This window comes from Tenrec ecaudatus, chromosome 10 (genome assembly GCF_050624435.1).
Source record: "Tenrec ecaudatus isolate mTenEca1 chromosome 10, mTenEca1.hap1, whole genome shotgun sequence".
NCBI lineage: Eukaryota > Metazoa > Chordata > Mammalia > Afrosoricida > Tenrecidae > Tenrec > Tenrec ecaudatus.
The window spans coordinates 125,516,665-125,587,580 of NC_134539.1; the positions used below are offsets into that span (position 1 = coordinate 125,516,665).

Below are 70,916 nucleotides of genomic sequence, written 5' to 3' on the forward strand. Positions count from 1 at the left end.
AGACGTCTGAAGGGGCGAGATCAGGACTGCAGGGTGGATGGGGTCAAGTCTCCGGAGGAATTTCCAGGACGGCCCTTGCTTCCCTGGAGAGACAGGCACATGGTCCTCAGCCCTGCTTTCCTGGCCGCTTCTCTCCTGTGCAATTTTCCAGTCTCTTGAAATTTCCCCCCATCAGTTCCTGTGGTCATCCAGTGTCCGTTGAGAATATCAATCAAGATGATCCCTTTGGGATCCCAGAAGCCAGTTGCCATGACCTCCTGAGGCGACCTCTCTCTGTGGGACCGAGCTGGCCCAGCAGAGCTCCTTGGACGTCAGTTCTGACTGCACTGGGCTTTGAAGGCCCTCTGGCGAGACTACGGTAACGCACTGCTGAGAGAACGTGTCTGCAGCTCCCCCGGGGTCCCAGACACACCTGAAGAGGCCGTTTGCTGGAACAAACCTGTGCAGGCACGGACCGGGTGGGACCCTGGCAGCACAACCTATGACTTAACTCCTGGAACCTTTTGGGTTTGTTTCTAATAAATTATCAACGGTGGCGGTTGTGCTGATGAAAAAGCAGGGATGGTAATCTGCGGTCAACTGCTCAATCTGAGTGGACTTCTCTGTAGCCAAATCGTGAAACCAAACCAGCTGCTGCCAAGGAGACTCAGGGTTTCTCAGGCCGCGAGTGAACTAGGAGAGAGCCTCCTTGTCAACAGCAGCGGGCACCACAGCCAGGCTGGGAACGCAGGTCTGAGATTACCCTCCAGAGGTGGTGCTTTCTGTTCGGCATCATCTGTTCCAAGAGCAGGTCATTCTGAAAACAAATGTTAAAGAGCGGACTTTTTGGTAAAGGTGGCAGACATGAATCTACAGCCATCTACTGCTTACTGAATTACATAAAAACATGCTGTGCCACAGAAGGGCCTGAGGGACCGACAGTGGCTGAGACCACATGCTAGCTGGAAACTGTAGTGCTATTCCAGGAGCTGTTTCTCTCGGGCGGACTAAGAGGCCTTCCCCGTCCTCTTTCCCTAGTGTAGTCCTATTTAATCCTGTGCTGGGACATGGGCACAGCAGTCGGATTCACAATGGAAAACAAAAACATTCCAGTAGTTTCCAACAAACATTTAACCATCAGATTTCAGCCTTCACTCTGCAGCACCTGGTGAAAACCAGATTTCATATAAAGTCTACCCTGTTTTCTCTCAAAGTTATTTCTGCTCACACCTGACTTGCTTTCCTTCATGGTGACAACCAGGTACTCTGCTCGCTCTGTGCCTGTGTGTCGGCTCACAGGTGGGCACCAGCTCCCACTTTTATACAGACGGAGGCTCAGGGAGGCCATGCAACTTGCTCAGTATCACACAGCCAGTCCGTGGCAGAGGCGGGGTCTTCAGCCAGGCTAGAGAACAAATTCTACTCCTTCCTCCCCCCGTAGTGGCCATGGCTCCGGGGTCAGTTCCCACTCGTGACCCTAGGATGACCACGAATGGTTCCAAGGCTGCAAATCGCTTCCAAAAGGGCACCTGGGGGGGGGGGTTGGATCTCTAACCTGCTGGCTAATTCCCGCGCCATGAGGCAAATCTCCCTCCTGTCTGTCATTCCGTTCTTGGATGAACTGTACACACGGGAATGGATGAGTCTCCTCGGTGTTTACCTCTGCTCCACGGCACAGGCTAGTACAGCTGGACACTACAGTTTCCTTCTGTCCCCAAGTGGTACCTAACCTAGAATCCACTCCATTGTATAGTCTTGTTTTTCTGAAAACAGTCCCATTTTTCAGTGAAACAAACCCAAATGTGCTTCTTTTATTTTGTCAAAAAAAGCACACAGGGTCGTATTTAAGTGTGGAACTTTTAATTAAATTAAAACAAAACAAAAAAGCAAGCAAATGCCTTCCACAGAAAAACTACATGAAGGGCTGTCAGGAAGAAACACCCCAACCTCCCGTCCCCATTTGTCTGCAGGCACTTGGCACACAGAGCCCACATTGCACCAGCAGCGGCGCTGGGCCCCACAGGCAGGTGCTCTGTGGTGAGGGCCGGGACATGCAGCTCCACGCTCCCGGTGTGCACGGGCAGCATCTAAGATAAGGACAGACTGTGCCGAGGCTAAAATTAGAAACATAAGGAACAGGGGCTAACAGTGCTTCCTCATCAACAACCTATCTTAAAGTTAGGGATTTTATAGTGCCAAGTGGCAGTAGTCCAAGCAGCAACTGAGACCCTCAAAATATTCTCTTCACAAAAACATCTGTTTTCTGAATATGTAACAATCAGTAGAAACAGGTTACAAGAATTTTCATAGTGGTTTCCAAGTTCCTCTTCAAAACCAGTGAGCTTCCTTTTTTCATTCGTGGAAGTAGTTTACCAAACAAAATCTTCTCCCATCTGCCCCCCAGTAACTAAAGCAGCGGTCCCTGGCTGAAGGGAGAATGAGGAGCTGCCTCTTCCTGCGCCCTGTTCTTGAGGCCAGGAAGCGACTCTTTGGGCCTTCAGGACCCCACGGAGCAGCAGTGCCAAACCACAACTCCACACAAGAGCAGAGGAGGCTTACCAACTCCTCAGGTAACAAAGTTTAGACAAACTTCCATTTGGGTACAAGAGCAGCAAGTTTTTCACAGTTCTTTCACAAGAGTGACCCTGGGGGAAGAGGCCAGTGGTGGAGTAAAGGAAATGCCATTTGAAGAACATCTAACTAAACTCCATCTGGTCCAAGGGTGGTGAGGCAGGATGTAGGTCAGCAGCGTCCTCATGTCAGGCTGCATCAGCACCACCGGCTGCAAGAGGAGCGTGTTATGTCTGCTTTCCAGAGACAGGGATGCTTTCAGCCAGGGGCTCGGTGCACCCAGAATCCACTTCCAACACGTGCCCCAGGTGATCTGAATCCACTTCCAACACGTGCCCCAGGTGATCTGGGGGCTGCAGACAGGCTGCTGCCCCATACCGTGAGAAACAGGGCAGTGGCCTTACGGAAAACCTTGAGACAGGGAGAGCCTTCAGAAAGCAAAAGCAATGAAAGGAAATCAATGAATAAAAATCCAACCCCCTAATCGCCCCTTCCTTCACGTTGAGGATGCATCTCCTTCAGCTGCACAGAGTCACAGAATACTTTCTACACTGCCAGAAACTTTCCATTACATTAACGTAGAAGTAAACAAACAAAACACATTTCTGAATATAAAGTGCTGGTTTCGGCTTCGGCACTATCGATTTTAGGGAAAACAACACAACTATCAATCAATCACTCTCAAATATTGACTGTTTGGGCCGAACAAGTAAGTACAAATTATGTATTCGGATCCATGTTGATCTGTAAATTAATATAACTTCCAATGTTTCTAGATAGTGCAAATTTAAAATCTCATACTATACATTAAGTACAATTTTTACATTACAAATGCAGTTACTTATCCTTTAACATTCATTTTCACAAAGCAAGAAGAACTTTACAATTCTGAGTCACAGTGAACTTTACAAAACCAAGAAAGAAACTGTCTTTCAAAAAGCAAATACTGAAGGTTGTAGGATACTCTAAAAAAATAAAAATAAATAATCTAGACTATAAAAATCTTTATAAACATTAGTTACATTGAAGGGTTCACAGCTAACGGTTGCAGAAACTTAAAAGCACTGAGGATCACATAATCGTACTACTTGACAGCCTGCATTGTGAAAGACAGGCCAGTCAGATTTATATTAAACATAATACAGTGCTGCTAATCCTCATCTAGCTGCCAGTATTCAGTGTTTACGCTATGAAGCTTCAGGGGGTTAGGAATGTCTGAGAAGAGCAAAGCTGAGAGATGCCTCAAACGGAGACAAGGAAATAAGCTTTACTTTACACATCTTCCTGAGAAGGGTAAACTTTTTAAATCAAGACAAGCCAAAAATGAGGCAGGAACATGTGATAAATTAATTTGTAAAGTACAGAGTTTCTAGTAGCTAATTGTTACCCTAATTTTTAACTTGCAAATATGAATCTTATGGACTGCATTTTTAAAAAACAAGGCACATGCCTACACATCTATGTGAGCCATCAAGTCCAGATGGTGCTGGGACAGGGTATTATGAAACCACTTTCTCAAATACACACGGAGGCTGAAAGAGGGACAGGCCAGCAGAGAAACTTCTTGCAGGGCTGGGACAGAAAAAGCCTCCCTGGGTTAAAGTCCAAAATCCCTTTGTTTAAATAAAGCTGCACCATGTATAGCGTGGGATCATTACAGAAATGACAGTGGTGATCCTCTTACCAATTTACAAAGATCGAAGCTTTGTAGTTAAAAGATGGTAGTTTCCACGTTGTCATTTTTCTGAGCGTCTACTTTCCTACCTCCTTTTTCCAAATCATTGTTTTAGGATACAAAAAAGACTCCACAATATTAGTTTTAAAGTACATTTTCCAGCAATTAAGAAAAATATAGCATTATTTGAGACCTTTTAGTTGGGATATCCCAAATTAACTTTTTACTTTGCTTCTGCAATTAGTACTACGAATTATGGGTAAAATACAATTTAAGGAAGTGAATTTAACACTCTATTTACAAAATATAAACAATTTGACCATGAAGGATAAATCTAATTATATTTAAAACATGATCTGCCCATAAAACAGAAAATCTACCCAATGCCCACCCCGTTTCCCCTCACCCCCACCCCCACCCCGCCCAGCAGGTTGTCTACCATGAGAGGGGAGGACAGGGGACAACAGAACTGCTCTCTGACTCACAAGAAGTTGTCTTAAGTAATATAAAATTATTTTATACTGGTTACTGTATTTGCTGTGACTCATTTTTAAGTTTATTCACAGATGGAGCTATATGGATTTTTCAGGAAAGTTAGTGTGTTAGGGGATAAATCTTAACATTTCTGAGCTGAATCTCACAAGACCACCATCACCACCAGGCCATTTGTGCGATGGGACAGAGGGGCAGGCCAACAGATGAAGGGTGCCCTCTTGTGGGCAATCAGAAGCCAGTCCTCAATTCTTGGCAACTGGGAGGAAAACTGGAAAAACAAAACAGCACAACACAAACCCCCTCTCCAACTGCCCTCGGCCCACCCCGCTATCCTAAAGGGGCTCGTCAGTGCATTGTGCTACCTGCCCCCCACCACTTTTCTTTAAAGATTGGGGAGCAATCAGAAAGATTTGGGTTATTTGGATACTATATCTTTCAAAGCAATTACAAACTTTCATTCCTTTCTCAGTAGGTTTTCCATTTGATGGCAGCTAGCAGAATTTATGTGATTAACTTATTAAATAAAGCTACATATTTCAAACTTTACTTACACACAGGTATCATGGCCGGGGCACATAATACACAAGACAAAAATATAGATTTCTCATTTTAAAATAATTATGAATAAAAATTTTAGTGGATTTAGAGGATTCTGAACATCTTCCTCTCCACATTCACAGCAAGGGGGCAACTCGGTCATATAACTTAAAATATTAAAAAAAAGTGCTGTATTTCAAAATACTGGAAGACTGGAATTTTTAAAAGCAATGGCTCTAACGAGTGCCTTTCCTTGAGCACATTTGGTTGGTTATTACTGACACTGTCTTCTAATGATCAGAAAGTTTGGAAAGACAGAAGTAAAAGGTTTTCTTCTAGGAACTTTCTGAAGGCCTCGAATGCACAACGTCTTGAATCTTAATCTATCAATTTGCCTATCTGGTTTTCTTTCAGCTATACTGGGATTATAAAAAAACACTCTGAAATTCAACTCTGTGGTCATTAGCTGGGTTAATCAAACAACCCTGTGGGGGGCTGAAAGTGATCCCACTCTCCCACCTTTCTCTTCTCAGGGCTTCCCGGCCAGGAGCTGCTCTGGGCCCCTCAGGGCCGGGCACAATTGCTGAGGCAGGCTGCAGGGGAAGGCTAACATCATCCATGCAGCGCCGACATGAGCCATCGCCTTTCCAAGACACAGGGGACTGTCCACGCTACAGCAGCGGTTCTCAACCTGGGGGCCGTGACATCTTTGGGGGTCGAACAACCCTTTCACAGGGGTCGCCCAATTCATAACAGTGGCAAGTTATGAAGCAGCAATGAAAATAATTTTATGGATGGGGGTCACCCCAACACGAGGAACTGTATGAAAGGGTCGTGGCGTGAGGAAGGTGGAGAGCCCCTGCGCCAGGGTCAGCACAATGGAGCGGTTTGCCAGCCATGCTTGATGGCTGCGCGATGTGGCCACGCAGGGTCTGGCTCTCGAGCCAGCAGTGAGCTGTGCTCCTTCTGAGTGGGTCCCGCTCTTAAAGCAGAACCACGGGGCACGTTTTACTTCCTGTTTAAAGGCCGGTCTATACACCCAAGACTTTCTGCTGAAAAAGGTGTTATCGGTCACTGGGAAGTTTGGCTGTTTTGGGAATGTTATTTACATGACATGCATACCCATGACTCTGCTACTGACACTGAGACAGGAGCGTGCACTTGTTCGAGCGAGTTTCTGTTTGCCAGCCGTCTAGTCAGCTTCCTTTAGGTCCTCTGGCTCCGAAGCACTAGAGCCCTCGTCGTCCGTCTGCTCTCCAGAGAAGTACAGCATCAGCGCGTGCGTCTTGTGGGTTATGGTGACCGTGCAGGGCCCCTGTGCCCATGGCTCCCCGTCTACCTGCATCGGCATCATGGAGCACTTTAAAATCAGCTGCAATCGATCAAGGAACAGACAATGACCAGAGGGTAAGTTCACAGAGGTCTTCTGAACAAGCCCACCCACAGGTGCATTTCAATGTTAGAAAGAGAATCATCGTTTTGGTGAGGGCTCTACTTCTTCAGCTGAGGAAAGGCCCTGCTTCTGGTTTCTTGCCCAGCCCCCTCACGCAGCAGGTGGAGGGCTAGTGGCAGTGTGACGGAGCCGCAGTTTAACAAGAGACCGTGTGTGTCTTGTCTCATGCCTGTTAAACGGGGAGAACCGCGTGTGGACGAATTTGCTCGATAGTGCAGTCTCTCACCTACCCGCACTGTGTGCGCTTGTCCTATTCGAAAAGGGTTGGCCAGCTTCACCTGGATCTGAGCACAGTGGAAAGACCCATACACTCCGACAACTTCCAGTAAACCATCATCGTGTCTACATGTTAAAAAAGAACAAAACACGATGTACAGACCACAGGATCCAAGGAAAGAAAGCCAGTCACACTAGGGCAAGTCCTTTGTAATATATGGACCATGAGAGAACTATTAATTATTTCTAATCATTTTAATGGCGAAAGAAAACTTGCGGGGAACATACAAAAGGCCCAAAGAACTGGCTGTAAGAAAAGCAGAGGCACACACAGACGGTTGTTGGGGAGCCCACCTGGCTAGGGGGTATGTCTCATCCCCCATCCCTTCCCAGAGGCGGCAGCCACCACCCCAGTAGCCGATGTTCAGAACGATAATGCCTTCCAGATTCGGCAGGTCCACACGCTCGCCATCCAGCTCTAGCTTTAAAGACACACAAGGAGCGCATTACGACCGGGTACGCAACCGCCCCCCACACCCACGGTTTCTTTTCTTTTTTTGTAAAGAACATTGTATTGGGGGCTCTTACAGCTCGTGTAGCATCCATCCATCTAGTGCATATTTGTACCTATGTTGCCAGCACCGTTTCCTAAACATTTATTTGAGCCGTAGGTATCAGGTCTTCTTCCCCCGCCCCCTACTCATGCGACCCCTTGATAAATAATTATTTTATTCTGGATTCCAGATGTCAAAAGCTCTTCTCTGTACCAGGGTACATCCTCTGGTCTAGCCTGATTTGTAAGGTAGAATTGGAGTTATGACAGAGTTGGGGTGGGGTGGGGAGGGGAAGGAAGCATTAAAGAACTAAAGCAGTAGTTCCCAACCGCCCTAATGCCTCGACCCTTTCACAGTTCCTCATGTTGTGGCGACCCCCAGCCATAAGACTATTTTCGTTCCTACTTCATTATTGTAATTTTGCTACTGTTATGAATCGGGCGACCCCTGTGAAAGGGTTGTTCGACCCCCAAAGGGGTCACGACCCACAGGTTGAGAACCACTGAACTAGAGGCATGTGTGTTTGGCCAGTGCCATACGGCATCCTAGCTGGCACATCCCCTTTCTTGTGAACCCTTTTCTACAAATGGGCTTTGGGTTTCCCATCTGGCCCCCCTCATAAGAACTGGTATGAATGTTTGTTTTGGGTCTTCTGATGCCCGATACCTGGTTCTGTCGACACCTGGTGGTCACACAGGTTGGCCCACACTCACTGTTTCTCCACATGCTTCTGGAAGCCCAGAACTGCACAGGCAGCAAAGAACAAGCAAGAGGAGACGCTGTCTGTCCTACCTCTCACCTGAGAGCCTGGAGTGTCCCACGTCCCTACAAGAACGGCTCTCATCAAGGTCATGCACGATGCCCTTCTTCAGGACGTGGTTGTTTTCAGTCCTTTCTCACTCTCACTGGCAGTTTTCCTGGAATCCTTTCTCTGTGCTTCCTGGGTAACACAGACCCTACCTCGTCAGTCACTACTTCCTGTCTGTCCTCACCGGGAAGACACTCCGAGTTGGGGATCAAACCCCTCTTCTAGATGGGTGACCAACTCGAGAGGTCAAGCTCAGCCAGTAGGACACCTTTAAGCGTGCCCTTTGCGCTGCTGGACTGGACGGTGACGAGGCCCACCGAGCACCAGCTGTAGCTATGGCACTTTCACCGAGGGCTGCCTGTATTTCTCAGGAGACAGCCTAGCTCCCAGCCGGCACCTGGCAGTGAGCTCAGACTTGTTGGCCTCTCCACATTGCATCAACCACGGACCGCTGCGCATGCTACTTTCTACTACCTACGGCCTGAGGTAGGTAGACACACCACGAGTTCCTCCCTCAACTACTCCTAACGGGCGAAGTGCCTCTAGCCTCGCCCTTCTGAGGCACCCCCAACAGCATCGTTGGGTGGGCAGTTATGAAATTACACTACATCTCCTGATCACATTCCTTCTATGGCTTGGCTGCGTGCTCATGATGAAATCAGAGTTCCTTAGCTGGCCCCCTCTCACCTGTGAGCTCTGCGGCCCGGACTTGCTGGGATAGGCCATGCTGCCTTGCCTTGCGGCCTCTGCATATGTGAAGCTTAGTCTAGAACAACCTTCCCCTCTTTGTCACGTACCTACCACGTCTTACTTCCCGGACCCCGGCCTGTTACTGTCACTTGGCCTCGCCAGGCCTTTCCAGCCCCTTGGGTTGTGCACGGCACCTATTTATTCTGTGACACTGCATTTTTCTTATCCGATCATTGTGTACTTCCTGCAATGTGGTCAGTCTCTTCCTCCTCCCTGGGCGGGACGCTTAGTGGTGCAGATCATTTAGCACCATTATCTCCAGTGCCCAGGACAGTGCCTGACACGTCAGAGCTCCCTGTGTAATCTGGCTTCTCTTTCCTTGGGCACTTATTTGTCTTTCCTCCTCCCCAGGGGGCTGATGGCTAGGCACTCCCCTTTTCACTTAGGTCAGGAGTTGTAGGTTTCTCTGTGGGAATGCCTTGTTGTTGCCCTAAGGCACCACAGTTCCTGCTGAGGCAAGCTGGGGACCGCACACAAAGGCTTTGCGGCATCCTGGCGCCAGAGACGCCATGGCCAAGAGCAGCCATTACTGCTTGGTTTTCCCTGTTTACGTATCTACTGAGGGAGTGAGGTACACTACGTAATCTGAATTAAACGCTGGGTTTTAATATCTCTGAGCTTCTAGGATGAGTCAGTCAGGCATTGTTAAGGAACTTCAAATCCATCACCCTGTGTGAATGGAGACCTTTCATGGGCAGAACTCAATAGAATGAATTAGGGAGGTTTAGTCCTGATGATGTCACTAGCTGCGTGAACTGGGGAAAATAGTGTAATTTCAAACCTCGGTTTTTCTTGTGTACAAGAAGACAAATGACTGCCTTGGAGGACTGTGCTGATAAGTTATGGAGATTATGTGCACAAAGCTCATAAAGGGCCTAACTATAAAAACCCAAACAAACCCCATTCCTTCTATGTTAACAAAAAGCTCAACATTTAATTTAGAAAAACAAACAACAGGAAAAACGCTTCATGATTCAAAGATCACCTAAAATTTTAGAGGAAGTGTTAATAGCTTACCTCAACTTTTTTATTCAAGTCTTTACATTCTTGTACTAAACAGTCCTTGGTCCCATAGAATAAGTAGACAGCCTGTGAACAAGGGCAGACATGCATTCTGAGAACAATCTGAATGCCTTGCCGCCTCCACTCAGTTCCCTGAGGTGCCTGGGGCTCCCTCCTGATCGCAAGCAGGGACACCGGAAGGCACCTTTGTGAGGAATGCAAACCCTGCCCCCATCCAATTCTGACACATTGCGAATTCACAGGTTAAAACCAGGAGCCACCAGAGGCAGTATAACAAGTGGATAACTAAACAATAATCACTTTGCCTTTTCCATGGGACTCTTGTGCTATTCCTGGCTTCCATGTCTGCGTGAGGCGGTACAGCAGAGGGGATGGTGTTAACTTTCCCTTTTGTGAAGTGACCATAAAGGCCGTTATTTTTTAGAGGTCCTGGGAGGAAGATGGATCTGCCGAGTTGCATTTCCTCCCAGTTTACTGATCTAAAAAGGTGCGTCTTATAAAGAACAGATTAAAATGAGAAAGCCCAGCTTCTGCTAACCCGCGGGGTTTCTTAACAGCTATCTGTATGGCCGGTATCATGTATGGCACAGCCAGCTCTAGGTACGCAAATCCTGACAGGACGGGGGCTGCTGAACTGATGGCCAGTGCTTCCTGCCTCAGGAACCAACCGCCTTCAACCCGAGGGGCTACGGCCAAGAGAACCAGAGGTACAGCTGTTTCGCATCTGTTTCACACCTTACTGCTCAATCTCCAAAAGTCAATTAAGAAAATAGCTCCCAAGGTCAGTGTGGCAGACCCCTGAGACAGCCTTAGCAAAAGCAGCTGTCCCTTTGCAAGTTTTATGAAGCCAAGAGAACAGATTTTTCTAGAAACATCCTCACCAAAAAATTACTCTGCCTATAATCTCCCTCCAATTGTTGCTATTGAAGAGAAACGAAGGCGCCCTGGTTTCGTAGGCTGGCGGCTCAAAGCCTGCCACCGCCCCATGGGGAAGATGCAGCGGGCCTGCTCTGGAAAGATCTAACAGACTTGATGGCACTGAACACCAGCTAAAGCAAAATCAGCCCTAAACTTCCCAACTCTGAATCTGAAACACTTTGATGCAGTTATGCAAGGGCTTATGTTAGCAGTCTGAGGCAAACCTGAGCTGATAAACGTTTGTATAAATTAGTTCAATCTGAATATATTCGAGAGTGCTAAGAAAAATTAAACTATTTTTACTGTACCTTTGGTGCTAAGCAGGAAATGTTATTTTATCCAACACACCTTGTTAAGAATTCTGCTAGAAAACAGAGAGGGCGCCTTCTCCCGATGGGCATGGAAATTGAGAGCCATGAGCGCATCAGGTCCAACAGAAAAATAGTTGTTCATTGTGAACTCCTGCGAGCGAGAGCAAGGAAGAGATCACGCTGCAGTCCAACATGTGCTGTGGATTACACACGCAGACTTGCGACGTGTACAGGAGGTGGTGTGCTTCCTTCCAGCCTTTTCACCCACAGCTACTGTACAGCGGCCAGGGCCCGTGCCAGAGGTAAAGCCGCAGCAAGCTGACAGCGCCGACAGGAGTTGACTTGCACTCCGTTTCCCAGACTGCACCCCAGACCCCCTCACCTAGAATGGCTCAGCTCGAAGGTCCCAAGCGCTAGGCATCCAGGAAACTTGCTTTCTGCCTTCATTTTGACCAGCAGAACCTCTGCTTCCCTCCGCCCACACCCAGGCTCTGGTCACTGCTATTGTAAAGCAGAGCAGAGGAAAGGACAGTGAGTGAAGCCTCCGCTCCACCCTGTTTCAGCTGGCTTGGCAGTCTAGAATCCAGAAACTCCGTAGGCTAAGTTTTCCAGAGCAAGGATCCAGTCTTCTCATCTTCTGGGAGGCGGCCTAGGTATTTCCGGTTTCAGGAATACCTGTGTCCTGTCTTCAGTTACCTGGTGACTTGAGTCCCTGTCTCTGTTGTGCCTGGCCCCCTCACCTGTACGCACCGCACGCACTCAGCACTACAGCCTTCTTCGGTGTGCCTCCGTCACTACTGGCCTTCCACTGTCCGCAAGGCGTTGGCCTCTAGCCTGCGGTCACCATCTCATGTGCAGGTCTCTGTCCTTACGGGCTTCTACCTTTAGGAATCCCCTCATCACTGTGTTAGAGGGCTGGGGAGGGAGCGGCACAAAGGCTTATTTTCGGGGCTCCTCTGATGTGCTGCGGCACGTGTGTCACTCCGCCTTCCTTCCGACACGGCTTATTCTCCCACAATGCCCGCCACCACCTTTCGTGGCCCGTCTCCCTGGGCGTGTCAGCTGAGTGACAGCTCGCAAGGGGCAGGCCTGGTACTCTTTCTTCTCCCCGCCTGCTCTCAGGCATGCAGTCTCAGGATGAAAGTCAACATCTACAGGCCGACAAGCCACCCAGCTCGCCCCTGGTTCCCGAGTCTGTTGAGAAGCCTGTTACCAACTCCTTGAAGGCTCGCTCTCCTCAGAGGTGGTTCTCACCTTCCTCATACCGCGACCCTCTCATACAGCTCCTCTTGTGGCGGGGACCCCCAACCAGAACATTCTTTTCATTGCTAATTCATCACTGTCATTTTGCTACTGTTATGAATCAGGCGGCCCCTGTGAAAGGGTCATTCAAACCCCCAAGGGGTCTCAACCCACAGGTCGAGAACACTGCCTCAAAGTTGATAAGCCCAGCATTGAACTCATTTTATCAACAAACCTGAAAACACTGCTTTTCTCATCTTGGTTACTTTACCATCTATCCAGTCATAAGAACTAGGAACGTGGTAGGGAGATGTGTTTTCTCTCTTCCCCTTTAGTGTAATCACTTGCTGAATCTGGGCCAATGCTATCTTTGAGATGCCTTTGAACTTCCTCAGCAGTCTAAGGCTCTCCCTGTTGCTGCTCTAAGCTATTTTCCCTCCATCGCCTGAGTATCCTTTCAAAACACAGGTGGCTCTCTGCTCCTCTTTGCTCCCGAGGCTCTGTTAGAAACTCCCCAGTTTCTCTTTGCTTTGGCTGGGGAGTCCTTTGTTCCTTTCCCTGCTCTGAATTCTATTTCCCTTCGAAGGACCAGCGCCTCAGCAGGCATCTCTGCTGGACACCAGGAGTTCCTCATGCCTCGGGACCCGATCACACAGTGTACACAGTGAGGGCATTCAAGGGTTGTTTCTGGAAGCTATTTTATTTATGAAAGCACAACATACCTTGGACTTTCTTAAATTGTAGTATCCTTTATTTGTTACCTGAACTTTCCATCTAGAAATCAAAAACAAACAAAAAAGCTAAGTAACTTAAAAAACACACACACAAATAAACTGTGCTTTTTAGAGGCTCTTCTATTGAAATGGCATCTGAAAACAACGGCCACACCGGAGTGAGCTGGCTAAGGCTGCCAGACAACACATGGTCTTGGAGGACGCACAGCCGGGGTGCGCCTTGAAAACCAGGGCGGCGAGATGCTGGCTCGCACTGTGGACATGTTATCAGGGGAAGCGAGCTCCTGGGAAGGGCATCAGTGACTAAGAGGAAGACCCTCTCGGCGATGGCTGATGACGCACTGGCTGTCGCCAGGGGCTCCCACACCACAATTGGGAGGCCAGGCGTGTTTTGTTCTGGTGTATATTATTAGGTCAGTGTATTAAGTCACTAGGAGTCGGGAGTATCTAGTAAATGAGCATGCAAACTTTGGGAGACATACCCTAAATAATGACTTGGTACTGTGGCCTTTATAATTAACATCATCTTGTATATTTACTTTTTGACGACACACATCTTTGCTTTTAAATTAAACAGTAACCCAGAGCTCAAGAACAGCCTACTTACCGATCGAGTTTAATGGCATCTGCTTCCATTACATTTCTTAAGACCTGTGCCACAGGGATTTCCCCAGCATAGCCTGTGCCCCAACCCAGTGTGTTCGACAGATCATTGCCTGTTCCCAGAGGCAAGATTGCAACTTGTGGAATGTATTTTTCTTGTCCCTAGAATATGAAAGATGGGGTCAGAGTAGGATCTTTAAACACTTTGGTACATCTATGTACTTAGAGGACACGCATAGATCTTGTAACACTTAAAGATCACAGCAATAAAAATGCAAACACGCCAACTCCTGTCTCGTGCTACTACAGGTTCTTCACGCTGCTTAGTCATAACCGTTTCATTCTGCGCTGTGAGGCAACACACAACAACTGTTCTTTGGGAAGCGCTTTCTTCAAGAATGGTACCTTAATCTTCATTTCATCCACCGCATCCAGGACCCAGCCCACGGTCCCATCCCCTCCACAAACAAGCACCCGAGCTGAGTAATGGGGAAGCAGAGTACACAGCTGGAGGGCTTTGATGGGGGGAGTTTTAGTCACATCAAAAACCTGGAAATGAAAGAAGAAAAACAACATGGAAGCCTGCCCTCCATTTCAGAGGATGAGCTTCCTCTGCAGGTGCACAAACAGGGCCAAATGACACCAGGGTTTCTTCCTGCTTCACTTTAGTATTAGCCCTGCGCTGTGCCAGGCAGGCTCAGCGCAGCTCCTCCCTAGAGCCCCTACTCTGCACAGGAGCTGCTGGTTGGGAAACTGAGGTGCAGAGGTCAAATGGCTCCCCCATGATTCTCCAGACCAGTACAGAGGCAGACCCCCACTCTCTCCACGTCAGCACACGACCCCCCCAGCCTGCTCACACCGAGTCCCAGTGTGCCAGATCTAAATGGCTATTAAATGACCAATACAACTTGATGGAAAAGAAGCACACAATTATAGAAAAATTAAAGGACACTCACATTCAGAATTCTGTTAAATGATTCTAGGAAAATAGTTTAGAAGACAAAAATGTTCTATGTACAAAGACGATGTAATCTTAGAAACAAGTAACAGTGTAATCTTAGAAACAATCCCAACCTCCAATGTAATAAACCGTGTAAAATTTTGATACACTCATTTAAGTATTTTTGGTACTGAATATGTTATTATGAGGACAATGTTGCAACATGTTAACTATGCCAGCAGGTTAAACAAATGTTTGTGTCGTTCTGTAAATATGTGACTGCACAGACAATGGTTCACAGGATGAAACCGAAACCACAGGTGCATTATTTGTGTGGGCAAACACAGGTCACTTTCCCCCTTTACGATTTTTAAAATTTCCTTAAGCTGTTCATGTTGAATAGTATTAAAAATGCGAGACAGAAAAGCATACTCGAGTGCCTTCCTCATAACTGCACAATGAGTTGATTGGCTCTTTTCTAAGTAAGAGCTACCGCGGGTAAACCTCATGTCAGCAGCGTACTTCTTCTAGGGCTTCACTAGCAGGAAGGAGAATCCAACTTTACAACAGTCCACAGCCACTTCGTATGACGCAGAGGTTAGACACGCTTCCCCCCTCCAGTCTTCTCTACCCTGTCCCGACATCAACTGTCCCTCCCCGGGCACTACACTTTTGTTGGGTTTGCTAATTCATTGTAACGGGTACATAGAGCGCACACACAAGGCTCATGGTTGTGGGTTGATAAGGAAAGTTAACAGGGCATATGACCACAGAATTCAGGACCGGAAGTGCTAAGGATACAGTTCCCGGGTCGGTCTGCAGTGGTTTTTTTCCCCAGTCATGTCTGCAGGCACACCTCTCTTCCATCCTCAGCCTCTCAGCCATGTGGCACTCGGGTCTCAGCATGGCTTAGGCAAATGTAAGCACTGATAGATGCCCCAATGCCATTCTCCTCAAAAGCTAGCCTCCTGCCCCAAGTTACTCAGCTTTACTGAGTGCCAGGAAGTCCACCCCTCTGTCTCATGCTCTCGGTGCTGCTGCCTCTCTGCTGAGGACTCATCCTTTTTGTTGGGTCATGAGGTTCCCCTGCCCCCAATTGCAAGACGGCTCACTTCATACCTTGCAGGACAGCAAAACTGACCAGTGCTCTCATTGGAGTCCTGCATGTTTCCACCAGTTCTTTGGTGGGAGTTACAAGGACTATGAGGTGCACAGGTCATAGAAGAGCCATCCCAAGTAATCCAGTAATCTCATGGCAGGTTTCCCATGTGTTTGCTGCTGTCTGTATGTCTTCTTTGGTGACGTGTCTGTTCATGTCCTTTGCCCATTTTTAAATTGAGATTGTCTTTTTGTTATTGAGTTGGTAATGTTTTCCATACATTTTAGAAAGTAGACCTATATTGGTTATGTTGTAGCCAAAAATACTACCCCCTACCCTGCAGATTTTCTTTTGGCAAAAGTTCTCTGGATGAGAGTATTTGATTTTGGGGGGGAAATCCCAGTTATCTACTGGGTCCTCTGCTGTTTCCCCTTTCTTATTTGTAAACACCGAAGGACAATTTAGATATCACAAATACACCCACTTAAAATATAAAGTCCAGTGATCTTAAGTAGGTCCACCACACACAGTTCTGAAGATCCTCCCACCCGAGGCTGACCCATTTAGAGTTCTCAGCTCAGGCTCTCCTTGAATCCACTGGTCTCTACAGCTTTCCCTTTTCTGAGCATGTCATATAAATGGGATCATACGCCCTGTGAGCCGTTTCCAGCCTGTTTCACTTTGCACATTTCTGAACTTCTTCGACATTGTCATGCATTGAGCAGCAGGCTCCTGTTACTCCTGCCTTGTACTCCGCTGTCTGACGTAACACATCTTGTTTGTATAAACAAGCCCCCAATAAAAGGATTAAAATTAAAAAAGGAAAAAGATTAAGTTAAAATACACTAAAAAAATACCGACAACCAATGTAATTTAGGAAAATGAAAAGATGTATAGAGAAAGGTGGCCTTGTCTTCCATTACCTGGACTGGATTTAACAGGATCCTAAGTTCTCCCAACAGTCCTTCTCCCATGTTAGCTCCACTTCGGGAGTTGGCCAGGATGATTAAGGGGGCCCACTGCTTCCCAAGCTTCGAGGCTAGCTGGGAAAAGCAAAGTTAAATGAAAAGGGATGAATGTCTCAGAGACGGTGTGCCCAGAACAACAGTGCTGTGGTGTGCTGAAAGACAAGAACACTGCCGGTTTAAACGAGTTAATATAAAAACCAAGGCAGTCTAAGACGCTAAAAGAAACTCAGAGGAAAAAGGAATACAGTTTCCTAGTAAACACGTACTTTTCATACGTTATTTTAAGAAGTCACCTGTGCATGCTTACATACTCACATAAGGAGGAACTCACTGAAAAAGGAGCCCATTCCACGGATACATCTAATCATGAGGGAGTTTTTCTTTCAACTGCGTTGAAAAATTGGCCTTTCAGTAACTTACATTCATTGATCTAATTTTGCTTGCTGTGAACAACTAGAAATTACACGCTTTCTTCACTACAATCCTAACCTGAACCTCTGTGCACAAACATCTGAAGCACCTTGCCTTTTCCTATCATCTCCTAGGTTACACATTTCAAGTTCTTTCAACTCTTCACAGACTAGAGATTGATGGGACCTGATCTTAGCTGCCCTTATAGGAATGTACCCTAGTGGGTAAGGAATGCTTGCATTTAAATAGTGTGCAATTTAAACCTATCTAAGGAACCCTTACACACTTACAATTTAAATGCCCTGTTTCTTTGGCAGGATTATCACAACGATCACAAGGTGCAAACATCTTCATTTAAAAATAAATGTTAAACAATTTTGACACATCTATGTAGTAAATAATGAACGAGTAGTAAAAAACCATTAGCTTTTCCTGATCATCCCGTTAAGAGCTACACAAAGACTGAGAAAGGCTCTGGCCTCCCCTCTCACACTGCAAACCCTCACCCAGCCCTGCTGTGGGATGTCCTCTGTGGGTGGGCCAAGTAGGTGCCATCCACTCATCTCTGGGCATCCCATGCAAAATGCCACGGGAAAGAAATCCCTTCAGAGCATCAGGTGAGGAAAACCTGTTTGTTGGATTTTCCTGACAACAGTCATGATCAGAGATGCTCCCTAACCTGGCTGTTCCTCAGAGCCATCTGAGAACCTTTTAAAGATCTTTCTGGCACAGATCCTATGAAATCCCAATGAGGATGGAGGTCAGCTCAGGAAGCCAGATTCTTAAAAGCTCTCAAGTGATTCCGAAACCAGGAACCTAACATTTCCGTTTTCCCTTTAGACAGAGAAGAACTCAAGAGACACCATTTATGAGCCAACTCATGAGTTGGTGGGGCTCTATGAATGTTTCCCAAGGGGCTGCAACAGCAGACACCTATCTACCTGTAACCCTGGATGATGGGCTACAATACGACAGCTTTCCATGGCCAGGGAGGCACCGAGTAATTGTTTATTCCCTGAAAAGGGAGCAGTAGGCCAATTAAGCTTGGGAATCTCTGGTTGACACAGTTGGACTTTATTTTCTTTCTTGGTCCTGACTTTTTATTTCCGTTGACTTTGATCTTAGGATTGATTCTTCTCTCTGTTACTTATACACATACACACTTCTCACATGCTAACTTAAGTAATTTTTAAAGAAATTGATTCTATGAGAAAAAGACATTCTAATTACCATTTCATAATCTGTTTTTTTGTCTTTGCGCATCTGATTGATGGCGGTTAGGTAGCCTGGGGGGATGATGATGTTTTTGAATTCTCCAAAATCGCACTTTTCATTCTTTAAGGTGTTTCTCATGCATTCATCATGTACTGTTCTCTGACACCAAACGCACCTGAGGGCCGGGAACAACACAGGCGGGAATGAGATTTCAGGTTGCCATCTTGCCTGCCTGCAAACCCACATTTTTTGTTAAAAAGAAAAAAAAGTAACTTTATCACTGTTCATCAGGAAATCTAGCAAACAGAAGATATTTCCTAGCAGGGAGAAAATTGAGGAATAAAGTTTGAACACAGTGGACAGTTTAATCTAATGGCGGGTTTCGCACTGTGGCCCGGGGATCCTTGAGATGTCCAAGATCTCTCTCCCCTTTAAAGGGTGCACCAGCTCAAAACCCTTTAAGAGTAACAGCAAGGTATTATTTTGTCCCTGTCCCCTCAAAAGCGCCCACCGAAACATCCCAGAAGCTACAGGACATGCGATGTTTCAGCAAATCACACGCAGAAGAGAAAACAAGAATCTATTTGATTTCCTTTAGACCACAGAGATGGGCAAAAATATAAATCAGTGTTGCTTTTCTTCCCACACTTTCTTTAACTTTTCAAAAAAAAAAAAACCCCACTTTGTAATAGAGTTAATGTTATTTTAAAAAAGATGAAGACTTTTTTTTTTAAGATTTCTTGGTTTTAATTTAGACTAGGGTTTCAATAAGATATAATCCACATAATCAAAAACCTGGTCCAGCATTATTCACTGTTTTTCATGGAAATGGGCTTGTGAAGCCTAGTGCCCTTGCTGCTCAAAGGCCCCACTGGCCTGGGGCCCCTGGAGTTTCTCATGGTCTGTCTGAAAAATCATTTAATTTATAATCCTCATGAACAGCACTCTAGTCACCCATGGAGGTAAAAGAGTTAATTTCTTGTGGGCAGAGAAAACAGAAACAATCTGCACTTGGAAATGGCAACAGAGCCAGAAAAGCATTTCCGTTCAGCATCAGTATTCTTGCCTGGCCCATGTGTGAGGTAGAGGAGGGCTGGCGCTGGCCTGTTAATCTCTTGGGGATGGACTTGGAGGTCAGGTAAAGCTGGCTGGGCAGACCAAAACAGGCTAACAGAAAACAATGGTTATAATCACAGCATTTCTCCCACCCCCGAAGAGCCAGAGAGGATAAAACGCTCTTTCACCCCAGGTCAACTCTGCTGCCTTTCTATTTTAAGGCTGTTGTTTTCCGGTTGGACCCTCAGATTTGCCAAGGAGTTACTGCAGCAGCCTCGGGAGCCCCACTGACTGCTCAGAGAAGGAGCGGCGCCATAGCCCTGGGAAGACACAACTGTCATGCCTGCTTTCCAACAAAGCTGGATACATTTTGAGGGACTGCTCTACCACGATCTTAGGGAAAAAACTGCACATTTACTTTGTCATGGTTGTTGAGAACACACAGAGCAAGGCATGCACCAGTTCAACCTGCAGAGCCGGTGACACTGGCTCCTGCTTTCAGCTGTGCGGTCATTTTCACCCTCTCTCCGAGTGGTACTACCCCATTCCAATGAAGTCCCTGCCCCTACGGCTCCTGTCTGGTCTTTCCAGGTGCTGTCAATCTGATCCCACACAAACTGAAACCAAGCTCACTGCCACCTAGTGGATTCCGACTCACAGCCACTCTATCCAGGGCGTACCTACTGGGCAGAACAGAACTGGCCCTGTGGGTTTCTGAAACTGTAACTGGTTATGGGAGTGGAAAGCCAATCTTTCCCCTGCAGAGCTGATACGCCACACTCCTCACACACAGTTCGCTTAAAATATCCGATTAGGGGTTTTCTAAGAGTTTTTATTTTGTATGATTTTCTTTATATGAAATCTGTGATAGGGTAAGTCTAAAGACAGTAACTAGATGAATAGGGTTATGCCAGGGGAGGCTGGGGGAAATGGGATGCTACTAACGAGTACAAGAAAGAGAATGTTATCAAGTTGATTGTGGCGATGACTACACAACTCTTGTCAATATATTTAAACCACTGACTTGTAAGGTATGTCCAAAGGATGTTACAGAAAGAGAAATCTCTGATTTCCCTGAGAATGCGCTATAGCCATGGAGGAAGCCTTCCCCAGGGCTGAATACAATTCAGAGAGGGGACGCCTGGCCTGTGTTTCAGAGGTTCCAACTAGCTTTTTACGCTCTTCTTCCAAAATACTTCACTCCTACAGAAGGTCACAGCACACTGTAACCATGCATACAATTATTGGCCAAAATAACCCACCAGCACAGAACATTACAGAACATGTTCATCTTCAGGACACTACGCTCTCTTCTCCAGAACGCTTCCCAATGTACAGAGAAAGCTTCTACCATGGGGATAGGTGGGTGTGCAGGGCTGGGAACAGCCTGCCAAGAAGGAGCAAAGCAGGGAAGGGCAATTTACCACCACAAGCATTCATTACATTCACTGAGAGGGCGCAGAAATAGGGACTGAGAGGCTCACGATTTGAAAAGGCAAGAGTGATACCGAAACAGCTTCTTTAACTTTAGATTAACCATGGGGCCTCATAGGGCACAGATGTTGCCCGCCCCCCACCGGCATTGCCCCCAGCCCAAATTTCTGAAACCAAGGGTCTAGGGTAGAGCCAATGTTGCCAGATAAAATAGAACCTGCTCAAATCAATGTGAATTTTGCATAAAAATCCCAAATCTTACACTGGTACATATGAGGGCTGGAGGTACAGGGAATCCAGGGTGGATGATACCTTCAGGACCAAGGGTGTGAGGGACGATGCTGGGAGAGTGGAGGGTGAGTGGGTTGGAAAGGATCCACATGTGACCTCTTCCCTGGGAGAGGGACAGCAGAGAAGGGGGGAAGGGAGACTCCGGATAGGGCAAGATATGACAAAATAACGATGTATAAATTACCAAGGGCACATGAGGGAGGGGGGAAAGAGGAGGGAGGGGAAAAAATAAAAAAGAGGACCTGATGCAAGGGGCTTAAGTGGAGAGCAAATGCCTTGAGAAGGATTGGGGCAGGGAATGTATGGATGTGCTTTATACAATTGATGTATGTATATGTATGGATTGTGATAAGAGTTGTATGAGTCCCTAATAAAATGTAAAAAAAGAAAAGAGGAGAAAAAAATGATTAGGGCAAAGACTGTACAGATGTGCTTTATACAATTGATGTATGTATATGTATGAACTGTGATAAGAATTGTATGAGCCCCAATAAATTGTTAAAAAAAAAAAAAAAGAAAAGTAGCCTCACCAAATAGTAACTGACGTATGACAAATGAACGATGTGTAAAATTCCTTAAATAAAATTTATTAACATTAAAAAAAATTGACATAAATAAATCATATTTATCAATAACAAAAAAAAATCCCAAATCTTCGGTATATGTATTGTCCCAAAATTTTAGGGAATACGTTTATACTGAAAAAATGATTTATTCTTTTTCTGAAATTTAAATTTAGGTGACTGTCCTTGATTTTTACAGGCAAAATCTTGCAACTCCTGAATCTGTTATTGTTGATAGGTTTCTTTTTTTAATGAACTTGTGTGTTCCATCTGAGTGATGTTGATGCTATTGGTATAAGGCATCATCAAGGAAAGAAATACTAACACAGGGGGCACGTACAGGGGGCAAGGGTTTCTGGAAGACAGGAGTTTTCTGGGGTGACTAAAAGCTAGCCCTGGTGGTGCAGTGGTTTCTGAGTTGGGCTGCTAGCTGCAAGGTCAGCAGTTTAATTCCATCAGTAGCTCTGCGGGAAGAAACTGAGGTTTTCTGCTCCCATAAAGTCTTACACCTTGGAAACCCAAAGGGACAGCTCTATTTGATTCTACAAGGTCGCTGTGAATTGCAATAGACTCAGTGGCTACGGGTTTTAGAAAAGAGGGCCAGAAGGGCACTTGAGCAGAGAGGGACGCCCTGAGAAAAAGGGCCAGTGAGGTGAGCTATGATGTTTTTGGGGATTAATCTGGTGTCACTGGCGCATAAAGGGCACCAAGCATACTGTCCTACAAGCAATGCAGTTGGGTTTAACGAAAGGTAAGTGATGGGAAGCCTGGACAAGCTGTAAGCCGAGAGGCCAGGGGGCCAGCCTTGCAACTTCAGAAAGACCCCTTGGCTGGAGGTTCGGCAGCACTATGATTGTGAAGGAGTATTTAAAATACAGCTCTTTAAAAGATGTTTAAGTGTATTTATCTCTGTACAGCCACAAAGAAAGAGGAAATACGAGTACAGCAAACCCAATTCCGGTCTTCTCTGCAATGCCTGCCAGCTCTCGAAGCCTAAAGTTTATCTTCAGAAAGCTGACATTTAGCAATACACACCCTAGCTCGCACTGAGCCCCAAAGGGCAGGCTGCATTTTAAAAAGTAAAAACATAAGCACAAAATTGTGTAGTTATTTAAAATCTATTGTATTTCAAGACATATAATGTGATTGAAATTAAGAGTTAGTAAAACACGCTACTGATTAAGTGCCTATGCTAATTAAAAATTTTTTTCTGGAGAAAAAAGGGAGCTGAGTATAAAAATAATTTGCTACATATCTAGTACCAGTTTCCTATTCCAGGTGCTACTTCAGCTAAGGGACCTCACTACTTCGTAGAGAGCTCAGATGATAACCCCATGCCCATGAGCCAAGGAGGTAGTCCGACTTGAGGCTGAGGCGACACTGGTATGGCAGTGCTTCTAGACTGTCCTGGGATGAGAACTTCTGGGAGCCAGTCCCACTCTACTCCTGAGTAGCCCTGTGAGGCCTCACCGGTCTCATCAGTAGCGAGGTGCAGCAGGCAGCGCCTTCTACCAGTCTATCAGCTACAAAGGACTCGTTTTCATACACACTTGAGCTGCAGCGTGTACATAAAAGTCATGTAAGACACTCTTAGTTCAACCAAGGTCACTAACTACCAACACCATGCTTCTTGTCTAAGATGCTACGAGTCACCTGAAAACGCCAGCTGGCAAAAGGAAAAGTTACTTTTTGGATCTATTTCAGGACAGCTTCCCCATACCTATACTAGCAAAAGCTACTCAAAGTGCTGTTGTGGACCCACACCTGTTTTTCCTGGTGCACTCCCAATACACCACCAAGGACTTTACCACTCTGGGGAAAAGTTAATTCCTCTGCATCCCCCAGCCTCCAGGGAAAAGAAGATAAATCAGTGGCACCAAAATCTCAAATTAACACACAATGACTGCGAAGTGCACAGCCCTAAGAGAGCCAGGGAGGGAGATTTACGGGCCAGGTATTATTACCCAATCTGGTGGAGTGCAGAGCATCGTGGGTAGGGTGTGGCTATTTAAATAAGCCGTGTACAGCCCGTCTTCTGCCCCACGGCGCATTCTGGGGCCAGCGGGGTCCCCCGCGGCCATACCTGTAATCGCAGAGCTTGGGCAGACTGCCGCACTGTTGCTTGCAGACGACACAGGTGCTGCACAGCGGGACGTTGCCCCGGATCCAGTGGTGGGGCATGGCGTCCGGGGACCTGCTGTCGGCCTTGAGCATGATCTCCTTGCACTGGAAGCGCTTGTCGGCCTTCTTGAGGCAGCCCTCGTCCACGCGCAGCCCGCAGCACTCGCAGAAGGCGCCCTGCAGGATGTGCTGCGCGCACACGCAGCAGTAGGTGGGCTGGCTGAACAGGTCCGTGTCCCGCCACCCGTGCTTGCTCTTTCGGAAGATGTCCCTGCGGTGCAGCTGCCGGCGCGACCGCTGGAGGCTGCACCAGAAGGTGATGAACACCGGCAGCAGCACGGAACACAGGGTCCACAGGAGCAGGTGCCCGTCCGCAAACAGGCCCCAGGAGGGCGGGCCCGGCGCCGGCGGCCGGTCCCCTTCCATCTTCAAGGGCGAGTCTAAGCGGGAGGTAGACAGGCGGCTGCTCCCACGCCTCGAGGTTCCGCCCCCGCCCGGCCCCGCCCGCTTTCCCCGAGGATGCCGACGGCGCCATCTGCTCCGGTGGCGCTGTCCGTCCGAGTGGCTCCGCATCCGCCCGCCCCCACCCGCCCGGCTCCCAGTCCGGGGAGGCCCGTCCCCCGCCCCCCCCCCCCCGAGGCCCGGGGCGGCCATGCTCACCTCAGCGCCGGGAGGCTCCACACCCCGCAGGCCGCCGCGGAGAGGCCCGCAGACGCCGGGAGTTGGGGGCGCGACGGCGCACGTGGGCCGCGGTCCGAGTCCGGGACCGTTAAGTCCAGGCCCCGCACACCCCTCCCGGCGCGCCGGAATACAGACAAACGGGTGGCGCCGCCCCCGGCCGCCCCGTCGCCTCAGGCTCGGGGCGCGGCCTCCTCGGCCCGCGGCCCGCGGCCCGCGCTCGCGTGCCGATCCCCCAGGGCCGCTCCGGGGCGTGCGCGCGAGCTGCGGCGCAGGCGCGTCTGCGGGCCGCGGGAGGTCGCGTGCGGAGCCGGGTGCGCGCGAGCGGGACGCACGCCGGGCGGCGGGGGCGGGGCCTGCGGAGGCGAGCCTCGGGCTTGGGCGGGGCCGCGAGGGGGCGGAGGTGTGAGGTGAGGGGCGGGCCGCCGGGAGGGGCGGGGCCTGGGGAAGGTGGCCGCGGAGAGCACGAGGGGCGGGCATTGTGGGCATGGGGGCGTGGCCGAGGAAACGGATGGCTTACATAACGATCCGGAAAACGCCCAGCTCTCCTGTCATCCAGTGGATTTCCCCCTTTGGGTTTCCTGACTCTTTACAACGTTGTGGCAGCGGATGGCCTCATCTCTGTCCAGTGGAGTGGATAGTAGTTTCAAACTGCCGACCTTGTGGTTGTCCGTCCGATGCGGAGCCTACTAGGCACCAGGCCTCTGGTTAACAATCAGGTGGTGTTAGAGGATGGCTCGTTGAACCCCCCAAGTTTGCAACCATAGAAAGTTCTGGTATTAATAATTCACCATGTTAGCTACGCTTATCTGCGATGTTCACACTCCCACTCCTCCACTGTCTAGTGGGCGTGAAAGCTAGCATGGTTTGGATGTTGGGGTGGGGGGAAAACGGCAGTTTACCGGGTGTTCCATACAGAGGCCTGGTCCAGTTCAAAGACAACGGAAATGGAGAAATGTCACTGCCACTGTTTCTGATTTAATTCCAATTCTGATTCACTTCTCATGGCTACTATTTTCCATTTACGTGAATGACTGCTATCAAGGTGTGTTTTTTCCAGTAGAAATAAAATGTGGGGCTGAGTGGTTTTCCTTCAGCTTTGGAGCTGACAGGTGGTAGCTGTGAGGTGGCATCGAGTCCGTTCTGACGCGCAGTGGCCCCACGCACAGCAGAACGGAACACTGCGTGGCCCTGCGCCCTCCTCACCGTGTGCCTGGGCTTGAGCCAGCGGCTGTGTCCATCCATCTCCTCGAGGACCTCTTCTTTTGAAATCCCTCCACTCTCCCAAGCATGATGCCTTTCTCCAGGGACTGGTCTCTCCTGACAAAATGTCCAAAGTATGTATGATGAAATCTGGTCATCCTTGCCTCTAGAAGACAGCATACTGACTGGACTTTTTCCAAGATAGATCTGCTTGCTCTTTTGGCAATCTGTGTACTTTGAATAGTCTTCTCCGGCACCACAGTTCACATGTATTAATTCTTCTTTATCCTTCCGTATTCAATAGGCAACTTTCATGTTGCATATGAGGTGATTGAAAACACCATGGCGTGGGCCACACTTTTGTCCTCAGAAGTAACCACCTTGCCTTTCAACACTAAAGAGAGCTTATGCAACTGATTTACTCAATGCAAAGCCTAATTTGATCTCGTGACTGCTGCTTCCCGGAGCACTGATTGTGGATCCAAGTACGGCAAAATCCTGGACAACTTCAGTCTTTCCTTCATCTATCATGATGGTACCGGTTGGTCCAGTTGTGAGGAGTTTTGTTCTCTTTGCATTGAGTTGTCATCCAGACTGAAGGCTGCACTCCTTGATCTTCAGGAAGCGCATCAAGACCTCCTCACTTTCAGCAAGCAAGGTTATGTCACCTGCATACGGCAGGTCGTTAATAGGCTTTCCTCCAATCCTGATGCCTCGTTTTGAGAATGCCTCACGAGCAGATTTGCCTCATTGAACATTAATGACAGAAGACCCAATGAACTGTGGGAGTCAACAAATGAGATCAAAATTATTATAAAAATTTTTTTCAAAAACTTGAACAGTTTTATTGACATATAATTCACATATTATAAATTGGTTTAACTGGATTGCAAAGAGTTGTGCAAACATCACTGTAATCAAACTTGGAACATTTTCTTCTTATACTTGTTATTAGTTACCCATTTCCTAGAGATCAAAATTGTGTTTGTAGAAAAGAAATTTTTGAAATATACCCCCTACCCCCCTAATGAGAGGTATAGTTTAAAAAAAAAGAGTAAAACCTTTGGCCTTGAGGAATACATTTTGGTAGCCCTGGTGGTGATGGAGCACTTGCCGCATAGTGGTGATTCGCTGAACTGCTAACTGCAAGATCGACCGTTTGAAACCACCAGCCGCTCCTCAGGAGAAAGACAAGGCTTTCTACTCCCATGAAGAGTTACAGTCCCAGAAACCCACTGGGTACAGGGGCAGTTCTGCTCTGTCCTCCAGGGTTGCTATGAGTTGGAATAGAGTTTGGTTTGGTTTGGTGGTGGGGTGGGTTATGCCTTATGCCTTGTTAGCCACAAGACAACGCTGAAGGAAAGAGATGAGGTTTTCTACTCCTGTACAGAGTTACAGTCATGGAAAGCCATGGAGACAGGTCTGCCCTCTCCTACAGGGTCACCATGAGTCAGAATCTACCCAATGGCTATGAGTGAGTTTTAGTATTTTCATTAATGCGCAGTCTCTGGTTGCCTCAAACCACTCCACCCTCCCTTTTGGGGGGGCTTGTTTTGGTTTGTACGGTCTTTACCATCTGGATCAGAGGTTTTCTTAACTGGTTCATTCCGTGCCTTTCGGAGAATTCCTCCGCATCTTCGTGACTGATGGCTGTGAGAGTGTCTTATGCCCCAGGCGTTCCCATCATCGCAACTGACATTCCCACAGAGAAAAGCAACCCCTGTTTTAGCTTAGTTTTTTCTTCTTTTTCAGAGCTTTCTCTCCCAGTTAAAGCCTTCACATTTTTCCGGAGCAAAATGTATTATGGCATTTAGTAGTCTTAGAGGTGGTTTCTACATTTTTCAGCACTTGCTCCAGCCCCTGGTCGGTTTATTTGTCCTCATCTCACCTTCCTGTACCCCTGCCAACATCGGTGTCAACCCTGCTTGGGTTGGAGAGAAGCCTGGCACTGGCCACCAGGGACCTGGCTCTGAGATTGGCTGTTTTTACTTGCTGGGCAGATGTAGGGTGAGACCAATATCCTGGATCCTAAGCAGAAATTACAGTCCACTTGTGGATGCAGGCAACAGTCCAGGAAGGGCCCATTCCAAGGACAAACCATTTTAGAGTGACCATTGTATTACTACTGCTCCAAACAGGAAGTGTGCACGTGTGTGTGTGCCAAGAATATGTAAAGGATGTGCAGGTGTGGAGACAAAGGAGAAACATCTCATATTTAAAGGAGAGCTTGTTTTCTTTCCTAATGAAGATTTTTTTTGGTCTCAATAATAAATATACTTTAGGTATCTTAACACGTGTTTGGTAAATCTCATTGGATTTTTATGGATTTATGTTTACCTAATTCTTTTATCATGAATCAAAAAAGTGGAGTGAGGCATGCAAATATAAAAGGAGTGATTTCACATAGAATAGCAGTAATAATAATGATAATTAATGACAGTTTCCAAAATGAGATGCAGACGATGTTTTGAGATCTTTATAGATAAGGAGCCCTGGTGGTGTCAGGGCCACACATGAGGCTGCTGACTTCAAGGCCAGCAGTTCGAAACCACCAGCTGCTCTGGGGAGAAAGAGGAGGCTTTCTATTCCCCTAAAGACTACAGTCTCTAAAGGCTCGAAGGTAAACAAGCGGCCATCTAGCTGAGAAGCAACAAAGCCCACATGGAAGACGCACACCAGCCTGTGTGATCACGAGGTGCCGATGGGATCAGGTATCAGGCATCAAAGAACAAAGAAAATCGTATCATTGTGAATGAGGGGGAGTGTGGAGTAGAGGCCCGAAGCCCATCTGTAGGCAACTGGACATCCCCTTACAGAAGGGTCTCAGGGAGGAGAAGAACCAGTCAGGGCGCAGTGTAGCAATGACGAAACACACAACTTCCCTCTAGTTCTTTCATGCTTGACCCCCCACTATCATGATCCTAATTCTACCTTACAAAATCAACTGGATGTACACTGGTACAGATAAGAGCTGGAAACACAGGGAATCCAGGACAGATAAACCCCTCAGGACCAAAAATGAGAGCAGTGATACCAGGAGGGTAAGGGAAAGTTGGGGGGTGGGGTGGGAAATGGGGAACCGATCACAATCCCTCCAAGGGGGATGTACAACAGAAAAGTGGGGTGAAGGGAGACATCAGACAACAATAATGATTATAAATTATCAAGGGTTCATGAGGGAGGGTAAGAAAGGGAGGGGAAAATGAGCTGATACTAAGGGTTCGAGTAGAAAGCAAATGTTTTGAGAATGACGATGGCAACAAATGTACAAATGTGCTTGACACAACGGATTGTGATTGAGTCGTATAAGCCCCCAATCAAATGATTTATAAAAAGGAAGAAAGAAAAAAAAGGAAGAAAGAAAAAAAAGGAAGAAAGAAAGAAAGAAAGAAAGAAAGAAAGAAAGAGTGACAGTCTCATAAATCCACAGGGGCAGTTCTACTCTGCCCTATAGGGTTGCTATGAATCAGAACTAGACTAGAGGGCGGTGAGTTTTGCACAAACTTTTTTTTTCTCTCTCAAAGACCCAAAAAACAAACTTCGGAGTTAATTTTATGAAGAGGATTATTCTGTTCTTACACAAGAGAAGAAAGAGACTTGCATGGGTTGAGAACTTTGCTCCCCTTGTGCCAGTGTACTGCAGACCGCTTGTTTCTGAGCCAGGCTTTGAGCCCGGGTCTACTGATGGCTCCACAGTTCACACTTTCGATTTTTGAATCACGCGGCCTCCCAGGAGAGGCCTCCCGGGAGAGGCGTGCGGGTGGGGCGATGGGTTGTCTTCTGTGGTGGAGATCACAGCCCCAAAGCATCACCGCTATGCCAGGGCTCTGGTGGACAAGCTCAGGGACCCTAAATAGGGTCGCAGGGACTTGGAATCACTTGATGGCGATGGTATGACCTTCCCGGTCTTCTCTTTGGATCCTCAACACACCTGTGTGATGTGAGAATTCCTCTTTTAACAAAGACCAGGACTCACACAATGAAACCATTAGTTGTGTCTGAGTTACGTCAGGGTGGGTGACTGTGGGTGTTGCTAAACTGATAATGCAGCGTTTCCTAAGCTCCAACCCATGAGGAAGACTTTCCACCTGTCCATCAGTTAGAATCGCAGAGAAATTGTCTTAGCCACCGCGGTGCCACCATGCCCTCTCCGTCTCCAGCAGGGCCACGGAGAACGCTGGCACCTCTCCAGTGGGTGCCAATTCCCTCTCTCCCCCACCCCACCCTACCCCACCCCCGTCGATGGTTCTACTCGCTCCGTTGCCACCTTGTGGATTGGTTGGGAATTGAGCCTTCTACTGGGAAGCAGCTGACCTAACTGGAAGAGATTCATATTTGTACTCACTCCAAAAAAAAGAAGACGACTCAACAGCACGCACATGTTATAGGACCGTATCACTGATTTCACACGCAAGTAAAATTTTGCATCGGAACACCCAATCATGGTTGCTGAAGTACATTGCCAGGGAGCTGCCAGAGGTTCAGGCCGGATTCAGAAGAGGTCTTGGAACAAGGGATATCATTGCTGATGTCAGATCAATCTTGGCTGAAAGCAGAGGGTATCAGGAAGATACTTACTTGTGTTTCCTTGACTCTGCAGAGCCATTTGACTGTGCGGATCATAACAAGCTCTGGATAGCCCTGAGAAGAATGGGACTTCCAGAACGCTTCATTGTGCCCATGCAAGCAATCGGCAGGTGGATCAAGAGACAACTGTGCCAACAGAATGAGGGCATCGACATGGTTTAAAATCAAGGTGGTATCCTCTCACCATACTTACTCTGCATGCTGAGCAAATAGTCAGAGAAGCTGGTTGGTTACATGAAGAATGCCGCATCAGGATTGGAGAAAGGCTGATTTGTAACTGTGGTAGTTACATAATCTCCTGTCAATTTGAAGGAAGGGGTGGAGTCGAGCCTGTCAATCAGGTCATAGCCAATGATGCCTCTGTGTGGGCATGGCCTTCTCCTGAGGATTCTGGGAACTCTTGTCTTCCTCCCTGGAGGTGGGACACACACTCTCTCCACTAGACATTCTTGATGACAAGCCACATGGAACTATGCTGATGGCAGCCAGAGCCCTGGAGCCGGAGGAGTTAGCTCTGAGATCCTTCAACCACCAGTGGAGCCACAAGACTTTCCACTCACTCTCCTGTGATCTTCCTGCATGAGGCATCATTGCATGTGTTGCGCGAGCCTTAAGAGGAATTTATAGATTTGTATCCAACATAGGGGCAAATATAGGACTTATGAAGTTGATCTGGACTGGGCTGGGATGTTTTCTCAATATACAATTACTCTTTGATATAAAGCTCTCTCACACACAGAGGAGCAGTGTCTCATATTTGACTCTGTAATCAACCCAGACTATCACAGCGACCTTTGATATGCAGATGACACAATCTCACTGGCTGGAAGTGAAGAGGTCTTGCTACATTTGCTGATGAAGAACCAGGATTGCAGCCTGCAGTACAGGTTTACGACTCAATATAAAGAAAACCAAAAGAAACACAAGCAACATCATGATCAATGGAGAAACGATTGTCGTTGTCAAGGATTCCGCCTTGCGTGGATCCACAATGCAAGCTCATGGACGCAGCAGTCAAGAGATCAAATGACACACTGCATTGGGTCAATCTGTGGCACAAGACCTCTTTAGACTATTGAAAAGCAAGGGGCTTCCTTTGAGCACTAAAGTGTGCCCGACCCAAGCCATGGTCTTCTCAATCTCTTCAGATGCATGTGAAAGCTGGACACTGAATAAGAAAGACCAAAGAAGAGTCGATGCATTTGAATTGTGGTGCTGGGGAAGAATATTGAAAGTACCATGGACCGCCAAAGAGACAAACAGAGCTATCTTGGAAGAAGTTCTGTCAGAATGCTCCCTAGAGGCAAGGATGGCAAGACTTCGTCTCAAGTACTTTGGATGTGTTAGCAGGAGAGACCAGTCCCTGGAGCAGGACATCGTGCTTGGTAGAGTGGAGGGGCTTTTAAGGAAAGAGGACTGTCCTCAAGAAGACAGATGGACACAGTGGCTGCAACAATGAGCTCCCCCATGGAGACAATTGTGAGGGCGGGGGCAGGACCGGGAAGTGTTTGGCTCGTTGGGTATCGGGTTGCCATGAGTTGGAACTGTCCCGAAGGCACATACCCACTGCAAACACAGGCTCTTCTTTGGGGACAGCCTTCTCAGAGGTCACGCTGAAGGGCATTTGAACGGTCCCAGGCCTGAGGCCCTCTCCACCTGAGAGCATAAACAAGCAGCTTGCATCCCAGGCAGGACTGCAGATCCCTGGCGCGCTTCAGTGTACCAGAAGTTGAGAGTTGCTGAAAAATGCATCAGCAAAGTAATACAAGTGTACCTAGAGCTTCATGGTTAGTAGAAGACCCGAGCTCCAGCAGGTAGGATCGTGGCCATGTTCATGCATGGCGGCGAGTGCTGTCAGGAGCCTTGGTGGGACGATGGTTCGACATTCTGCCATGACCTGCAAAGCCGTGATTGAGCCTGCCAGCTGCTCTCTGGGAGAAAGATTACAGCCCTGGAAACCGCAGATAGCAGCATTACTCTGTCCTCTAGGGCCATAATATGTCCGAATTAACTTGATGTGTACGGCCAGGTTGACTGGAGAAACAAATCCAGTGACACATATGTATGAGAGGGCTTTATATCAAGAAGTAATTACGTATCAAGAAAACATCCCGGCCCAGTCCAACTCAGGTCCATAAGTTGAGTTACATGTGGGTCCATATTGAGTTACAATAGCCCACAAGCACCTCTTCGGACTCACGCAGTCAGTCATATGCCATGACGCAGAATGCAGGAATATCATAGACTGGTGCTTGCAAAGCTGTGTGGATCCAAGGTCAGTGGACAACATGGCAGGGTCCCAGAAGTGTCGGGTGGACAGCAAAGAGGGAGGTGAAGGTGGGGGGGGGGAGGCTCTCTGGGCCTTCCTTTATGAGAAGGCCACGCCCCCGAGGAGGCGCCATCAGGCTGTGTCTTGATGATAGCTTGAACACCACCCCTACACGGTTATCTGTCTTCAATCAGGAGGAAGAAATTACTGACCCCTTGTCACACTCGGAGACAAGGCTTAGTTTCTGGTCTGGCGAATGCTATGAGATGGGGGAAAAATGATGGTGGTGGGAGGAGCCTTCCTGAGGTAGGCTGGCCAGGGAAGGTCCGCTGGAGCAGGAGCTGTTTCACACTGAAACCTGTAGAAGTGTGTAGTCATTGATAGAGGGAAGGAGAACATGTGCAAAGACCCGGGGGTGGGGAAGGGCTCACGTGGACAGTCACTCCATGTGGTTAGGCAGGGCTGAGCCGGAGGAGAGGCCTCAGAGTGTGGGTGCAGAAGGCAGCAGGCACAGGTAGTTAGTCAGGGACCACAGCAGTGTGTGGCAAGGGGTCTGATCTTGTTTCGAGTCAAGGGAGAAGATACTGAAGAATTCTTCAGCAAGAGAGTGACAGGGTCTAATTGATATATATTTCTATTTTAAGAAGATCATTATTGCTGTAAGGACAATGGATTGAATCTGGAGGAGCAATTGGGGTCTGGGGCTGGAGGTCAGGTAAGCTGTAATACTTGGATCGTGGTGATTGCGTTGGAATCTAGACCTGCGCTGTCCAATACGACAGCTGCTGGACACGTGTGGCTGATGAGCAGGTCAAACAAGTGTAAAGACGCACACTGGATTCCAAAGACTTGGGGAAGAAAAAGGATGTTAAATATCTCAACAATAATTTCTTCTTACTGATTGAAACAATATTTTGTGTTTATCAAAACATACTATTAAAATTGATCACCTGTCTCTTACTTGTTTTCTTATTTTAGTGTGGCTAATAGGATATCTAGTGTTACATACATGGCTACATCTGGGAGTCACATTATGTTTCTATTGGATTCATTGACTAATACATTCTATTTTATGGACACAATAGGAATTTTCAGCTCTAGCTAGATATAAACTCAAAACTTACTGCCATCAAGCCGATCTTGGATATGGAGCCCTGGTGGAACAATTCATTACACCTTGAGCTGCTAACCACAAAGTTAGTGGTTTGAGCCCACCAGTTGCTCCGAGGGAGAAAGATGAGGCTGTCTACCACCCCCCCCCCCGCTTAGATTTACCATTTCAAAATCCAAAGGGGGCAGTTCTATAGGGTCACCAGGCATTGGATAGCCAGATAGAGAGATGTTTACTTGATGGAGCAAATCAATAATGTTAGATTCAACTACAAAGAGCAAAAGGTATGAAAAATGTTGGCAATGCCAGGAAAACCACATACTCAATGTGACGATATTTTCCTAAAATCATGCTTTCAAGTGACTCCATTATTGAAAAGCATATGGAAGCAGCAGGATGTTAATGTCAGCAGAGCGTGTAAGACCAAGCATCAGATTTTGAACAGATTGACATGCTGGGCAATTTTGCTGTAATCAGCTTTGTTTACAGTCAGCTCAAAGGGTCTTGATGGCAAGAGAGTGGTATCAGGATAAAACCAAGCCAAACCCACTGCCATGAGGCCAGCTTGGACGTACATCCATCCTCTGTGGGGTGTCTCGAGGCCGTGACTCTCCACGATAGCAGTTAGACTCATCTTTCTCCCTCAGCGCATCCGGGGAGGGTAGGGCTGCACCCTGGAGGGCTAGCAGCCCAATGCATACCTGAGAGTGCCTCGCCCGGACGACCAGAAGCGCGGCCAGCTACAGGCAGAGCGTTATTTTCTTTTGCGCCAGCAAGAGTGATCAAAGAAACAGTAAATCCTTCCTTTGAACTGAGAATTTTATCCAAATAAATGCCACATGCCTTCCGGATAGGTTTCCGTAATTCTGTCTATTCATGGGACATTTATTGGTGATTTGCATTTAAGAAGGCATTCATCTTACTGAAATTTGATCGGTCTTCACAAACTGACTTTCAGTGTGGAGTATAGCAGAAGTGGCAGACAAACATTCCTAAGTCAAGTGTAGCATCTTACCTCCTGTAGCTGCACAGGCTCTGCTGGGAGCAGTGGGGGCCCAGAGGCTCATACAACTCTTATCACAATCCATACATGCATCCATTGTGTCAAGCACATTTGTACATTTGTTGCCATCATCATTTTCAAAGCATTTTCTTTTTACTTGAGCCCTTGGTATCAGCTCCTCATTTTTGCCCCTCCCTCCTTCATGAACCCTTGATAATTTATAAATTATTATTCATGTCTTGCACTGTCCGATGTCTCCCTTTACCCCCTTGTCTGTTATCCATCCCCTTGAGTAGGTCATTGTGATTGGTTCCCCCTTTCTCCCCTCCTGGTATGGCTACTCTCAATATTGGTCCTGAAGGGTTTATCTGTCCTGCATTCCCTGTGCTTCTAGGTCTTATCTGTACTCATGTACATGCTCTGGTCTAGCCAAATATGTAAGGTAGAATTAGGGTCATGATAGTGGGGGGGGGGAGGGGAGGAATTGTTGTTGCTGTAGCTATTGTTTTATTTTCTATTGTTGCTTTGTTGCGCTCAGTCCTGTGTTTGTGCATATTGTTGTCTCTGAATATCTATCTGGATGGGATAGCAGTTCTGTGGGGACATAAGAGAGAGGGAGGTGGGGCGGGGGAAGTAGGTATTAGCAAACCCAGGGACAAGGGAACAAGTGACTGAAAATTGATGGTGAGGAGGGTGTAGGAGATCTTGTAGGGATTGATCAAGGGCAGTGTAACTGAGAGAAATTACTGAAACCCAAATGAAGGCTGAGTATGATAGTGGGGCAAGAGGAAAGTAAAAAGAAATAGAGGAAAGAAGTAGGAGGCAAAGGACATTTATAGAGGTCTAAATACAGGCATGTACATATGTAAATATATTTATATATGATGATGGGGAAATGGATTTATGCACATATATTTATAGGTTTAGTATTAAGGAAGCAGATGGACATTGGGCCTCTACTCAAGTACTCCTTCAACACAAGAACACTTTATTCTAATAATCTGGCACTCTGAGATGCTCACCTTCCTGACACAAGTGCTGAAAACAAAGCGGTGCAAAAGCAAATGTGTTGAAGAAAGCTGATGGTGCCCAGCTATCAAAAGATATAGAGTCTGGGGTTTTAAAGGCTTGAAGATAAACAAGTGGCCATCTAGCTGAGAACCAACAAAGACCACATGGAAGAAGCACATCAGCCTGTGTGATCATGAGGTGTCCATGGGATCAGGTATCAGGCATCAAAGACCCAGAGCAAAAAATCATAACGCGAATGGGGGAGTGGGGGGGAGTGTGGAGTGGAGGTTCAAAGTCAATCTGTAGGCAATTGGACATCCCCTTACAGAAGGTCGTGGGGAGAAGATGACCAGTCAGGGTGCAGTGTAGCACCAAGGAACATACAGCCCTTTGAAGACGGAAGATCAGGCTCTGCCCCAGCACATCTGCCCTTCCCTGCCCTTCTTTGTGAACCGGAGTCACCTTTGTGAAGGGTGAATTGTAATCGATGGAACACACTTCATACTTAATCCCTCATCCCTAACCATGCCTCCCCAGGCAGTTATCAGGATCTGCTCCTTACTGGTGAAGAAGCCGAGGTTCAGAAAGGGTTATACCGCAGGAAAGAGAGTTCTGGGGGTGCAGCAGTTAAGTGCTGGACTCCTAACCGAACGGTTGCCTGTTTGAACGCACTGGGCGGCTCTCCTGGACAAAGACGTGGCCACTTACTCTCCTAAAGCTGCTGGCACAGTTCAGGGTCTTTGTAAGTTGAAATCAACTTCACAGACACACGCTGTAGGAATGGGATGGAGCCAGGAATCGAACCTGGGTCTTGCTGCCTCCAGGGTCACTTAATACCTCTCTACCCCAATCCTACGCCTTGCTACGTTTCTGGACGTAAGCTCTTTGGATCCTGGGAAGATCAGATTATATTGGTGAAAGGGCTTTGGGGGTGGGGGGTGTCATAAAATTGGAATTGCAAGAGACAATGAGTTAATCCTCCGTGAAACAGGAGGAAGGTCCACGGAAGTGATGCTCCCAAGACCCTGTATCGCATACCTGCTGAAAGAAACAGGGCATCGCATGCTGTTTTCTTAAACCCAGCCTTCGAAACGCCTATCGTGCAGGCTCTTTCCGCAGGATGAAAAACATGTCAGGATCTCAGGGGAAAATATTCTAATCACCACATTAAAATCCGAAAGCCAGCTGGGCTTCTCGTCCTCCCATCCTTCCTGTTGGTGGACGCGTAAACACGCATGGGGCCTCACGTGGCCTCCAACACGTAGCCGGGCTCTGACCCTGCAAATTCATTCCACCACCGACGCAGAGCGGAGCCCGGCAGGATGCAGAAGTGGCTTGTGCTGGCGCTCTCTCTCACCTTCCTCTCGTTCCCACCAGGTAGGTATTAACGCCACGACGTTGGCCTCTTTCTATGACTGCATGATAACTTGCAAGGATCATCTATAGCACGGTTCTTAAAAGTTCCAAATCCTATACAGTGTGTGGTGGATAGATTGGTTAATGCTGGTTCCCCACTCTTCCCTGTCCTGTCCCCACCCACCCCAGCACAGGCTTTCGGAATTGCTACCATTAGGGACACATGACGGCTCTTGAAACACAAAACAGGGATACATTTGAGTCAAATTCTCCAAGACGCGGACGCATGGTAGACAATCCCTTCTTTCACAGTTCATACGAGAGGATCCAGTGAATGTATTCTCGTTGATCTTTTTGTTCTATTGTTTTGCCGTGCACGGTCATAATATGGTCTAGAGTTCGTGCATGATTATAAAGCGTCTGTACCATTTTGCTGTCATGATAACTTTTTGTCGGGTTTCTGTGTGACGATCTCATTCAGTGTAATTTTAAGCTCACCGTTATCTCCCAATAACAGCTTTAAAGTTGATTTTTGTTTGGGAGACTAGAAAAAGTCCCATCCAGGCAAAGCCCAGGGGAGGGTGAGAAACCCTGGGCAGAGAAATGAAAAGACACCAAGTGTCACCAGGCATTAAAGGGGTACGGAGCGCCCTAGGGGCACCCTGGGCTGAGGACCACAAAGCCAGCAGTTCAAACCCACCAGCCGCTCCATGGGAGAGCGATGTGGCAGTCTGCTCCCGGAAAGACCTATAGCTTCTGAAACCCTACAGAGCAGGTCTACTCTGTCTTATAGGGTCTCTGTGTGTCGGAGTGTTTTTCCAAAGGAAGAGAATATTTCAATAGGTAAACCGGTGTCCTTGTTTAGGCTTTCCTCCGAGGTATTCCTGGTAGAAACAGTTCAACATTCCTCTGGAGACGAGTGGACTGGTCCCTTAAAAGAACTTTTGTGTGTGCCTCCTCGTTGAACTTGCAAATCTGTGGTCTCGGGATTTGTGGACTGGAGCTGAGCTCCCCATGGCTGAACCCTGCGTTTTTTTTCCCCCAGAGGCCTCCCCGATTCTGGCAGAAAAGCAGGCCAAACAGCTCCTGAGGAGCCGGCGGCAGGAGCGGCCCCCAAGCAAGCCCGGGTTCCCCGATGAGCCAATGCGGGTGAGTGCGTGGTTGGTCCACAGCAGCGGGCACTGGAGGGGCCGATGGTGGTGGGCTGGGGGCTGTTGCTAGGCGTTCATCCCAGCCCACCTCTTCCTTGCTCTCTCGGGCTCGGAGGAGCTGGGCTGGCATCCCTGGGCAACGCTGCTGGGTCTCCATTCTGCCCAGCTGCTGGGGCAGATTCCACCCTGACCTTTGGTCTCAGCTCATGGTACCCACCAGCCTGCTTTCACTGAGCTAATGTGCCGGGACTGTGGGGCGCTGACACCCTGCCACGCGGGGCCTGGCTGGTTCTGCCTGCTGTGTCTCTGTTCTGGCCTTGGCAGACGCAAGGCTGACCCCCGAGATCATCTACTCTACTCGCCCTGCGTGACGCGGGGCCCAGGCTCTGTGCTCCACGTCTCTTAGCTGCGCCTCTGTGTGGAGGCTGGGAAGGGCCGCAGCAATTTCCATCTGCACTCATTTGCAGATGCATGTGAATAACTTGATTATGTCTTTGATAAGAGGCTGATCTTAACCTAAAGTTCTGCTGGGTGATGTCAGACACGCTGGGTTTCTAAGTCTGCGGCCTTGGGGTGGGACACCTCACCCTTCGGTGCCTCAGTTTTCTCATCTCTGAAATGGGCATGATGATGGTAGTAAGTGTGTGATGATCCACCTTGGCGGCGTAGTGGTTATGAGTTGGGCTGCTAACCTCAAGGTCTGCAGTTGGAAACCTCCAGCTGCTCCTCGGTAGAAAGATGAGGCTTTCTATTCCCATAAAGAATAGAAATCCCTGGGGGCAGTTCATTCAATCCTGCTCTACAGAGTCACCGTTAGACGGAATATTAACTTGCTGGCAGTGAGTTTGATCATCCATAAAAATATAAAATAACCCTTTTAGGAGGAGAAATAATATGCCGAAAGCCCTCAAAACAGTGCTTAGCAAAGTATGGCTGTTCCCTCCCGCCGCTGCGACACCCTGGGGGCTGCGGCTGGCCGGCCTGGGTGCAAAGAGGGGAGGGCTAGGAGTGGGTTGAGGTGTCTGCTCAGCGTTGGTGGTGGAGACAGAAGGGAAGTAAGCGATCACCTGTTACGCAGATCAGTATAAAAACCAGTAGGGAGGGCCAGGCTGGGAAGTTGTGTGTGTGTGTGGTGTGCGGTGTGTGTGTGTGTGTGTGTGGTGTTTTGTGTGGGCGAAGAAAGCAGCGCCACCTCAGAATGTGTAGGGTGCCTGTGGGTGGGCACTGGAGAGGTGGACAGGGGGACAAGCCCAACAGGGTAGGATTTTGTCTTGCGTTCAGGAGACAGGCTGTGCTGAGCCCCAAAGCCTTGGTGGGGTCTCACACCGCTGCTGCCCCAGCTCCTTCGAGTCCTGCTGGTGGTGTCACTGCCTCTGCCTGACGGAGCCGCCAGTGCGAGGCTTGGGACCTTAAAATGCAGCTGCTCCAGTATGGCCCCTGCACCCACCCTTCTGAGACCCACTCTTCTGACACCCACCCTTCGGCTCATTTGCCTTTTCCTGGCTTCTGGGGTCCCCGCTCCCTCTCTGATCTCATCTTTATTCCTCTTCACTGGTACGTTCGCTCCCCAAGGCAGCCATCACCAATGATCACAGAGCTGGTGGCCGAAACAGCAGGAATCTCTTCTCTGGTAGTGACGAGACCCATGATACCAAACCAAACTCACGCCATTCCGTCCATGTGGACTCACCGCGACCCCCTGAGGGTTCCGAGACGGTAACAGTTTACGGGAGTAGAAAACCCAGCCTCTCCCCATGGAAGTTGCTGGTAGATTCAAACTGCTGACCATGTGGGTCACAGCCCAACTCGTAACCACTGCACCCCCAGGGATACCGTCAAAGATTTGAAATGCATAAGGTAGCCTCTCACACTAAACACTTACCTGGCTCCAAATGCCACTCGTGTCAAGATTGAGGAAACCTGGCCACACAAGGCCAGGCACCTTCCTCTTTTCCCCTGTGTCACGGTTGCTCACAATGACACTCACACACACAACAAGGCGTTTCCAGCAGCATATTTTTCTAGGCACGTGTTTCTTGATCTTGGCTGCACACGGGACCACATGGGGGACTTTGACAGCTGCTGCCCGGGCCCCTCTCCCAGCAGGGCTGCCTGGTGTGGGACTTGGCATTGAGTGCTTGAGGTTGTTTTTTGTGTTACTTTTTATTGTCTTTTAGGTGAAAGGTTATAAAGCAAATTCGCTGTCCATTCAACAATCCATACAGATTTTGTTTCATGACTTTGACTGCGATCTCCACACTGGAACAGCACTCTGTCCACTTCTTCCCTGTTGCATTGGTTCTTTGCTCCTGCCCCTCCTGCCTCCTGAGCTCTGCTTTGGGTAAACACAGCCCTTGCAGTCCCAGGGGCTTGGTTTTACTGAGGACTCCTCCTCCTGGGGCTATGGTTCACTTTCGAGGCTTGTCTACTGTCAGGCTGAAAGTTGATTCTTGGGGGTGGGTTCATCTCCCACCTTGAAGGATGTTTAAGGGCCACTCTTTGGGGGGTTCAACCATAATCTATCAGACCAGTTATTCTGATCTTTTTCAGTATTTTGAACTTTTTTCTACTCTCTTTTCTTCCACTCCGTCCAGGGCCTTCTATGGTGATCCTGCTCTGAGATGCCAGCAGTGGTCACCAGACACTGCCTGGTTCATTCGGTCTCAGGAGAGTGGAGGCTGTGGTTGGCATGGTCTGCTAGTCCTTTGGATGAATTGTTTTCTGAGTCACCGATTTTCTTCATGCGCCTTTGTTCCAGAGGAGGAGAGCACCAAGAGTTGGGTCTTGGCAGGCTTTGAAGATTCTAGCCGCTGCTCACCAGGTTGACCAGAGAAACACATTCATTGATACTCATATATGTGTAAGAAAGAGCTTCCTATCAGGAATAATTGGATCTTAAGAAAACATCCCAGTTCAGTCCGAATCAAGTCCATAAGTCTGATATTAGTCCATAAGTCCCTCTTTAGACTCACGCAGCTACGTGCAATGATACAGACTGTAGGAAGATCACAGGCCGGTGGGTGTTGTGGAGCCAATGACAGGGAAGCATCACAAGACTCTGAGAGAGAGAGAGAGAGAGAGAGAGAGAGAGAGAGAGAGAGAGAGAGAGAGAGAGAGCCATTTATCTCGGTTGCCCTCCATTCAAGCTGCGACCTGATTGACAGGATAAATTTCACCCACATGTTCCTACGGGAGCCATGTTGACACAAAAAACTTATCTATCACAAGAGCATTGTCTTTGCGGACTATGCTCTGCCAGTTGACCCAGGTATCATCTGAGTCTCCTTGTGGCCCCAAGGAGTCAAGGTCTTAGGGTATTTGAAAGCTCCTCAGGAGTGCCAATGCTGAGCCAAGGCTGAACATTACTGTGCTTTCTTTCTTTTAAAAATAAGTCATTTTATTTGGGTCTCTTACAGCTCTTATACAATCCATACATCACTTGTATCAAACACATTTGTACATATGTTGCCATCATCATTTTCATAACATCTTCTTTCTGCTTGAGCCCTTGATATCAGGTCCTCTCACTGTGCTTTCTAAAGGAGTGCCTTGATGGTGGAAATGTAAAGCACTTGACCACTTACCACCAGGTTGGCAGTTCAAACCCACTCATAGGCACTTGAAAGAAGGGCTTGGCGGTCCATTTCTGAAAGTCACTGCCTAGAAAACCCTCTGGGCTGTAGTTCCACTGTGAAACCTACAGGGTTGTCATGTGTTGGAAGCGACTCATGGGCTGTTAACTCTTTCGATTTTGTTTGGTAATGTACTGTAAACCTGAAAGCTAATAGGAAGCACTTAGAACACAGTTAAGTGTTAACTGAGTGATACGGAGGAGGGTAATCTGATGCAAAAGTCCTCCTTAACGTCTTGAAAGGGAGCGGTTCCACTTTGGTGGAGGTGCACCTGACCCAAACCCGGTTATTTTCAGTTGCTTCGTTTGCCTGTGAAAACCAGACTGTTAAATAGGAAGACTGAAGTAGAACCCACGTCTTCTGATTGTAGTCTTGGCAACCAATAGTGACTAGACCAGGGGGACCAAGAAATCAACTTTAGAGGAAGCGTAGCCAGAATGCGCCTCAGAAGCAAAGATGACGGTGACTTTGTCTTGACGTAGGACATGTCCTCAGGAAGGACACCCGGATCGGTAAAGTGGACGGTCAGTGAGAAGATGGAGTGGCGCTGGGCTGCAAGAATGGGCTCAAACATTGCGTAGCTTGTGCAAGCCCAGGCTATGTTTCGTCTCATCACGCTGAGCAGGAACGGAGACGAGGGTGGCACGTTAGGAGTGCAGACAGAAAGAGTGAAAAGGCAGAGTGGTAGGCAGAGTGTATGCCCAGGCAGTCCAAGATGGGCACTTAAATGACAGCTGACCTGTTTGTGTCCAGCGCATGCCCAGGTCCCATGTCCATTGCGTAGAGTCAGACCTGGAGTCAGGATGCTGTAGCACAGTCATTCAAGTCCTTGGATGAGTCTGTGTTGTACAAGAAACCCGGGATCCGAGAGGAGAGAGCTGCTAGCTCTCATGGGCAGGAAGAGGGAGTTTCAAAGGCATCTAGAGGAGGCGCCCTCCCAGATGAGGCCGGAAGGATGAGGGGAGTCTTCAGATAGTGGAGGGGCAGCGATGAGCTGGGAAGAGTATTCTACCTGGTAAAATTCTAGGCTCTCTCCATGCACTAACTAGCTGTGGGCTTTAGACAAAGCATTTCCTTTTTTTGGAGCCTCGCCGCCTCATCAATACAATACAGAGCTTTGTCTAGAATCTGATCTAGGAAATTCCTTCCAAGGCTCAGAAAGTGCTTTGTGGGGCTGACACACATTTCCCGGTCCAGCCTGAAGCTTGGAGGGAAGAGTCACAGGCAGCATGCTGCAAACATGTCTGAGGAGCCCAGAGGCTTTATCGGGAAGGTTCTGGCTACAAAAACAATAACCTCCTCTTTGAATACTGGCCCAGCCTCAGCTGCACAGACACCTGAACTTATGGTGTGTCTGCCTTCTCTCTTTGGGTTTTCATTGTTGACTTTTCCTTTTAAGGAACTCGCTGAAAGCAGAACTAAAAAGTCCAATCACCTGTCATGGAAAATGAGATTTATTCATTTTAAGTGAATAGCTGACTGTCAAGAAAAATCCTGGCTATGGGCTTGCAGTTGAGTCCGAGTACACGGTACGCAGGAAGAAGCCCAGACAGTGAATAGACTTGACACATTGTGAGCGTAGTCTTGGCAAAGAACACTGAATAATAAATAAGAATAGGGAATACTGAACATGCCAGAAGGACCCACAAATCAGTCTTGGAGGAAGTACAACAAATGCTCCTTAGAAGCAAAGATAGTGAGACTTTGTTTTTCTGACTTGGGACGTGTCATTGGTAAAGAATGGCACCATATTGACTGGCAGGTCTTGAAGAGGCAGGTCCTCTGGCTGCAGGAAGGCCAAGCATGGGCTGTAAAATGACTCACTTCTTGGGAGCCTGGGAATGAAAGAGTTAAGTGTCCAGGGCCTCCGTTGTGGGGTCCACACCTTCCTTCTGTTTGCCTCCTTCCTGTCTTCCTTCTTTCTCTGCACCAGCCAGGAAGCAGGACCACTCTGCTGCTTACAACTGTGAACGGGAGGAGGTATGTGTCCCCCTGTGTATTTGGGCACGTGGGTGAGGGTTTCTCTGTGTACATGAATGTAGAGGAATGTGTTTCCAACAAGTTCATGGGAAAATGGAATGAAGGGAGGGTGGAATTTCCCCAACAACTTTTTGAAGCCCCCGTGTGTACGTGTGTGTGTGTGTGTGTGTCGGGGTGGGGGGCAGCATATGAAGGGATTTCAAAAAAGTTCATGGAACAATGGAATGAAATGATAACAGGATTTCTCCCTGAACTTTCAGGAATCCCCTCTTGTATGTGCGTGAGGGTGTGCATGTGTTTCTAATTGTGGGGGTGTTTGTGTGAAGGAGTGTGGGCAGGCGTGAGTCTGTGAGGATAGGTGGGTGTGCTTGTGCATGTGGGGTGTGCACGTGAGCGGGAGGGGCCTGGCTGTGTGGGTGTGAGGAGGGATGCGAGCAGATGAGGGAGCTTGTACATGCAGATGCAGTGTGTGGGTTTTGAAGGTATGTGGGTTTAGTGGTGTGGGTGTGGATGTGAGGGAGGGTGGGAGCGTGTGTCTGCAGGAGGGTGTATGGGTAGGCTTGTGATGGTGTGTGGGTTGTGCGCGTTGGTGTGGCTAGGGGTGTGTGTGTGTGTGTGTGTATGAGCGAAGGGATGGATGTGGTGGGAAAAACCATATATATATATATATTTTTTTTTTCTCAGGAGGTCGAGATCCCAGTGTGCTCTCTTCCACTCTGACCTTGACTAGAGGAGCTGGGCTGCATGGGAGGATGGGAGACGGCAGCTGGGGTTCTCTTGGGGCACCATGAAGGTCCTTGAATGTTGGGTTTCATCTGTCCCCAGCGGGGAACTATCCAGGGGTTGTAAGCACGGGTAGTGTGATTAGATCTGTTTTACAGGAGCTGTTTCGAGCTTCAGGACACAGAACCTCTGAAAGGCCGCCTTTCATGCACTGTTGTGCATGGGAAATGGGAAATGGCATTTTTGGACAGTATACTGCACCTTCTTGCCATCGTGCCCAGGAGACAAACAGATGGACTTGGGGAAAGAATAGAGCCAGTGAGCGCTGGGTAATGCGAGTGCCTTTGGGACTGGAGCCTCTGAGACTCAGATGCCTGCCACAAGTCCAAACTCCCGAGAACTGAGTGGGTGGCTCACTGGCTTTTGCCTCTCCCTGCTGAGGGATGTTGTAAAGGGAACCTTGTCAGGGAGGGGAGAGGCCATTCACGTGTGGCGCTTTGGGGAAAGATTAAGAATCCCCAAAGAAAACAAGTAAGAGAATGTGCAATCCCCTCTCCTCATGAATCTCCATCGAGCATTGTTAGGGTCTTGACACTTGGCTTACCTATGGGCAGATGCTGGCTTCTGTGGAATGGTAGGCTTTCTGGAAACAGGCTCAGACAAGCTGCCCACACACACGAGGGCCAGGCTGTTTTGACAGCACGTCTCCTGCCAGTTCCCCGAGACAACTGCTCTTTTCTGACTGCGGTAGGAGAAGGGGAGCTGTGATGGCAGCCATCACTCCTGGGCCCCGCCCTGCCGAGGGAGGGCCAGCATCCACCCAAAGGAGGAGGCCACCTTCCTGGGACCCCTGCCTGGATGGCTCCAGGCAAGAAAGGAGGAGGGATCTTGAATGCTTGGCGCCCAGGAGGAAGAGGATGAAAGGCTCAGTGTTGAGTGACATGCAGAAGGGTTGAAGGGACACAGGGAGGCAGGCTGGGAAGGTTGGAGGGCATTAGCCGGAGACATTCCCCGTGGAAGGAAACCTACATGCATCTAGAGCAAAATTTGACATAGAGTTTGAAGTTGTTATCTATTCTGGGCTGTTATTGTTATCTTTTTCTACCCACTCCTACCAACCAACCAACCAACCAACCAACCAACCAACCCACCAACCAACCAACCAACCAACCCACCAACCAACCAACCAACCCACCAACCAACCAACCAACCAACCAACCAACCAACCCACCAACCAACCAACCAACCAACCAACCAACCAACCAACCAACCAACCAACCAACCAACCAACCCCCCCCACCCCAAATCCATTGTCCCTTGAGTCAATTCGGACTCATGGCAACCTCAGGTATCACGGAGTAGAACTGCTCTATAGGGTTTTCCGGGATGTACTAGAAGCAGGTCACCAGGTTTTTGGTGACCTCTCCATGGATTTGAACTGCCAACCTTTTGGTCAGTAGTTGAACACAAACTATTTGTGCCTGTGTACTTCTGCCATCCCCGAGCATTAGGAAAAGTCTGCTCTACATAGCATCTTCTGGGGGACTGGCGGGTGGGCAGCAGGCAGTGTTTTGTGTGGGTGAAAGGGGCTTCAGGGAAGGCAAGATTGTCCAGGAACCCAGCAGCAGCAATGATGGAGACATGGGTTTTGTGGGACCAGTTCCGGAGAATATTGCTCTGGACTTCAGAGGTTTGTGAATGTGGGGTTGTCGACCTTGCACTGTCCGGAGAGGCACACTTGGAAGGCTGGGATGTGCTGGAGGATGACCGATCTGGGAACAGCTAGGTTTCAGCTGAGGGGACCTCTCCTGGGCACAGGAAGCACAGGACCCAAAGAGGAAGAACATCTGCTTGAGGAGACGCTGTAGCAGACTGGGCTGTGTGGAATGAAGGGCTGGGTGTGTGCTTCAAGGGAACAGGGCACAGCCGGTTCTAAGCTCTCCTTGGCACGAGGGTAGCCAGGTTGACTTTCAGGGTACAGGTGAGTAGCTCCAGGGCCAAGTTGGGCTTCCCCTGGGAACCCTTTTGGCCTGTGGCATTTCAGGCTCCTCACTCCGCAGGCCTCCTGGGCCAACTCTGGGCACAGAGCACCCTTCAGTTTAAGGAGCTCTGCCTTAGAAGACTCCAAGGGTGGCTTCTGGCCTCTCTTCCCGGCACCCAGGGAGCTAGGAACCAGTTCGTGCTTGTTTTGCTTGGACACAAGGATTTGTCTTCTTTCCTGCTCTCCACTCAGCTCACGTGGCATCCCGTCTCCCAGCGTGCTTCACCCCTGATGCTGCTGCCCTCAGCGTCTTCTGCTGTCTCCTTTGCTGGAGAAAAACCAACTACACGAGACCAGTTGTTGATGAATCAGCCTGGCTCCTGGTGGCCCCATGTGTGTCAGAGTAGAACTGTGATCCACAGGACTTTCAATGGCTGATTGCGTGTGTGTGCGTGCGTGAGAGAGAGAGAGGGAGGGGCGGGGCAGGCCTTGCTTCCCAGGCACTTCGGGGAGGACGCGAACTTCCAACATGTCAGTGAGCAGCTGGGCCTGGGAACCCTTGAACTCCACAGGGACTCCTCCGTGAGACCAGGCAATGCCCAGTTTTCCTCCCAATGCTCCGCCGACTCACACCAACACTACCCATGTGAATACCCACTTCCCTAGACCCTTCCCAGCGCTTGATGTGATCCAGTTGCATGCAAAACTTTAAAACAGAAATTCAGTTTTCAAAGATAGCTCACGTACCCATTCTTTATTCATCTATATGTGTATAGGGACATGTGACCAGAGGTCTCCGGTGATATTTTCAGAGTTTTAAGGTTTGCAATAAACTTGTTCTTTCGTCTTTATACTTTGGGCTGTGAGGGTTATTTTTTAATATTCATCTATATAATGTTCACCAAAGCACCACAAATGAGTGCCAGACTGCTGTATGAATCCCAGCGCCCAGTTCCTGGCTGTCATAGGTTTGCCGAGTTTCTTAGGCTCCCTAAGCCTCAGTTTTCTCGTCTAGGAAGTGAAATATGAAGACTATGATCTTGAAGTGCCTTTCAGGCCTTGGAACTGAGCTCTCAGCCCCCAGAGGCCCTTTCTATTTTCAGCCACGAATCAACTCCAGACTCGTTGCCATCGAGTCGATGCCGACCCAGCACCCAGACAGGATGGAGGAGGAGGCGGGCTCCAGTGGCTTTCTGAGACTGTCACTCTTGAGCGGAGTAGAGAGCTTCATCTTTGGCCCGAGGAGTGGTTGGGGTTTCGAATTGCTGACCTTGTGGTGAGCAGCCTAACCCGTAACTCAGTACAGGCCTGCAAGGTGAACAGCTGACGTAGGGAGGTAGTAATCGTTAGAACCAGAGGAGGTCAAGAGAGCAGCATTCGCCCTGGGATGACGCTTGGCTAGTAGGAAGGGCCTGGAAAGAGAATGCCTGGCAGCAGGAAGCACCGGAGGAAGGGGCCTGCGTGCTGTTACATCATGGGGGCACCCATCAATGTCGCGAAGCAAAAGGTGCCCGAACTGTTGGTTGGAAAACCATTTTGCTCTGTAAACTTTGACCCAAATCACACAAAAAAGCTTAAAGGTGGATTTACTATCATAGATTGATGTGTAATATCGATCTATAATAGCTACATATTATGTCCATGGGTCTAGATTTATTATTAATTCCTGTATCATAGACTTGTCATAAGGATGAAACGAGGGAAGGCGAGCAGAACTTCGCATGGTGCCTGCCGTGTTAGCAGGCCTTTAATGCATACTTCTTGAACTACCAAAAAAACCCCAAACCTACGGAAGTCTTTGAGGAAGTCTCAGCCTGGATAGGGAGCCTTTTGCAAACCAGCTGCAAGTGATGGCTGCAGCTGCATCGCCTGCCCTTTCTCCAAGGCCGTTTATGCTCCGACCACCCAGACCTCCTCCCTGAGTCTCTAACCGGCCACCCTCTCGCCAGTTTCAGCATCTTTGCCCAGATGGTTCTCTGCCTGCAATGCCCTTCCTCCTGGTCTCTGCTGGATACTCTCCTCTTCATCGCCAGGCCCGTTCTGTTCTGTCCCTGTTCTGTTCTCTGTCAATTTGTTGGTCCCGCTCTTTCTAGAACTCACACACCAACAACACAGCCTGTTTCTACAGAGGCAGCCATGTGCCCGGGAATTTCTACAGAAAGCTCTAGAAAGGGACGCAGTAGCCTGTTAATGGCATCATCCCACTGAAGAGACCAGGATTGCAGGGCTGAGCTTAAGAACTCCATTCTTGAGGTTCGAATTTTCAACACTCACGTGACCAGTCATGACAGGTGTAATTAAAAATGAGAGTTTATGCAACTGTTATTTATCACAGAGCAGTTAGAAATCAAGAAAGATTCAAAAGAAGAAAAGAAAATCGTACTTAACAACATTGTCAAGTTTTGATATAATTCTTTGCAGTATTTTTATATAGACTTAAAAAAACGAGATCACACCGTGTCCTGGTTTTCTCTGAATATTATAGCAGATACATTTTCTCATCTTGTTTTCAATGTTGAAAAGATAAGTTTGCGGGGTCACCTGCTTTTGTTAGATCCGGGGACCATTCAAAGTTTTGACTTAGTATAAGGACACTGAATGTTTTTGTGCATAAGGTCATTGTTAACATTTTAAGTCATTTCCTAGGGATCCAACGATATGATTTTGCAACAAAAGCTTTCAGTGAACATCATCACCTTGCTTCCCAAGAGTTTCTTAACAATCCTGCTTCTGATCGCCAAGAAGGTGTTTCAGCAGAGGTTCGCGGTCAAGATGTGACGGGAGCATGAGGAGGCACGCTCAGGTGGAGGTGGGGGGAAAGGGGGGGCTCTCGCTGGGGTGGAGGGCGTGGGCCCTGCGAGGAAGGAGAATCCCGAAGCACTCGTAGGTTTCTGTCCTCACCCCGTGGGGCATCTGCCGGCTGGGAATCTGTGAGGAGCAGGGGCTTGCGCAGCTTGATGGTGTACTTCCTCTTCTTTCCAGCACCCCCCTTTACATCCCGCCTTTCTTCGACTCCCATTCAGTCTTTTTTTTTTTTTTTTAAGACTGAATGACACAAAGTGAACTTTATTTCCTGGGCAGACTGGGTGAATCCATCAGTCCCGATGGACTCAGAGGCTGTACTTTCTCTTCAGGAAGGTCGACTGGAATGGGGAGCGCTGGGCTTGGCGGGGCTTGTGTTGCTTTGAGATCTCTCAGGCTCCCCAGCTGGGCTTCAGGCTGGTCTCCCCAGAGCAGATGCCCGGGATCATTGAGAAATCTCTGGCTGTGCTGGCAGTCAGGCAGGTCTGTACTGTCCAGCGTAATCCCTTGCGGCCTGGTACAGGAAGGTGAGTCTCTGGAAGGCCTCGTGGTCCTTCACCGGCCCCGCCATCCCAGCGGCAGCCACATCGACCTCCCATGCAGTCTTGGTGAGCAACTTTCCATATAATCCTTTGCTCATCCTTGGAGACGGAAAGGACTCCGTTTCGGAGAGGCCTTCTTGGTACTGCCTCCTCTTGCCCTGAAGTAGAACATCCTTCTAGCAGAGGGGAGTCTCTGGGCGGTGCCAGCGGGCAGCGTGTTCAGCCCCTAACGACCAGGTTGGGCATTTGCGTGCGCCCAGAGGCCCTTGGGAAGAAAGGCCTGGAGATCTGCTCCCAAAGGTCCCCACCGTGGAAGACAGACCACACGGAGCACAGTTCTACGTGGACACACTGGGAGCCCCCCTGAGCTGGCGTTCACGGGGTGACGATTGGGCCAGCATAGCCCTTACAGCCGTGGGGACGTGTCTGTCCCACAACGTTGGTCTAAGCTGCTTGAGAAGACGGTCTGTTTGCTTCATTTCTCAGGCCCAGGGAGCAAGCGCCTGGTGCCCACGTTCACGGCCATTCCTTTCTTTGCTCTTCTCGGGAGGAGAGATTCTGTAGGCTATAGCTCTGCTGTTGAACCGGAAGGCGGTATCAAAGACATCTTTTCTCATTTGTCTTAAGCCTCTGCAATTCTAGGGGAGACAGTGTTTGCCAAGCGCTGGGGCGAACCATGGAAAGTCTCCGAAACGCTGACCTCCCACCTTAAACGGCGTCTTTCCTTGGGCCCTCCGGGATTGTCTTCCGAGGAGCGATTCCACTTTGGCCGGTGCTGCTTCAGGGAATCCTCTGGTTGCGCAAGCATGGACATATTCGCTTTATCGTAAGCAGTCTTTGTAAAATACGCTTTCCTGCTTAAGCCCTTGACAAATAGATGTCGTAATGCCAGTACCCTTTTGCTCCTCGTGGTCTCTGGACTGCGCTGGGGTGCCGGGGTGGTAAGTAACGCGCCCCCCTGCAGGGCCGAGCCTTCCTGTCCCAGAGCGGTGAGGGTCGCAGGCACCCTTCTGCCCAGGCGCTGGACTCGCTTTTACGAATGCGCACGCACGCTTTCCCCAAGTGTCCACAGGCTTTCAATTCCGCGCAAATGTCTCAGGAAGGATTCTGCCTTCTTGGACAGCGCTGCTGTCTTGATGGAGTCCCAGGGCACTCTGTGACTCTCCGCTGACACCAGGTTCTGGTGGACATTTCATTTCAGGATGAACACAGCAGCCTCCCGGGGACTACTTCCAACTTGCTCTCTGATGACTGCAAAACCCGTCACTTACGCCACCCCCGTTGGCAGCTGACACGGGGCGCAGCGATTGGTTTTTGTTTTACTTTCATGACTTTTTCCTCCCGGAAGAGAGGAGTCTAAAGAGGAATGAAAGCTTGTTCTCCATCGGCCCCTTCGTGCTGGGTCCGGGATCATTTTCAATGATCCCCTTTGCGGGCCGCTCCTGACTCGCCAGCTCCATTGTTGAATTTGTGGTTTCCAGCGGCTTTGCAGTTTGGCTTTTCATCTTTGACTGATGATCACTTGTAGGCCTCTGTGGTGTATTCGTTTTCCTAACATTTTAAAATAAACACCGAAACGTTAGGGAAACCAGTGCTGGCTTCTCTCCTCTCTCTCGCTCTCTGTGCATCTGTCTGGCTTGTTTTTCTTCAACAACGACCCCACTGCTGTTTAGGAGCGTGTAGCAGATCTTGAAGTTTCCGCTGATGTTCCAGTGCCTTCTCTGCTCCTTCACCCTGGGCCACCTTCATGAGCGGGTTGACGTGGGTGTCAAGGGAGCTTCCAAGAAGGATTTAGGACAAGCACGGAGAAGGAGGTCCGTTCAGGTATTCGCTCACTCAGGTTTGCCTTTTCCCAGGGCATTTTATGGAGGAGTCCTCGTGGCATAGCTGCTAACTGAGAGCGGTGGTTTGAAGCCCCCAGCTGCTCTGGGGGAGAAAGACGTGGCCGCCTGCTCTCATGGAGATTTACAGCCCTGGAAACCCCGTGGGATGTCGACTTGGTTCTTAAGGTTCCCAGGAGCTGGAATCTACAAAATAGCCATGAATTAGTTTTTCTTTTTCCTTTTGCAGGGGTGGGGGGTGAGGGGTGGACTATGTGTCAAGCACCAAGCCATGTACTAAGCCCACCTCGGTCATTGCCCTCCAGAACCAATTGAGTGTTTGACCAAAAGGGCCAGCTATTAAACCAGTCAGGATGGAAATGATTAAGTTGTAATAAAATGTACAGTACATGCCAGGTATCGATGGTGACATTTGTTACTCTCAGCCCTGCAGGTTGTTTTTCTCAATGTGACCGACAGGATCAATTCAGGCATTTTTGAGAGGATGGTGTCAGATGCTCTTATAAAGGCAACTGGCTCAATTCAATTCAAATAATTGGTCAAGAGCTTTCCTCCCAGAAAACCCCTGGACTTCCTTGATGGTCAGCTGAAGTGAGGCTGGCTGGCATACTTCCCCCGGCGTCCTCTTTATCATGTCACCAGGGGCATCTTTCAGCACCCTGACATTGACATTAAATATATGTATTTGCTTCTTTGGGATGAACTTGTTTGTCACTAAAGGCTCCAAGTCTATTTCAGTTTTACTTTCCTTCCTCTTTAAAAAAAAAAAAATCCATTCAGTCCACTGTTTAGGTTTAAGGGATAAGGAATCTGAAAGCTTTTCTTTTTGTCCAAAGAAACATATAAAAAGATATAAACACATATAAAACATAAAACACATTTTATAATCACTTTTGGTCATATAGATGTATGTGTACACACACACACACACACACACACACTCCCACTTATAATATAATCTCTGGTGGTGTAGGGGGTATGCCTGGAGCTGCTAACTGAAAGGTCAGAAGTTCGTAACCACTAGCAGCTCTGTTGGAGACAGCTGAGGTTTTCTATCCCTGTAAAGATTTACAGCCTCTGAAGCCCGCAAGGGCAATTCCACTGAGCCCTGTGGGGTCCCTCCGAGTCAGAGTTGACTCGATGGTGGTGAGAGTGGGGTGCGGGGATGTAGATGAATCCTGGTGGCACATGGGTAGGCTCTAGCTTGCCCACTGCTTGGGAGAGAGACTTGGCAACCTGCCCATGTGAGGGCTGCAGCCAGGAATCCCCGTGGGGCAGCTCTGACCTTTCACATGGGGCCGCTCTGAGTCAAAATCAACCTGGTGGCACCTAGCAGCAAGAAGCATGTGGACAGTGACATGGGTGCCATTCCCACTTATATTTTAGCCTGCACAATTCAGTGACATTGAGCCATGCCATCCCTGGTGCCACCGTCAGCGCTATTTGCTGGCATGCTTTCTTCGATCGCGGCGAACGTGGAATACCGAGACTCTTAATGCCTTGGCTGTGGATGGAGTTGGGAACCACTGCCTGCTTCCTGCTCCTGTCTCATCGTTTCTACCCACCTCTGCTGTGGCACCCTCAGGGCAAACACCAAATGCACAGAGCACCTTTGCTGCCTTGGGGAGCGTCCTGAAGATGGTTTAGACCTCTCGGTCCCCGAGGGGCGTGGCACCAAAGGTCACTGCCCTTGCCTTTCATTCAACGAGTACTGACTGAAAGCTCCCTGTGGACTTTCAACACTTTCTGGACACTCAGCCCCACCACCCCAAGGCTTGCTCAGATGATTTGCATCTAATTCTAACCCCAAAATAGCAGCTAATATTGGTTAGAGGAGCCCTAGTGGCATAGTGGTTACTTGTTAGGCTGTTAACCACAAGGTCAGCAGTTCGAAACCACCAGCTGCTCCATGGGAGAAAGGCAAAACTTTCTACTCTTGTAAAGAATTACAGTCTCGGAAACCCACAGGGGCAGTCCCACCCTATCCTGTAGGGTGGACTCGAAGGCAGTGAATTTGAGAGTTTTAATAATGAGCCGGGCGCAGGATTACTGAGGAAGGAGAGTTTTTACAGAGCCGTGGGCAGGATTAAGGACACAGCAGCCTGGGGCAAATAACTCATAAGGAGGACAGCAAGGGGCAGCAGGTTCAGTAGCGGAATCCTCGACTTCCATGAAGCTAACAGGCTCGAGTCCTGGCTAATACGCCGAGAGCACAGCCATCGCCTGCCTGCCAGCGGAAGCTGGTGTGCTGCTGACAGATTTCACTGGCGCTGCCAGATGAAGGTGGGCTCGGAAGAAAGGCCTGGAGATCTACTCAGGAAAAACAGCCGTCTCGAATCCCCTGTGGCTTACAACAGTCTGCTGTGCAATCCACAGTGGGGATGACACCGAGGCCGAGGCGGAGTATTGCCTTTCATTCATTGCTTTCACTGTGCATGGACAACAACAAGGTGAAGGGGCTAGGAGAGAGATAGAGCCCCCTGCTGTACCGCCTTGGGGAGGGAGCTGGGAGCTTGAATACAGGGGCCACGTTCTCTCTCTGCCTGTGCCAACACCTTCTGCCAGTCACACCCACCGATGGCCACTGGGCAGGGCAGAGGAGAGGTGGGGAACAGATCTGGAGGGGCAGGCAGAGACTCCTTGGCACAGAACCTCATCCAATCCTGGCAACCCACTGAAGCTAGTGCCAGCCCAATGCCCACCCTGCAGATGACAACCCAGGGCCGTGAAGCAATACTGCAGGGTCTGGGTTCGAACCAGGCCCATGGCCAGACTCAGATTTAGCTCCACATTGCTTTAGTCCCGATGCTGCCCACCTGGTGAGCCAGCAGGGAGGAAGAAGGGAGGAGGGTTAGCTTCGTAGCATTGTCCCCGGGAGATCACGGAAAAGTAAAGCAGTGCTGGGCAGTCTTTACTCCTTATTCATAAGAGTCCACACCGTTCCCCTGTTCTGCTTGGTGAGTAGTCTTCAGGCCCAGATTCCTCGGACAGGGCAGGAGTTCAGCCCCACATTCACAAGCATGGCCAGCCAGGAACCAGAGTAGCAGTGTTGGTCCCACAGGGAGCCCTCTCACCGAACGACTGGCCACAGATACACGGCTCCCTGGTGGCCTGGAGCTTAGGACATCGGGTGCATTTTGACGAGTTCAGTGAAAATTGTCACACTAACCCAAACACGTTTTAAACTGCGTGAGCCCCGAGGGAACGCGAAAGCAAAAATGAAGCCACAAAACAAAAAAGTCCAAAAGAACAGAAAACAAAATCAGCAACAACACTCCTCAAACAACACAAACTCAACTGAAAACAATCCAGGAAAAATAGATATACTTTGCAATCCATTCCTTTGCTCCCTCATTAAAAACAAAAGCAACCGCCACCACTTAGATGATGCAGACTAGTTAGAAGAGATGGCTTGACACAGCAGCTGCAGCAGTGGGCCCAGGCATAGGACCAATGAAAAAAATCATTTCATTGCGGGCTCATACAGCTGATCACAATCCACACATACATCCATTGTATCCAGCACACTTATACATTTGTGGCCATCATCATTCTCAAAGCATTTACTTTCTATTTGAGCCCATGGTATCAGCTCCTCATTTTTCCCCTCCCTCCCCCACGAACCCTTGATAATTTATAAATGATTATTTTTTTCATGTCTTACACTGTCCGATGTCTCCCCTCACCCACTTTTCTGTTGTCCGTTCCCCAGGAAGGGGCTTATATAGATCATTGTGATCAATTTCCCTTTTCTCCCCCACCTTCTCCTTACCCTTTTGGTATTTCTACTGTCATTATTGGCCCTGAGGGGGTTATCATTCCTGGATTCCCTGCGTTTCCAACTCTGATTTGTACCAGGGTACATCCTCTGGTCTAGCCGGATTTGAAAGGCAGAATTGGGGTCCTGCTAGTTGGGGAAAGGAAGTATTAAAGAAGTAGAGGAAATTGTATGTTTCATCGGTGCTATACTGCACCCTGACTGGGCATCTCCTCTCCGCGACTCTTCTACAAGGGGTTGCACAGGACCAATTAAAAAAAAATCGTTTTATTAGGGCTCATACAACTCTTATCACAATCCATACATACATCAATTGTGTAAAGCACATTTGTACATTCATTGCCCTCATCAAGTGGGCAATTAGTTTTTTTCTTTTTGAAAGCTAGCAGAGTATTGTAGAATTTATTAATAAGGCTTTTGTCTGATGTGTCATTGCTAAAGATGTTTTCCCAGTCCATGGACTCTCTTATTACTCTCTTGGTGATATACACAGGTGTTTTATCTTCAGTATATCCCACTTGTCAATTTGTGCCTCCCCTGTGTTTGTGACCTTCCCTATTTCTGATAGCCTATGTATTCCCTGTGCCAAAGTTCTCAAGTTGGTCCCAATTCCCTCATTGATGACCCTAATAGTTAGGGGTTTAACTTCAAGGTCTGTGATCCACCTTGAGTTTATTCTTGTGCATGGAGTGAGATAAGAGTCTTGCTTCATTTTTCTGCAGGTAAATATCCATTTTTTTCCCAGTACCACTTGTTAAAGAGGACAGCTGTTTCCCTTTTGATATTTTTGGAACCCTTATTAAAAACCAGTTGTCTGTATGCTGATGATTTTATTTCTGGGTTTTCTGTTCTTTTCCATTGTTCTGAGTATCTGTCATTGTACCAATACCATGCGGTTTTGACAACTGTGGCTGTATAGTATGTGCTAAAGTCAGGTAAAGCAAGCCTCATGCTGTGTCCTTCCTCTTGAGGAGTTCTCTGCTAATTCTGGGCTTCTTACCTCTCCATATGAAGTTGGTAATCAGTTTTTCCATTTCTTTGAAGAAAGATGAGGGTAATTGTATCGGGATTGCATTAAACTTATATAGTGCCTTGGACAGAGGTGACATCTTGACTATATTGAGTTTTCTGATCCACGAGCATGGGATATTCTTCCATTTGTTGAGGTCGCTCTTGGTTTCTTGTAATAGTGTTCTGTAGTTTTCCCCATATAAATATTTTGTTCTTTTAGTCAGGTATATCCCTAGATATTTCAATTTGTATTTGGCTATTGTGAAGGGTACCACCTTTTTGATCTCCTCTTCTGTGGTCTTATCCGATGTGTATAACAGTCCGGTGGACTTCTGTTTGTTGATCTTGTATCCTGCCATCCTGCCAAACTCCTCTATTGCTTCCAGTAGTTCCCTAGTGGAACTTTTGGGATTTTCCATATATAAAATCATATCATTTGCAAATAACGATAGCTTCACCTCTTCCTTCCCTAGACGAATACCTTTGATGTCTCTTCTTTGCCTTATGCTGTTAGCTAAAACCTCCAGCACGATATTAAATAGGAGTGGGGACAAGGGGCATCTTTGTCTGGTCCGCTTTTTCAGTGGGATTGTGTTAGTCTTTTCTCCATTGACTACCACTTGGCTGTTGATTTTTCATATCTAGCTTGTATTGTCTTGAGGAACTTTCCTTCCATTCCTATCTTCGCAAGTGTCTTAAATATGATTTGGTGTTGGATGTTGTCGAATGCTTTTTCTGCATCTGTCATTATTATCATGTGGTTCTTAGAGTTTTCATGTCAATGTGATGAATAATACTAATTGTCTTTCGTATGTTGAACCATCCCTGCATCCCTGGTATGAATCCCACTTGGTCATGGTGAATTATTTGTTTTATATACTTTTGTATTCTGTTGGCTAGTATTTTGCTAAGGACTTTTACACTGATGTTCATTAGGGATATTGGTTTTTAGTTCTCCATTCTTGTGGGATTCTTGCCCGGTTTTGATATCAGAGTTATACTAGCTTCATAGAAGGAGTTCGGGAGTTTGCCATCTTTTTCTATGTTCTGGAAGAGTTTGTGTAGGATTGGTGTTAGTTCTTCCCTAAATGCTTGGTAGAATTCTCCAGTGAAGCCATCTGGTCCAGGGGATTTTTTTGTTGTTAATCTGTTGATAACCTGGTCTATTTCTTCTACTTCTATGGGTCTGTTGATATTCTTGACATCCACCGAGTGTAGTGTAGGGAGGGATTGTTTTTCCAAGAATTTGTCCATGTCTTCCAAATTGTTGAATTCATTGGAGTACAATCCTTCGAAGTACTGTGTAACTGTCCTTTTGATTTCATTAAGATCTGTTGTAATGTCCCCTCTTTCATCCCTTATTCTTGCTATTGAAATTTGTTCCCTCCTTTCCTTGGTTAGGTTTCCCAGTGGTCTATCGATTCTGTTTATCCTTTCAAAGAACCAATTTTTAGTGGCATTAATTTTTTCCACAGTTTTCTTATTTTCCCTCTCCTGGATCCCAGCCCTGAATTTTATTATTTCTTTTCTTTTGCTATTAGTGGGATTGTCCTGCTGACTCTGCTCTAGTTGCTGTAAATTTTGTGCCAGTATGTCAATCGTGAGTCTCTCTTCCTTTCTCAGGTGTGCATGTATTGCTATGAACCTTCCTCTGATGACTGCCTTTGCTGTGCTCCATAATTTTTGGTACGTCGTGTGCTCATTCTCATTGGTTCCTAGAAATTTCCTAATTTCATCTCTGATCTGCACCAGTACGCACTCCTTTTGCAGTAGAGCGTTATTCATCCTCCAATTGTTTGCTCTTGTTTTCTTTGTCTTCCTTTTGTTGATTTACAACCTTATGGCACAGTGGTCAGGGAGAGAGTTCTGTATGACTTCAATGTGCTTAAATTTATGTAGATTCGCATTATGCCCCAGCATGTGGTCTATCTTCGAATATGTGCCATGGGGACTTGAAAAGAATGTGATTTTTTTGGTATTTGGATAAAAAGCTTGCACAGGACCAATTTTAAGGATGACGCAGGACCAGGCAGTGTTTCATTCTGTCCTGCATAAGGTTGCTATGAGTCGGAGCCAACTCAATGACATCTAACAAATACGATGACAATGATGACAACAACAACAACAACAACAACAACAGCTAGAGGACTTGCTGGAAACATGTAACCTTCTGGCCTAGACCATTTGTTCAAAGCTCATCAAAGCCATCCTGGGGCTCCTTGTTTTCAGATTTTGAGGATATCTTTACATGTCCGGATGATTGAATCTTGAGACGCATGTTGGTGGCTGTGTCTGCTTTGTTCCTGAGGTAAGAGGCCACTTCCCTCCATAACAAGCTGCTGTTGTTCTTTGAAGTTGTTCCCTAAAGGTGCTTGTATGGAATCCATGTGGCAGAAATGATCATACACTTGGCTGGTCACTGAAAGGTGGTGTCCCCCCTGGGTTGGGAGCACAGCTCTTCTCCGAGGCACACAGCGTATCCTGAGTTGGAACCCACATCACACAGCTGTCATCGTTGTTGCTTTAATCAACCTGTTCCTGTGATTTGTGTCCTGCATGCTCTGCAGGGTGCCTGTCATGAAATGAGGCATCTTCTGGGGCGAGATTCACAGCCCGTGGTCAAGTGCATAACCGTTGGTGCCACGATGCACCCCTCTCAATGACATAAAGCAAATAAGCAAACCAGCTCATGGCCATTGAGTCCTATAGCGACCCTAGAGGACAGGGTAGAACTGCCCCATTTGGGTTTCTGAGCCTGTAACTCTTTACAGGACTTGAAAGCCTCCTCTTTCTCTCTGGGATTGGCTAGTGGTTTCAAACAGCTGACCTTGGGAGCTAAGCAGCCCAACATGTGACCACTGCAACTTCTCAATGAGAAAAGCTCTCCACCCCCAACGACTCAGTCTTGAAGGGAGCATCCGATTGGCATGCCCGCTGGTGAGCTGAGGCACCTGACACCTGATGGGAGCTGTTGTGACAGAAGCCCTCTCTTTGGCAGGAATACATGCACTACCTGCTTCACCTGGAGCACCTCGCAGAGGAGCAGACCCTGGAGCACTGGCTGAATCCGCACTGCAAGCCGCATTGCAACAGGAATCTGGTCCACCCCGTGTGAGGCACTGTGCCCCCCCCCTCTCGGTAGGTTCCCTTATCCCAGGCCCTCTGGGTCACGGGGGTGGCGGTGGTGGGGCTGCGTGTGCTTGGGCTCAGGGTTGTGGAGAGCATGGGACCATGGGAATTGACTGGTCCCTGGATTTAGGTTGAGCAATAGCAAGTGCAGAATACCCTGACCCCATTGTGTTCCCAAGCAGCCTCAAATAGCGATGTGACTAGACTTGTGATCCAGAAAGAGCTCTTCTGGAACAGGAGTCTGGAGATGGGTGAGACTTGACCTCCTCTAGCATCTGTGGGCTCGGCCAGTGTCATTGACCCCAGGAATAGCCTCTTCTTTCCTGTCTTCAGGACCCTGGCCACTCACTCCCCCATACCACGGTGGGCCCTCCCACCCAGCTCTCCTGGGAAACCTTCCCACTGCTGGACCACAGTGGCCAACTTGGGGGGGTTGACCCAGCCCACTCATACTCCTTCCCTCTTGCTCTCCCTCTGGTCCATGCCCTGCTGTCCCTGCCTGTCTCACCTTTGACCCCAGATGGGCGGCACACCCTTCCCTGCCTCCCTGTCTCCATTTCCTTCTCCTCTCTCTCCAAGGCTCCTTTAGCCTGAGGCCCCGTGCATTTCCCTCCTCCTCCTCCGGGACTGGTATGACCTAGGCAAGACAGGATATAACACCTGTAAGAGAAGGCTTCCATCTTTTCAATGCTCACTGTTTGCTTTGTGCCTCTTTGGACGGACACTGGAGCCTGTCTTTCGAGGACTGCTCTTGGAAATACATTTTCATGCCTGATCCTCAGAGGGGGTGTGCCCTTCACCTCCCTTTATGTCGAGCTAACTGAGCATGATGAGGCTACAGGCCAGCAGGCTCGTCTCTGACCACTCCACATTCTGTGCCCTTGATGGATCCCGAGGCCGTGGAATCCAGTCAGCCAGGGCTTGAACCAACCGAGAGGAGCATCTACTAGGAGGAAAGAGAGAGCTCTGTTTTCTAGAGGCGGGGCCGGCCCACATCCCTCCCTTCCAGCCTCGGGTGTGAAGCCTGGTCTATGCCAGTGCCTTGGTGTGCTGGGGCTGCCGTCTTTCCATCGGCACCAGGACCTTCATCCCCTGGCACCTCCTGGCTCCTCTTGGGAAACCACCACAGGGAGGTTAGGACCCAGACCCTGGAACTGGGCAGAGCTAGCCTTGGCTCTCTGCTCCAGCTCTGTGGCCTTGGGCAAGTCTCCGAACCTCTCGAGCTCCCCTTTCGGCATCTGCACAATGGGGTGATGCTGGCAATTCTGGTGCTCATGCGCCACATGGTAGAAAGCTCCATAGAGGGAGTGCTTACCACCATGGCACACGTCAGGTCAGGGAAGGGTGTTGGGGTTCAATGAACCCTATGACCACACCCAGACCTTTGGTTCCGAGGGTCATAAGCCTTGCTGGTGAGAGTCCGGGGACCTGGCTCCTGCAAAGCACAGGATGCAGAGAGGGCTCACTGTAGGACGACCCTGTTAACACGAAGGCAGCAGGCGGTGGTCAGAGGGGTGTGTCAACTAACTTCTCTGTCTCAGTCTGCCCAGCTGTGACGGTCCGCCTGCACACGGTTGTTCTGAGGGTTGCTCTCATCAGCACGTGGGAGCATGGAGAGTTCTGCCCTGTATAGCCATTGCAAGTGCTGGCTGCTGTTTCTCCTTCCTCATCTTTGACTTCCTCTCCTCCTCTTCCTCCTCCACCACTGCCGCCGCCGCCACCACCGCCGCCACCACCACCACCACCACCACCTCCACCACCATCACCACCTCCACCACCATCACCACCACCACCACCTCCACCATCACCTCCACCACCACCACCACCATCACCACCACCACCATCACCACCTCCACCACCATCACCATCACCAACACCACCACCTCCACTACCTCCACCATCACTACCACCACCACCATCACCATTACCACCACCTCCACCATCACCACCTCCACCTCCACCACCATTACCACCATCACCACCTCCACCACCACCACCATCACCATCACCACCACCACCACCACCACCATCACCACCACCATCACCATCACCATCACCATCACCACCACCACCACCATCACCACCACCATCACCATCACCACCTCCACCACCACCACCATCACCACCACCACCACCACCATTATCCTAACATTATTTTCTTGCTCTTTCCCAGTAAGGGCTTTTCCGGGCAGCGACCAGAACCATGTTGAACCAGGACCAATCTTCTCTCATTCGCCTTCACACCACGGAGTGGATGTCTTCCGAGCTCGTCACCTGTGCGCATGGCAAAGGTGGTTTTGGGGATCGATGGAAAATCTGCATGCTGCTTCATTTTAGCAGCCCATTTAAATGATTTAAACCAAACAGCTTAAAGTATAGGTGCCCCCGCCCCTCCAAGGGTCTTCCTCCCCATTTGTAGAGGCGGGCAGAACCAGTCTTGCCAGGGCTGGGACCTCCAGAAGCAGACCTGAGCAGGGCTGCCTGCCCTCACCCTGGAGTGTAAGCACACCCCTTGGGGCTGCTGGGGCTTTATTGACTCTGCTTTTATTTCCCTCCTTCCTTTTCTGTCCGAATAAACACTGATGTTGAATCTGCTCTCTGGGATGTATCGTGTTCTTTTCCCGCAGGGACCTACAACCGGAAGCAGGGATTTCCCTCCACCTTGTTAGCCTTTGTGAATCCATCCTTGGAAACCCGACTAATCCCTGCAAAGGTGAATGGACAAAGGCAAGCACATCCAGAACCTCTGCCTGAGGGCCATCTTTCCTAGTAAAGGGAGTGATTGGTCAAGACCAGCTTAACCCAGTGCTGGGTGCACACCCGGGCCTTCCAGCAAAGGCGATGCCCCCCGTATCTCCACACCCCTCACCTGCCCCACTGCCCACAGGACCAGAGGGGACTGTCAAAGACCACCAGAAGCAGCCTTACTGAGGGCAAGGGCATGTGGGCCGAGTGGCTCCAGGGCAAGGCAGATCTGGCATCCTCAGGTGAGGATGGGGGCCGACCACCTTGGGACCATCACAAGGAAGACAGGGAGGGCTTGGCTAGGGAGAAGTTACTGGTCCATTAGTCACAATGGTGCCAACATTTATTTTTTGCTTAATGGGGGCCAAACACTGCACTGTGTGTTTTTTAAATATAATACTGCATTGAAATGTCAGTTGACTCAGTAGGAGGTATGTTTATAATCCCCAATTTACAGATGAAGAAACTGATGCTCAGAGAGCTTAGGTTGTTTTTGAGTTTTCCAACACTTTGTTACCAAATTAACACAAATTCAGAGGCATAAAACAACACTGATGTTATATGTCAATCATTATAGTCGGGTCCCCATTTATCCCCTTCCCTGCTCCCCACTTCCCCTACCCTCATAGTATCACTACTCCCATTACTGAGGGGTTTATCTGTCCTGAATTGCGTGTGTCAAGAGCTCTTACCTGTACCAACGTACGGCCTCTGATCTAGCCCAACCAACCAATACATTTACATATATGCATGCCTATATTTATACCTCTATAAAGGTCATTTGCCTCCTATTCTTTCCTCTATTTCTTTTTACTGTCCTCCTGTCCCACTATCATGTTCGACCTTCATTCGACTCTCAATACTTTCTCTCAGCTTCATTGCACTTGATCAACTCCCACCAGGCATTCTACGCCCTCCTTGCCATCGATTTTAGATCTCTTATTGTTCCCTTGTCCCTGGGTTTGTGGGTTCCCATCTCTCTTTCTCCCACCTTCTCCTTCTCCTCAGCCATCTCCCCCCAGAACCATCAGCTCTGTTGTTTTCTCCTCAGGATTGTTATCCTGTCTATCCTATATGGACAGACATGAGAAAAAGAAAAAGAAAAAAAAAGAAAAGAGCTAGAGAGAGGGAGAGAGAGCAAGAGAGCCTATAAATAGTTCCAGGTCTGTCTGCTGACCCTTCTGAATGTTTTCCAATCAGATCTGGTGAAGTGCCACACCCTGCCCACTGATTCTGAGGTCCATTTTCGGGATTCCTCGGGTACTTCATTGCTTTGCTCCCCTTGCTTCTCTGTTGCACTCCCTTCATGTTTCGCTCCGGTAGGAGGAGAGGGGGTCATACCAGGCACACTTCCCACACTGTGTTTGCAGCGCTGTCCCCTGTAGCCTTGTGGGTCAGTGAGGAGGCGTTGTGTCTGTGGTGGGGCCAGCCTCATGGTCCGCTGTGCATTGGCTGCTCCGAGCAGGAGTGTCATCCCCCAGGCTAGGTGGGCCAGGATTCAGTCCCCTCTCTCTTTCTCGCAATCTCTTTCCTTCTTAGTTTGCTCCCATGTGGTCTAGGCAGATGAATAACAACCCCAGCCCCCACCCCGGGGATGAACAACAGAGGATGCTTGATTGTGGACCCGCGTAAAGGGAAATCCTTGAGAATAGCAGTGATTGCTTCATCACACGGTGGCGTGCTGATTCAGTTGTGGGGAACTGATGCTTTCTTCGTGTGGACTAGCAGGGCACACTGCAGGTCGTGGCCCGATCCTCAGCTGTAAATGCTTCAAGTCCTCTTTACTTCCCGCAGGCAAGGTGGTGTTACCTTGCAGGTTGCTCATCTTCTTTCAGTCCCAATGCCACGTTCTTCTTCACCCAGTCTAGTTTCTTGGGTCATTTGCTCAGCAAACAGACTGAATCAGCATGGTTACCTGACGCCATCCTGATGCATACCTTTCCTGATTTTAAACCACGTGGCACCCCTCCCATCCTATTTAAACAAGTCGTTGGGAGGCCTGGTGGCGTAGTGGTTATGTGTTGGGCTGCTAGCCCCAAAGTTGTTCAAAACCATCAGCAGTCTCATGGCAGAAAGATGCTTTCCACTCCTGTAAAGAGCTACACTCTCAGAATCCCACAGGGACAGTTCTATCCTGCCCAATCGGGGTGTTGAGTCAGCCTCAACTCACTGGCAGTGACATTTGAGTTCCTCATGAGCACTCTTAAGTGTTCTAGAATTCCCATTCGTTGTAATGTGATCGACAACTTGTTAAAATCCACACAGTCCATTGCCATTGCAGAGTCAACAGAACACAGGTAAGCAGCTTTCTGGTTTTCTCTGCTTGCATCCCAGATCCACCTGTCGTCAGCAGTGAGATCCCTTGTTCCACAGCCTCTTCTGACTCTGGCTTAAATCTCTGGCAGTTCCCTGGGGAAGTCCGGCTGGCAACCATTTTAAAAATAACCTTTAGTAAAATTTCACTTGTGTGCCACATTGATAATATTTCTGATTAATGTCTGCACATCGTTCCCTGGAATGGCCTGGATATGGATCCTTGGAAGTTGGTCCTCCAAACTTCTTGGCCCAGAGAAGAGAGCGCGTTAAGCACTCTATCTGTTTGTTGGAACATTTCAACGGGTATCCTGTCAATTCTTGGAGCCTTGGTGCCTTTTTTTTTTTGCCAGTACTGTCAGTGCAGCTTGGATTTCTTCCTTCCGTACCACGCTGAGTTCATGGAGGGCTGAGGACACACATTAATTTCAGCTTCTTTACTGTGTCCATGCTATGATTTCACTGTTCTGTTGCTAACTTCTTACTATGGTGTGCTTAGCTAATTAATTTTGATTCTTTCTCTTTATCCCCAAAGAACCACTCAGGGCTACGAATGTCCTTCTAAATTCTGCTGTAGCTGCATCTCTCAATTTTTAATAGCTGAGGGTGAGCCCCAAAGTTTGTGGAGCAATCCCATTTTTCTTTTCATTCCATTTTGCCATGAACGGTTTGAAGTCTTCTTGTATAGTCTTGTCATTTTTAGAGCCAAGTTATTTGAATGTTCACATGGATGGCTTTGGAGGCTGGTCATTTTGTTATGACTTTCTTGTGTTATTGTCCTGATGTGGCACGTGATTTGTGTGGTGCTAATTTTGGGTGCTTACTACAACATACTTGGTGGCCCAGCTCATGGTCACTTTTTGCGAATGCTTCAGGTTTTTATTAGGAAATGTATTAGTTCACTTTAGTTACAGGACCCGAGGCAACACGGTCATTCTCATTTTTAGACGTGGGAAGCAGGTCTCAGGAAGGTTTGATGACCTGCCCATGGGCACACACCTTGTGAAGAACCCAGGCACGATTGGGACCCTTTTCCCTCCAGGGCCCATTCTTCCTGTGCTGCGCATATGGTCTTGGCCGGTAAGGGGATGAGGCGAGAGCAGGGATGGCCTTGCTCAGAAGAGGATGGGATGCGCAGGGAAGGTTTTTGGCATCGGTGATGGGTAAGAGAGCCGAGAAAGAGGCACTTGGGATGGGAGGAATAGTCCTGGTGAGGGTGAGATGACCACCATGGTGATGGCCATGATCAGCAACCATGAGCATGCAGACACCCACAGCAGCCGTAGCTTTCCTTCAGACGAAGGTTCTGAGCAACTTCGCATGGATGGGCAGGTGAGAAGCTCTGTAGAGAAGGCGTCCAAGGTCAGGGTTGGAGTTTAAAAGAAGACCCAGCCACGGTCCATGTGTCAGGAAGGCCAGTGTTTGGCCCAGTGGGAAGGACCGACTATGGGGAGAGCAGGAAGCTGGCATGAAGGCCCCTGGGAAGGTGCAGACATGAGGAAAAGCAGATTCAAGCTCGGGTGGGGGCAGGGAAGAGGGCCGCAGCAGGATGGAGGACTGCCGTGCGGTCTGTCCACAGAGCACCTGAGGAGAGTTTGTGGGAGGACTTGGTGTGGTCGTTACATAATCTGGTGTCAATTTGAGACTTAAGAGTAAAGGGGTAGAGTTTAGCCTGTTAATCAGGTTGCAGCTTGATGACCTCATTTGGAGGCGCTAAGGAGATACATAACTCATTGAGGCAGGACACGCACACACTCTCTGTGAGACATTCCTGTTGAAAAGCTACATGGAGCTACGCTAGAGCCCCGGAGGTGAAGGAGCCATGTGGAGACCCCTGCCAGTGCTGAGATGATTCTATCGCCACCCACTGGCCTGTGATCTTTCTGCATCAGGCATCATTGCATGTGTTTAGTGAGTCTGGAGAGGAATTTATTAATTGGTATCTGACATATGGGCTAATATTGGACTTATGGGCTTGATCTGGAATGGGCTGGGGTGTCTTCTCAATATTCAATTGCTCTTGTACATAAAACTCTTTCTTATACACATATGAGTGTCTATGAATGTGTTTCTCTAATCTACCCAGACTAACACACAGGGAGAGCTTTGTTGATGTGGTTGGGCTTTCTCCCAATCCTCTCACTTGACCACTAAGCTTCAGGGTGCAGCAGACTCAGTTGTCCGTGTCCAGGCCTGTGGTTGGAGGACTCTGGACTTCCAGACTATGATTCTCTTTGAACAGCGTCACTCAGGACCTCCAGTTGGGAATCTCAACAGAGAAGCCTCGCTCCGGGCTAGTGCTTCTGAGCCAGAACAGAAACAGCTCCGTCAAGCGCAGGGTTCCATGAGTGAACGGGAGGAGAAAACTCAGGCCTGTGAGCACCAGCTGATGGACGGCAAGGGCAACATGCCCTTCCTGAAACAGAGACCACCGTCCGACGCTGGGCACTTGGGGCGAGAACGGCTGTACGCCAGGATTTCCAGAAGGTCTTCCATTTCACAGTCATTTTAACCACTCCTGAGGCCTTGTGAGGAAGCGTCCGTAGTCTGTCTAGGGGTTCAAGGATGAATAAGACCCAGGTTCGATGAACTGTGTCTCATAACACAGGGCTGCAGGTAACCAGGTTGTCAAACGAGAGAGAACCGGGATCGTCAGACCCTTTCTGCCAAGGGCCACATAGTAGAGTGTCAACTTGGCTGTCACCGTGACAGAGCCCTGCTTTTGTGGTGGGGAAAGCAGTCGCAGACCCGGGCTTGGTAAACGTTCCCCACTCGTGCCCCGTTTGCCCCGAGACATTTCCAAGAGGGGCAAGCGATGTAAGAAACAGCTCAGCTTTGTGCCCAAGCATTTGATGTTGAAGCGATTTCTGGTCGCCGCACATTCAGAAACCTTTTACTGTTACCAAATTTGTCACACCCTCCACATTGTATGGGACCCTCCCCAGATGGGGGTCACGGGCCACAGTTGAGGAAACTTTTGTTCCCCAAACCATTTTATTGTACAGGTATCTCATTCCATAGTTCAATCACATCAAGCAGTATTGTACAAATGCTACAACAGTCAGTTTCAGAATGTGCTCTTACTTCTTGAACTCTTAGACTTTACCTCCCTTTTACCCCCCCCCCCCACTCCACTGTACCCTTCCCTTTATTCTATTTGCTATCTCGATAAGTACATCAATCCTGGGTTTCCATGAAAAACAGAAAAACATATGACAAAAATTCAAGAAGGTGACCCCCAATGACAAAATACATCTGAGATAAACCTCAATATGAAGAAAATAAAAATCTACAGAAAATGTTGAAAACCAGACCAGGCCCATCATACACCAGAGTGGGAATCAGGTGACTCCGTTTTAACCATTCGTCATGTTTCTCATTTTGATCGCCTATAGTCATCTCTCCAATGCACTCTGGTAACCACTATAGTCTCTTTTGGCTTCAAATTATATGATTTACAATCCTTTGTTCATTGATGTTGGTGTACTTCTTCATGGTGGATTTAGCAGACATCTCATGTCTACTTGTTTGGAAACAAGCCTTTAAGACCCCAGATGCTATTTTATTTGATAGCCGGGCACTACCTAATGTCTTCAACACACTTTGCTATAGCACCTGTATCTTCTTTGTTCCCTTCCTGAGAGCAAGCGAGATGACCAATAATTATGGTGCTTCAAAAATCAATGAGTTTTTGCTACTAGAGGTAAAATCTACCATCATGACTTAATGAATGAATGAATGCAGACAACTCAGACAGTTGAGGAAACTTTGTAGACAATCTGTGAACAAACGGGTGTAGCAGGATTTGGCGTGTGACCCAGAGTTTAGGGACATGAGAGGGACATGCCCCAGGGAGGAGCAGGCAAAACCCAAACGGAACCCAGCTCCATCATTCCGATTCTGCAAACAAACCAAGCCCCAAACATTCCCACTGTGAATTCATTTTTGGTTGCTGCCATCAGTGAGTTCTGATTCATAGTGATCCGATATAGGGTTTCTAGGGCTCTGCCCATGTAGATAGCCTCAACTTTCTCCCTCAGAGTGGCTGGTGGGTTTGAACCACTGACCTATGGTTAGCAGTCCAGTGCTTATATGACCACGCCACCAGGGCCTCTTCTTGCCTCTATCTAGGGCCTCCAAGATTTACAGTTGGAGGGTTTGAACCGCTGACCTTGGGGTTAGCAGCCCAATGTTTAACCTATAGCACCAGGCAGGCTCCTTTGGGAAGGGCAGGGTGGTATAATGAGAAGAACCCTAGTTTTGGAGTGAGACAGGCCTGGGTTCTAACGGTCGTTCAGTCTCCTGCTGAGCTGTGTGACTAGCTGAGAGCCACGTGACCTCTCTGAGCTGCCTAACCACCCTATTTTTACTCAGGGCGACAATACCAGTCTCCATACTGCTGGGAGGACTTGATGAGCTCGACTCACATTGTAACGAGCCTTTTAAGCTGTGCCAGACACCGTGCCAAGAGCCATAGCTGTATTCATTCATTAACTCTTCACGAAAACTCCTGGGACCTGTGCTTTATTTGATCCCACCTGTTTAGTGAGGAGCCCCGGTCGTGTAGTGGTAAATTCGTTGGGTTGTTAACCTCAATGTCAGCAGTTTGAAACCACCAGCCGATTCTTGGGAGAGAGATGAGGCTTTCTTCTCCCATTACCATTTGAGAAACCCACAGGGGGCAGTTAGAGTTACCACCTGGGAAACCCACAGGGGGGCAGTTAGAGTTACAGGGGGTGGACTCGATGTTAGTAGATTTGTTTTTGGTTGTTTAGGTCAGTGCTTGGCACAGAGGAATCCAGGTGTTGTTGTCTGGTAACTGGTGTTGACTGCTACCCACAATGTTGGTGGTTCTAACCCACTGTGTTAGTCTGGGTACTTTAGAGAAAGAAATCCACAGAGACTCCTGTATAAGAAAGAGTTTTATATAAAGGTTAAGTGCACATCAAGAAAACACCCCAATCCAGTGCTGCCCAAACCTGTTTCACAAGTCTAACATTAACCCATATGTTGAACACCAATCCACAAAGCCCCCCATCTCACAAAACAGACGCAAAGATGCCGACTGCAGGAGGAAAGCCAAGTCAGTGAATGTGTAAGCATATCAGTGCTGGCAGGGGTCTCCACACGGCTGCTCCAGCACTCACGGAGGCATCGGGGTAGGTCCGTGTGGCTTCTTCTCAGGGATGTCTTGCAGGAAGTGAGCCTTGCCAGCTGAAGCAGGGAACTGGCTAAGGCAGTTTCACCCTGGTCCGACCATCAGAAAGCAAAGGACTCGAGAACTAGAAAGGTGAGGCTCACTGAGCCATTTATCTCTCCCCGCTTCAGTTAACCCCACATGTGTTTATCGGCCACATTGGCACAATAAACGAATTCACCCAACAATGAGAGAAAGTTGAGGCAATTGGTTTCTCGGGAGAAAGTTGAGGCAATCGGTTCCTGTAAAGATCTGCAGCCTTGGAAATCCTAGGTAGGGTCCCTGTGACACCATAGGCTGGAGAGTGAATATTTAGAGGAGAGTGAATATTTAGATCGATTGTTGAGCTGGTGAACAAAGTCTTTGCATGTCCAGCACCACCCTATCCCAGCCACTCTGGTAACAGTGCCCAACTCCGCCTGGAGGGGACAGCTTTGGGGTGGGGGTGGGGGGCGCACATCATTCTGAGGCCAAAGCCTGTAGGTTACGAAGCTGTCAGCCTGGAGCACGAGGAGAGGAAAGGCACTTCAGGACTAGAGCGGAGCCGTCCTTCTCCACCCCAGCCGTCCTGGGCGCTCTGTCCTGACCTCCCCTTGGCTACAACTTCCAAGGGTGGACGGTGCTGAAATGCCGCCCGCTGTCTCGTCCATTTTTGGCTTCTGCATCCAGGTGTGTTCATGCACTCGTTCTTTTGTCCTTTCCCCGGTTTGCCAGGCACGGTGTAAGATGTAAGCCTTCACCGTGCCTGTCAGCAAGCTGCAGCCTCCTAAGAGGAAGGACCTTGTGAAGGGACCAAGATGCAGGGCACATGTGGGGGTGGGGTAGGGTGGGGGGGCTGAGCAGGGCACCCCACCCAGTCACGGATGATTCTGAGAGTGAGCTTCAATGACTGCAGTGGGATTTCCT

The 70,916-nt window shown here is 48.6% G+C and overlaps 2 protein-coding genes across 3 annotated transcripts; one reads left to right on the forward strand and one right to left on the reverse strand.

The window, feature by feature from the left end:
• Nucleotides 1–4,657: 4,657 nt before the first annotated feature.
• DGKE (diacylglycerol kinase epsilon) lies at nt 4,658–24,793 on the reverse strand. 2 transcript variants are annotated; one of them, XR_012786480.1, is made up of 13 exons: nt 24,628–24,793; nt 23,930–24,407; nt 18,518–18,677; nt 16,832–16,951; nt 14,275–14,418; nt 13,874–14,031; nt 13,255–13,306; nt 11,328–11,441; nt 10,056–10,127; nt 7,281–7,408; nt 6,941–7,052; nt 6,380–6,629; nt 4,658–4,988 (listed from the first exon to the last, which is right to left on the reverse strand). XR_012786480.1 is itself a non-coding variant. In XM_075561562.1 (12 exons), exons 2-12 carry the CDS (start codon nt 24,391–24,393, stop codon nt 6,450–6,452), a joined length of 1,704 nt encoding a protein of 567 aa, XP_075417677.1. In that variant the 5' UTR covers nt 24,394–24,407; nt 24,628–24,793; the 3' UTR covers nt 4,658–6,449. The 2 variants fall into 2 exon arrangements, 1 of the variants encoding a protein (XP_075417677.1); XM_075561562.1 differs by having other exon boundaries at nt 4,658–6,629.
• Nucleotides 24,794–37,151: 12,358 nt separating this feature from the next.
• C10H17orf67 (chromosome 10 C17orf67 homolog) lies at nt 37,152–59,741 on the forward strand. Its single transcript, XM_075559635.1, has 3 exons — nt 37,152–37,206; nt 38,231–38,334; nt 59,625–59,741. Exons 1-3 carry the CDS (start codon nt 37,152–37,154, stop codon nt 59,739–59,741), a joined length of 276 nt encoding a protein of 91 aa, XP_075415750.1.
• Nucleotides 59,742–70,916: the final 11,175 nt, after the last annotated feature.

Excerpts from the sequence above, each read along its gene's own strand:
- DGKE (XM_075561562.1), bottom strand. The coding sequence starts at position 24,393 with ATGGAAGGGGACCGGCCGCCGGCGCCGGGCCCGCCCTCCTGGGGCCTG. Across the intron at positions 18,678-23,929 it reads CCCAAGCTCTGCGATTACAG|GTGCGTTTGGTGTCAGAGAA; the intron begins GTATGGCCGCGG and ends CCCGGCCCTCAG. Across the intron at positions 13,307-13,873 it reads GATGCCATTAAACTCGATCG|ATGGAAAGTTCAGGTAACAA; the intron begins GTAAGTAGGCTG and ends TTTGATTTCTAG.
- C10H17orf67 (XM_075559635.1), top strand. The coding sequence starts at position 37,152 with ATGCAGAAGTGGCTTGTGCTGGCGCTCTCTCTCACCTTCCTCTCGTTC. Across the intron at positions 37,207-38,230 it reads CTTCCTCTCGTTCCCACCAG|AGGCCTCCCCGATTCTGGCA; the intron begins GTAGGTATTAAC and ends TTTTTCCCCCAG. Across the intron at positions 38,335-59,624 it reads TCCCCGATGAGCCAATGCGG|GAATACATGCACTACCTGCT; the intron begins GTGAGTGCGTGG and ends TCTCTTTGGCAG.